At 53.9% G+C, this 64,304-nt stretch overlaps 1 long non-coding RNA gene across 5 annotated transcripts; it reads left to right on the top strand.

Annotated features, from left to right (window-relative positions):
* Positions 1-4,090: 4,090 nt before the first annotated feature.
* LOC108491395 lies at positions 4,091-36,879 on the top strand. 5 transcript variants are annotated; one of them, XR_003851378.1, is made up of 6 exons: positions 8,684-8,963; positions 23,406-23,487; positions 25,635-25,685; positions 28,486-33,364; positions 33,864-33,924; positions 36,582-36,879. It is a non-coding gene; the product is annotated as an uncharacterized LOC108491395 (long non-coding RNA). The 5 variants fall into 5 exon arrangements; XR_003851376.1 differs by having other exon boundaries at positions 33,864-36,879; XR_003851377.1 differs by lacking the exon at positions 8,684-8,963 and adding an exon at positions 4,091-4,310 and having other exon boundaries at positions 28,486-36,879.
* Positions 36,880-64,304: the final 27,425 nt, after the last annotated feature.

Below are 64,304 nucleotides of genomic sequence, written 5' to 3'. Positions count from 1 at the left end.
CAGCCTCGTTGGTATTCCGGGCGCGTCTGCAGCCCTGACCTGCGCGCGGAGCAGGGGTGCCCGGTTGCGCGGGTACGGCCGCCGCCCCCGAGGGGTCTCCCCAGGCCGCAGGGCCCGCAGGCGCCTCGCTTCCCTCGTCCCCTCCTCCCCGGGTCCCCTGAACCCCCTCCCCCGCCCCGATCCGGCGGCGAAGGGGTGGGCAGGGAAACGCGCTCTCTGGGACAGGTGCCAACTCCGAGACAAAAGACATAAAATAGGCGGCAACGGGGGAAGCGCGGCCGGCGCGCTCGGGCGGGGACCGCGGCGCCACGGGGGCCCGCATCCTCGATGCGAACCTGGGAAAGTTTGGGAAGTCGGTGCGGCCACTCCGCAGCAACGGGGGACGCACGGCCCAGGCCGCCCTCCGCGCCGCGCCCGCTCTCCTCTCCGCGCCGCTGCTGAATAATTCATGGCGCGCCCGCCGGCCATTAGCATGCACCGGGCGCGCGGCGCGTCTGTGCCAAGCCACCGCGGCATTCCGCGCCCGGGCAGCGCCAGACGAGCGGCCGCGGGCCGGCCAGGCCCACGTCGTCCCTGCGTGCACGGTCGGCCGCTCGGTGGCCCCCATTGTGCCCCTGCCCGCTAGGTCTGCCCGCGCGTCCCGAGCCCGCCCGACGGCTTGGCTCTGCGAGTCCCGGTCCGCGGCGCCCGCCTGGCCGCCCCGGGATGCACGTGAACTTGGAGAAAGTCGCGGGGCGCGCGGGCCGAGCTCTCCGAGGCAGGGCGTGGGCTCCCCCGACCCGGCGCGCTTTAGCTTCCGTCCGGGACAAAGGTCTCTGGTGGCGCCACTCGTGAACGCGGTGACCGGGTTTTGCGGGCCACTCTTTAGCGCCCTGGGACGTCGGATGCGGGGCAGCAGGAGCCCCCCCCCGCCAACACACACACCGAGGGACTGAGTCGGCGGTGTGCGTGGAGCTCGGCGGCCGCTGTTCCACCCTGCGAAGAGTTGCGGGAGCGGCTGCGCGCTGCCATCGGCTGTGCCAGCGCGCGAGGAGGCCAGCGCGAGTCACCCAGGACTCCAGCCAGCAGCCGAGGGCCTCTGCGGCCGTGGGCACGTCAGCGCAGCGCTAGCCGCGGCCAGGACGTGGTCTGGCAAGGGCAGGGCTGTGGACCTGTGCGCCGCGGGCACCAGCGGGTTGGAGAGGTAAGGGCTTTTCTCACTTTAGCTACTTGGTATTTAAATATTAATGGACGGATTTCTAAGAGGGGCCCTTCTGCAGGGTAGGCCTTTCGCAGTCCCGGTGGTGGTGGTGGTGGTGGTGGTGGTGCACAACCGAGGTAGGATGACCAGCTTGCAAGAACTCCACGCCCGGTCCTCTCTCCACAACTTGGGATTTGGGAAATACAATTTGTAATTTCAGGTGTGGGGGCTGCTAGCCAGAGAGAAATTTTGTGAAACATATAAACTTTAAACAATAGAACATTTCTTTAAAAATAGAACATGTTTGGGGAATATTATTTTGAACTCAAAGTCCTTTCTTGAAAATTTAAATTTGAACTCTCCTGAGTTCCTATCTTAAGCTCCCTGATGAATTGTGACTCAGGAGATGTCAGTCAAGTAAACCCTTTCCTTCCCAAGTTGATATGGGTCAGAATATTTCATCATAGCAATAGAGAAACAAATTATTCATTTACTTCCTAAATCCTTACTACTTTTTTTTTTTTTTTTTTTAAATGCTGGTTGGACATTTTCAGAGAGCTGATTTAGGGCAAACCCTGGTTCCAGCGTCAGTGGCTGCCAATGCGCTGTGGAAAGCCTTAAGGTAGAGGCTGCTGTGTATGGTCCTGTAAAACGAAACAAAAAAACACCCAGTTCATAACTTTTTGTACTAAATACACCTTACGGGTGGCTCACACAGCCCAGCCGGCAGTCCTGGAAGGTTTGCGGAGTGCCGGCAAGAAAGGGATGAAAGAATTGTCTTTGATGTAATTGTAGGGTTTTTAGATAACATTGAAATTAATTTCTTCAAAGTTGGGTTTTAAAAGCGAGGTGGTCCCTACAGCCAGCGATGGTCTTGTTTTATTTGAGCTCATCGGTTCTGGCTATCTGGGAATTAAAACTATGTAAATTCGTGTACCTAGTCTAGGTAAAATCGAAACCACCACCGTGGATTAAGCCTGCTTTCCTATGAACAGTTGCTGCAGGTGTGAGTGCCTGGCTTCTCCCCGCAGACCTTTCTGTGGTATGGATAGCCTTACTGGGCGCATTCACCACAAACCAGGCGGTGTTGAGGGTATCTGTTTTCATAACACCCCAGAACTATGAACTGCCACTTGAGGCCCTGTTTCCCGGAATGTGGATGAGGCCAGAGGAGTCCAGGCCTGCTTTTCACCTGCCTCTGTGGACCGCCTGCTCTTCCATCCAGTTTAAGAACTCCAAAGACGGCTCAGCACAGCCTGACCAGCAACGCTGATCATCTCTCTCTATTTTTTTTTTCTGGCCTGCTTTGTTGTGCTCACCATCCCCATTTTGAGCTTTTATTTATTGCTTAATCAGAGTCAGTTAGCAAATCCAAAACCCACCTGAGGGTGACCTCAAATGGAGGGGTGCAGCTGTGGGTCGTGTGCTGCTCGGGTCAGGAGCTGCTGCTTGGAATGGCATTGCCTGTGTCGGGGTCCTTAGAAGAAGCTGGAGTTCCATCGTGGCCTCCCCCTGCAACATGCTGGCAGTGTTTTTCTTGGTCAACAGAAGGCCAGTGGCATAGTGTTGAGTGGGGTGGAGACTGGTGTTTGGTTGAGGCTGATGGGTACGCCAGGGATTAGAGCAGACTCTAAAACAAGGGGCACTGTTCCTTCTCCCCCAGCCATCGGGTGGAATGCAGGGCAAGCAGGAAAGGCCAGAATATCAGGAGGTCTTTCCAGGGCCTTGAACCAAGGGCACTATTTGGCCAAATTTCAGGGCCCCCCATCTATTGCCAGAGTGTACCCTGGTACCCAGGAAGTAGCAAGATTCGCGTCTTTGGTCACAGTGAGGCCGTCTAGGGTATCTTCACACAAATAGCTCATCTTGACAACATGTATTTTTGGGGACAAACAGGAGGCTCTGGAAAGGAAACAGGTGTTTGTCTCTCTCCCCACTGGATTTAATATAAGGAATTGTTTAACAGTCCCCGGTGGCATTGACTGCTCTGTGGGCTGCTTAGGAGCATGTGTCTCTGTTTTTCTGGTATTAAGCTAGGGCCAAAAGCCCAGGGTAGCCTCACCAGGGCCTCACCACGTGTGTGTCTCTTGTTCTCCCAGGCAAGTAGTGATCAAGGGTGGTGGCAGGTGTGAGCATGAGTGGAATTGAGTCCACTGGAGCCCTCTACCGTGGTGACCTGGATCATGTGGCTTTATTGAGTATGGGCTTGGCCCCAGACAGTGTGCAACTTTGTAGCAGGGTAGCTTTTCCTGTGTGACTTGCACCTGGTTGGCGACCTCTGAGTAAACCAGTCTGTCTGCCTCAGTCTGGTCCCCAGCAGGGTGCATAGCCTGCCCCAAGCCAGTGTAGACAAGGTCTTACTGGAAGGCAAAAGGAGAGGGCTGGGGAGGACTTTGTCCATCCAGATGGGCACCCTGCTTGGGTGGGTGCTCCCTCTTATCCAGGGATCCTCTTATGTGCTCTGAAGGAGTAATTTCACTTAGGAAGGGATGGACCTTGCAGGTCAGGCAGAAGCATCTCAGAATGGCAGTGCCTCATCTGTATTGCTGTGATTGGGTTTTGAGGGTATATTTGCATATGTGGAGGGAAGAATACTCTTATGGAGAGCTTAGGAGGCTCACATCTGGGCATGGAGTGGAGCACTCCAGGTTCTGATCTGTTCCTGGCTCTGGCTCACCATGTGACCCAGGCAAGTCCTGTTACCTTCCCAAGCCTGTACCCTGAGCTTTCCAAAGCAGGAATAGTGATACCAACCTCAGAGACTGCAGGCAGCAGTATTTCCATAAGGTCCTGTTTCTGACTTATTGTCTGGAGGCATTCAGTGGTCTGTGCAATGGTCATTAATGTAAATGACAATCGCTATAATTATATATTTTACTTATCATTTAATATTTTCTACATTGTGTTGTATATGATGCTTATGTTATATTCTAAGTAACAGAGTTGGTTTCTCTAGAAAACACATCAAGAAGTTTACTTCCCTGCCCTACAGGTGGTACAAACATGCACCTGGATGGTATTCACAGGGTTGGCTGACAGGAACTTGCAAAGCCAGCACTTTCCATGTCCTGGGAACTTACTGTGAACATGACCACCGGATGCATCATATACCTTGCGTTAGGTACAGGAGGTGAGACCTGGGTTCTCTTGGGGACTCAGAATATGCTGGGGGGAGGTGCCCCCCTCCCAGGGCAGGATGGGATCCTTCTGGAAAATGACACTTTCAGGTGTCATGGAAGACTTTCGCCAGTCTGATGTGTGAACTGTTCCTTGGCCAGGTACAAGTGTGTTTACCGAATGGCTTGCTTTGGAGAGATTGTCCCCTGGCTGTTTGTTCAGAAAGATGTAGCAAGGTTGCCTTTTCTCTAAGCACCTTGTGTTGGAACAAGAAGAAACTCTTAAGTGACACCAGCCATACTTTCTGATGTTATGTGGCTGATGAGGGAGAAAAAAGCGACAATTGTCTCCAAGTAAAGACAATGGATCTTTTATATGGACTATTTATTTTTGGGGCTGACTAGCGTTCTGTTGCCTGAGACAGTTGGCCAAGCCTCAGCATTAGAGCACTGTGGGCTCCGGCCTCATAGTCAGAAGAGATTTACAGGAGGAAAATGAAAGTCCTGTGAGCCGTGATTCTTGGGGAATTTTAGCAGGCCTGTCGGTTTTCCTGTGTGGAGTGCAGTTTAAACTTTACTAGTTAATTTTTCTCCTGCGATTTCTTTTCAAAGGTCGCAGGGGTGCATCGGCAGCCCCTGGGAAGGTTTGGGATTGAGAGCCTGATGAGGCTTTCCTTAGGCGGGTCTGGCCATCCGTGCTGGGATGCAGACTGGAAGTGAGGGAAAGGATCCCGAGGAGGCAGGGTCAGTCCCCAGAGGGTGTGGGGGTTGAGGGAGGCTTCATCAGACATTGTGGGCCAATGTTTGTGGTTTTCCAGTGTCATCTCCTCCTCCCTAAATCTTGTTCTCAGATGAATTTGAGAATGGCCTGTAGGTTGTGGGAGGCCAGCTGGACTTGGAGAGTCCACGTGGGCCCTCCTGCACACTCCCAACTAATGAAGGTATTTTGTAACTCATGGTAAACTACCCAGGGAGCAGAGGCATAATGAATGTCTTCTGAATTAATCAAATACACTGGATTTAGCCCTGAGGCTGAGACATCAGCCACCCAGCCCTGCCCACACTCCACAGACTAACTGGGCTGGAGAGCTGTGCCTGGCGGCAGGCCACCACAAAAGCCAAACCAGTGGCTGAGGCTCACCTTAGGGACTCAGAGTGGCATTTCTGGGGCTGTGGCTTGTACGGAGAGCACTAGGAAAGGCCAGCACGAGCAAATGCTAGGAATTCCATAAAGGACTCTCAGCCAGACAGAGGACACCTGCCACCTCAGGCAGCCCTCAGTCAAGATGCTACTGCCAGGCCACTGAAGGAAGACAGACAGGGGCCAAGTCCCGATTAGGAGACTCCTCATTACTCAAAAGAATTTTTTTGATCAGGCATGGTGGTGTACACCTTTACTCCCAGCACTCAGGAGGCGGAGGCAGGTGGATCTCTGTGAGATCGAGGCCAGCCTGGTCTATGTAGTGAGTTCCAGGCCAGCTGGGGCTACAGGGAGATGCTGTCTCAGAAAGAAAAAAAAAATTTTTTTTTTGGAGGGGCAAGTGATATTACCTTCTGATTAAGGTTCTATTAGAAAATATTATTAGTTTTAAAACTGCTTTTGTGTCTTTTATTTATTTTTAGTGCTGGGAACTCTTAGCACCCCATTATATTCCTATCATTAACTTGTGCCCCCTAAATGCTATGCAGAGCGATCTCTTTTAGGGGTGTCCAGACAGCCTCTGAGGAGGCTGTGAGTATAAGAGTGGCAGAGTTGAAATCATAGAAAAGAATGAAATCTTGTGACCTGGGACAGAAAGGACCTACAACACAAGTTTACACTCACTTTCTGGGGGAATAAAGCATGCAGCACCATCAGGTTTTAGACAGGCATCTTCTAGAGTCTGCAGTCTGTGCCTCACTTCTCTCAATCATGTAGATGCCTGTGAGCAGGTGTCTGGGATTTGCTGTCCAAACAATGGCGGGAAGGGCCTGTGAGCAGTGATGGTCTGGGTAACGTTGAGGGATAGGCCGGTTGTTGTGGTTGTAAAATGTGTACGTGAGTTGTACAAAGTAAAAAGGCTAACAATCTGTTTTTTGAAGGTTGGGTAAGTTTTCTCTCTCGGTAGGAGGGGAGTGCTCTCCCTGGTGCTTTGACTTTCAGACACCAGTCCACGTTTTTCTGTGAATCGCCCTTCCTCACTCCTGGCAGGTAGAGCCCTCAGCAGAAAGATCTACCTGCTGATTTGGAGCTCTTAAATTTAGAATCCCCTTTCATGTATTTAGGAGATATATTTACATTCAAAGCAAGCTTTTATAATTACAGTTTAAATGATAATAAACCGTCCCCTTGCCGTAGCTTCCCTTCCTTTGCCTTTAGGCCTTAAGAAAAGCTGTAGCCAGTCCCCTCTGGACTGCACAGCACCCAGACCTGACAGGGCTGCTTCTGGCCTGAGGGACCCAAGAGCGTATCAGAGTCCACAGATGTCAACAGTTGAGTCTTCCCACCCAGAGAAGTGCTTGTTAGCGGGTATTCTAGACAAGCATGGCACCGATCTCACAGCGCTTGGCTCCATCCGAGAAGAGCCCATTGCCCTCCATGACACCCCGGTGACCCCGGACCATGGTGGACTGCTGCAGCCGTAGTGGGGGAGGGGCTGCTGTCTCTCTGACAGCCAGCTGGGCACAGCAGTGGCCACTTCTGATTGTGGTGACACGGGTCGGGGGTACTGCCTCCTACAGCCATGTGACCCAGGTTCTACATCTTCCTTGTCCCAGCAGGCCCCAAATGGCCGCCGGGTGGGTCTTCAGAGGGTTCTCAGTGTTGCGGACTGGCAGAGTGGGCCCTGCTTCTCCTCCCGAGGCCTGGCTCTTGGCAGCCATGCCAAACCGTTGCTGGCATGAATTCCCAGCGTTCTTGGTGGAGCGCATGGCATCGGAATTCTACCTGCTTTGTCTCTGGCGTCAGCTGGTGAGCAGTCACGTGGCCATATGCGTGCGGCTAGAGCTGGAGACCGGCTCCTCCCGGACGCTTCCTCCTCCTTTTCCTCCTCCATGCTCACTCTGACCATCTCTATCCTTGGCTTTTGGCATGACTCTCTGAGCAGGCAGAACACAGCAGGGAAATAAACAAGCGGTTCCCAGGGAAGACCAGGCAGGGCACGTCTACAAGATCTGCCTGACTATCCTTTACCTGAGTTATTATGGACGTGTCTCACATGACAAGGAGCGAGGTCCAGAGCCTCAGCCTGGGCAGTGGTCACTCCACACCATCCCCTCTGTGGTACCCAGTCATTTGAGGAGGGGTGAGATAGCCCACTTGTGAGCCCCTTCTCATTGCAATAGTAATACAGCTTAAATGTCACATGAAAGCCCACGGTGAAAAGTCCAGGGCGCTGAGGAGATAGCCAGGCAGATCCAGCCTGGGCGCCTGTAAGCGGGCAGCGTCAGCTCAATTTCAGCAAAACTGTCTGCATCAGGCTCTTAGTCCAACCCCAGCAGGTTCAGAGGGCTGAAGCACAGGAAGGTGGTCCTGAGTTAGTGGCAAGAAGATTTTAGTGACACTAAAGGCTCTGTCAGGGCAGAGGTGATGCAGCTGGGCTCTGCCCTAGCACCCTTTCTCTTTGTTCTTGACTGTCTGGTTGCCCTGGGACCCTCCTCACTCTCCTGGGCGTCGAGGGTCTACCAAGCACCATCTGGGTACTGAGCACTATGCATAGTGCTTCGTTCTGTACCCAGTCAGCCCTCAGATGTAGAACCATAACCTTCCTTCTTTATATAGATGGGGAAACTGAGGCTGGAAGCAGGTGCTTGGCTTGTCCACAGACGTGTGGCCAGTTGGACACAGGCTGAATTCACACCCATAGTCCAGAGCCCTGGCAACTCAGGCTCCACGGTTAGGATGGGTCACTCCTAAGAGTCCTGAAGGAAAGGGGGGGGGCAGCTGTAGTGGGAGCCCTGGCTCCCCTGAAGGGAAACAGACGGGTGCCTCCTACTGCTCTGCAGAGCCCAGTGTGGGAACAATGCGGCCTCTATCCAGAGCAATTCGGGCTGCCTGGACTCCAGACCCCTCAGAGCAGCCTGGATAGCCAGGCAGCCCCAACATGGCGGCCAGACCACACTGCCCATCCACAGGGCTGGCTGGAGCTGGGCTGATGCTCCAGGCCTCCTCAGGCTAGCTGCTGAGTGGCCAGGCGCTGTGGCATCCTCCCTCTCCCCTGTTTGTCCAGCCCCCGCCTTTTTTGGTGGTGGGTTTGGGGGCCCGGCCCACCCGCCTCTGCCACGTCTGCCATCCTCCCGGCACCCACGAGCATCTTTCGAAAATTCCCGGTGGGCGGGGCCGAGCCTTAGCGGCCGCCTCTGCCCCCCCCTCCCTGGGAGCCAGTGCCAGATGAGAGCAGGAGACAAAAGTAGCATTTTCCTCGTCCTCCTGGGCTGGTAGCAGGACCTTTCCCCTGCGCCACTTGCTCCTGGCAGTCCTGCCCCCGGGTGCCAGAGTGGCCAAGGCCCAGGCCAGGACCTGGGCACTGATGGACACCAGAGCCCGGGAGGCCCAAGGGCTTGTTGGGCAGAGGCTGGCACCGGGGAGCAGCCTACTGGCCAGCGGGAGCCCTCTTCTCTGGCCAGGGCAGGCACATCATTTTCACTTCCTGGCTTTCGCGAAGGCGTCTCTGTCCTCCGGCACCTGGGTAAGTGACCTGCTCCCCCTCTTCAGGAGACGAACGAGGGCCCTGCCATCTTGTGCTTCGTGCCTCTTATGTCTCCTGCCTTCTAATTGGCTTATCCCAAACCCCAAATTCTATTTCAGACTCCCCCCGCCCCCAATCTTGAGTGAAGCAGGCACTGCCAAAACCTGCGGGGAAGAGGCAGTGCCATTTATTTTTAAGATCCAAAGCTATGGCTTTCGAAATCATAATGAAAACGGGTGTTCGGTATTTCCCAGTGGCTGCTTGCTCGGTGAGCAGCTGATCGAAGGCTGGAGGAGGCATCGGCCTCATTGTGTTGTTTTGTTATGGGGGGGGGTCTTATCACTACTTCATTATCATTATCACTAATTTTTATTTTTGGAAGCAACCAGAGAGTAGCTTCCAAAAGCTACTGGGAAAACCCCAGAACCATCCCCAGTCCTCCAGCAAAGGGCACAGGCAGGGCTGGGGACTCTACGTTCCTAAACAGAGGCCCTTTTATTCTGTCCGCATCTCTAATGCCACCATTTCCACAGTTTAGGGATTTAGTTCTTTCTGCCTTTCGTTTCATTTTATTTTTTATTTTTTTAAAAAGGAAAAAAAGCTTTTCTTGGCTGACAGCTCAGTGTGGGGAAAATCTTTGAGGTTGTTTTGAGCTTTGCTTTTTAAGCACTTGTTTTTAAGTTGTTTTTTTTTTGGGGGGGGTGCATTCTACCTCACAGTGCTGTGCCTGACTTGTAACCACCTTGCCTGGCAGGCTAGGTGATAGGTGGCTGTGCCTCCCAACCACCAAGCAGACCCTCAGAAAGCACCAAATAGCCCTCAGGCCTGCCTAGCCCCTGCCTCATCCTGGTTTCTCACCTACAGAGTTGTGCAATTCCACACAGAGCCCCAGAATGTAGCTGCTGGGGCTAGGAGTCCCTGAAGATCTTCGGGTCTCCCAATGGGCCGCTGCTGCCCATGAGCTGAGTAGGCGGCTGTCTGAGTTTGGTCCCTGGCCCTTCCAAATAGCTGACCCTCTTCTTTTATTAAAAGGTGAGCTTTGCAGAGCCCAGCTGCCCGCTCACCTCCACCCTCTGGCAGGCTGACAAAAGCACCCTCCAATGCAGCCTGGTTTCCCACGTTTCAGGGTGGCTAGGGTCTTGATTTATGGGAACTGGAAAATTCGACACAGAAAGTTCCAAATTGCAGGAAGAGGAAAATTCCCAAGTACAGACATCTTTGTTTCCCTAGTCCAGAGGCGGATGGCCTCTGTGTACAGGCCTCGGCTGGAGCAGCCGACCCCAGCAGACACCACCAAATATGAAAACGGAGCCCAGATCACACAAGGAGGAGCAATGCTTTTGTTCTTAGGTTAGGTAGCCGTTGATACCAGAGGGTTTAGGGCTGCAGAGACAGACATATAGCTGAAATAATTAAAACATTTTCACGATTGTGACAGCCACATTCTGCTGCTGCAAGCTGGAAGGTTCATTCCACCCAAATATTTAGCAAGCATCAGATAGTGGCAAAATAAAATTAATCGGGGGGGAGGCTTGTCCTGTATTTCAAAGTCAGAAGAGTGACAGAGAATGCAAGGATGAAACGGGGCTTGGCAGTTTGGAAGAATTCACATTTTTAATAGCTGCGCACCCCTCACCTGTTTTGTTCTGTTAAACAATATAGGTGAATAGACCTTCAGATTTCAACTCTGGAAAATAGGTGGTTAGACTTTTCTTAGTCACTTTCTTTTTGGACAGGATAGGGGCAAATAACAGAAGGGTAATTTACATAAATATATTCATTGTAAAATTTGTATCTTCCACTGGGTAAATGCATGCATTGCTCTCAGTGTATGTGGGTCACACTTCCCTGGCCACTCATTATGTGCCTGGGATTGCTGTGCATGATAACGTGTCACTGTAGCTTTTGAATTTGGCTAACACCTGAACCCTGTTGCCCTCACTCAGTAAACTGTCATAGTCTGTGTTTTTAAGTTTTATTTTCTTAAAGATTGGGGAAAATCTCAGCGTTCTCCGTGGCACCCAGTGCTTTTATTTTATTTTTTTAAAGAAAGTACCACGCAAGGCACTTTCCACATCATTGCTTCTATATAAATTCCACTATAGACAGAAATTATACATTCTCGCGGCACAGATGGGCTGGTCTGTCATTACCATTGCCTGGTACTTGTTGGAACACACGGCATATTTCAATTGTGGAGTCAACAATTTCGAAGAATTGAGGTCAAAATAAACAAGTTGCATTTGTATTAAAGCAGTTACTCGATGATCTTCTGGAAGAGCCAACAGAGTAACACCACTTCATTAAAATTTCATCTAATTTTTGATCTTGATCTTAAACATTTTTTGTACATTTATTTATTTATTTGTGTATGTGGCATTCACATGCCATACCACACAATGTGGAGATCAGAGAACAATTTGATGGCGTCGCTTCCCCTCCTCTACCGTGTGGGTCCCAGGTGTTGCACTCAGGCTTGGCTGCAGGTGCCTTTACTTGCTGGACCATCTCGCCAACCCTGGTCTTCATCTTTTAAGGCTCCAAATGCCCTATGTTAAAGGCCTTTCCGTGCTTTAATTAATTACCAATTTATATCATGTTTTGCTGCATGAACACAGTAGCACTACCCGTAAATTCCAACTTGTGGGGTGTGGGATTTTAAATATCTTACTCTCTGTAAGGAAGTTTGGCCTCTGGTCTGTGTTGGCATATGTAAAATTATTTTGAGACCTATGAAAATCAAATGATAAATATTTCAGATGGTCAAAAAGCACATTTAAATTCAAATTAAAAAAAATTCGGGGGTGGGGGCTGGAGAGATGACTCAGTGATTCAGAGCACTTCCTGCTTTTGCAGAGGGCCAGGGTTCCCAGAACCTTGCATGACAGCTCGCAACTGTCTGTAACTTCAGTTTCAGGGCATCCAATACCCACTTCTGACCTCCTCTGGTGCCAGGGATGCACACGGTTCACATACATACATGCATGCAGGCAAAACACTCATACACATAAAACAAAAATAAACCTTTAAAAAGAAAAGAAAAAAATTCAGTGGGTAAATTGCATAGAGTAGTTGTAAATTTTTTAAAATAAAGGATCTCACCAAAATAAGAAAGTACAGAATTCATCCGGCTGCACCAACAGACCGGAGGGCAGAGCAGTTTTATAGTCACGACAGTTTGCAAACGATGTTAACTGTGTATTTGGGGACTGTGTATGTGTTATGATGTAATCAGCTCTGAAGCTGCACTTTTCCCACTTTCCCGTGTTTTAAGCACTCCTCTCCTTCTGAGATCTAGATCTAGCCTCTGTGTTCCTCATCTGCAGAGAGCAGTCAAGGCTCCCGTATTGGGAGAGGGGAAGGGTGCTGGGTGCCTGCGCTGGCTCCGGGGAGCTTCAGACCACTCACCCATTTGTCAATAGAAGTAGTTTGCTGTGACTTGTTCATTTTAAGGGTTGTACCTGTTGGTTGGAGATGCTAAAAGAGCAGCGGAGGGGCAGCAAAAGTTGATGGAATTTGCCACAGCTGTCTGGGAGCAGTGAGTCGGAGTCTATCGGTCTGTTGACAGCTGCTTGTCGTCAGGGGAATGTGACACTGGTCTGAGTACTCTAAAGGCTGAAGCAGAGTGAGAGGGTATGTATGCTTCAGAGGTCTCAGCCATGTGGTGGGCATGGCGTCAGCCCTGTCCCTTGGGCCAGGAGCTCGGTGGCGCCTTTCAAGTTTGGAAGAGCAGAAGCTTGAGGCTTGTGACCCAGGTTCAGGCTGGGCTGCCCTATTTCCTGACTATATGAGTCATGTTACCTTTCCGAGCCTCAGTTTCCTTAACTGTAGAGTGGGAAACTACTGAACACTAGAAAGCTTGGCTCAGTCCTGCCTCTACTGTTGCTTTCGTGCCATTCTTCTGCATCTGGGATTCCCAAAGCCGGGGCTGACTTCTCCCGCCGTCCAGCTGGGAAGGCAGGGAATCAGAGATTCAGCCAGCTGAGGAGTCAGGTCAGGAATCGGGCCCCATTGAGTCCCTATGGGTCTACTGTGGCATTCATTGGTGTGTGTGCCATACATGTACAGGTGGTGCTTGGGTATGCAAGAGGGTCTTTTCAGAATCATGTGTGAGTGACACGTACACACATGCATGGGCATCCTGTATTTTCCCAGTAGGCCTGGCCCATGTGACTACTGCCTGATGAGCAATTACCACCGAGTTGGACAATTATCTGTTAGCCATGGCTCCCTTCCACTTCTCTAAGTGGGCTATGAAACCCTCCCTACACCCCTGCAATGGCTGCGGTGGACAGCCCATCGCTGTTCCAAGGTGGGGGATGCAGTCCGCCTTGAGCGGGGCTCCTCAGATGGTGCTCATCAGGCCCCAGAAAGGCCCCAGGCCAGGCCTGGGCTGCCTCCTCCTCATGCGAATGGACAGTTCTGGGCGCCGGCCATTTGCAGACCTGGAGGAGTGAGACTCTGGGCCCAGCAGAGGAAATGGCGGCCCAGAGCAGGATCTGGGAAGGCGGGCCGAGGGCGGGGAGCTGCCCGGAAGCTCTGCTGCTGCCGGTCAGCTGCTAGGGGCCTTCTTCCAAAGGAGCCACTAACAGGGCTGGGCTTCCTGGGCAGGTCTGTGTGCCCACATGCTTGCTGGGCCCAAGGCAGGGCTTACCTGTCAGGAACACTGTAAAGCCTAGGGGTTGGGTGAGATGCACAGCATAGCTTCCGGTAGGCCTTGGTTCTCTGTCTTTAAAGTGGGGGTTTTAGTGTCCACCTCAGATCCTGGAGGAAGCTCATGTGAGTTCTTTGCTGGGAAGCCCCAGGGTTGTTAGTTTTACGAGCCGCGTTGCATCTTAATAGGAAGAGGAAGGAAACAAACTCTTCAGCTGAGGTACCTGCTCACCCCAGCCAGTTTCTCCATCTGTAAAGGGAGGACGTCAACCACACAGGTTTCTTGGGAAAATAAACACCTATAATGTGTCAGGGCTTTTGGCTATTTGGGAGGTTGTTGATGGGTAGCAGTTATGGTTGGACCCTGGAAAAAGAATCCCAGGTATTGGGCCTTGTGATTTTGAGTTTCTGAATTTTAAGGCTGGGTATGGGGTACAGGTCTAGAACCCCAGAATGGCAGTGGCAGGAGCAGGGGTACCCAGGAGTTAGTCTGGCAGCTCTAGTGTGCAAGGGAACCTCTGGCCCAGTTTCTTGGGCACCCAGCCCTGCCCAGGATTCCTGGGGTGGGTGGGCCGGTGCTTCCGGCCCAGGCGTGGGTGGAAGGATCCTGCCTGCTCTCGCTCTGCCAGGGCTCCCAGTGACATTGCTGCTCTAGGCTCTATGGAACAAGTCTCACCGGAGCCTGACTTTTGAGATCCCAGTTAGTGGCCTGCTTCATCCGCCAGGGGCAAGCACCTGTGTGGCCTTGTAGTGGTAGATGCCCTTCGGAGTCCACCATGGCTGCCAGTGGAGGCCTCAATGGCATGGAGATGAGCATCCAGGCCTTTGTTATAAATGCAGACTGAGTCATCCAGTGCCAGCACCTTGAGGGACTCAGCATCTGAGGGTTGGGCTGTGGTGTGTGTGTGGGGGGTCTCAGACCTGCATCCAGGGCATTCCAGGATCAAGGAGGAGCTCTGCCCCTGAGACAGGGTCGCTGTCAAATAGGTGATTCTCTGGGCCATGCAGCCAGGAAGCCAATGCCAGGCAGCTGCAGATGAGCACTCCCAGGGTTCAGCAGGCCACCAGGATCCCTGACAGGTGCCATGGTGCGAAAGGCGTGGTCTGCAATCAGTGTTGAGTCACAAGGGGAAGAGACAAGGCTGTCTAGGCAGACCCTATTGGGGTCCTTGGGGGGCTGAAAACCCCTGTATTGGCACAGGAGGGTGCTTGGCCACATTTGGCTCTCCCCAGAGAATGCTAGTGCAGGTTTGAGAGATGCTAAGAACTAACTTTGCAGAGTACCTACTAAGTGCCAGGCCCCAGCCGGGACTTACAACATCCAGTTTTAACTTTCATCTTCCTGATTCCATTTCACCCCAACATCCGACCAGAGTCAGTATGTATGCCAAGAGACTGAGGAGCTGCCTCAGAGCCACATAGCCTGAGTACCAGAGCCTGCACCCTAACCCAGATTTTCCCTGTGGCTGTGCTGAACAGCCTGGCACTGGACCCCTGTTTATTTTCAGCCTGTTTCAGAGGCTGACCTTGACTGGCTCTCCTCAGACACTGAGCACTAGGAAGGACCTTTCCTTTGGCCTGGAGAGCTGCTGCAACTTAGAAGTATCCTGAGGCCCTGCGCCACAAAGGTTTGGGGGTGCTGAGGACCTCTCTCTCTGGTGGGTCTACCATCACCCCTATGTCTAGTGTCTGCTGGTCTACACTCCACTGACTCATGGGCTTCGTACCTCCATGCCCTAGCATGCTCTGGACTGCACTTGGTGGCAGTGGGCAGTGAGGAGACAGCATGGTTGATTTTTGTTCCCCATGGCCGTGAGGTAGGGAACTACTTGGGATCTGGGCCTGGGTATCATGTCCTGGGTCATGATGGCTCATGGGAGACCAGTTCTTTGTAGTGAACAGGGACTGTGTCAGCACATGGAGCAAGAAAGACCCCAGCTAGCTGTCGGTCAGTGTAGCCCACACTGGGGGCTCATATCCCCAAGCCCACAGAGTCTCTTGCATATTAGAGCAGTATCGAGTTCCTTTCATTCTTCAAGGCCCCATCACCAGGTTCTAGGCCCTGCAGGACACCAGGCCAGGAGTGGCCTCGGGAGGAGAACCGTTAGTGCCATTCAGAATGTGGATGGAGAAGACCTTGCAGAGTTCCAGGTGTCTGCCCCCAACTCCACAGGTCTCTACAGACCTGAGGCACACTGCACACGAACATGGCTGGCATAGCAGTCTGCCTAGGAGGATGAACAGCTTTGTCACTAGCTCACATGGGCACCCTCAGGAGGGCAAGACTGCCACTGAGGAGATGCCACAGAGCCAGGCCCTGCTAAGGAAGTCTCTAAACATGCGCTTGGAGCACCTATGGAATCCAAGAGACCTCCTGAAGGTGATGGACCCACAGTTCTGGACTCCTTCCCAGAGCTGACCACTAGGACTATAAGCTGCAGGGCCCCGTGTCTGGCCCCGCGCCTGCCACGTCCCAGGGCCCCCCGCCAGGCACACTCCCCCCAGCCCTGTATAGGCAACATCTGCTGCAGCAGCCACGCCAGAGCTCCACCTCCCATCCTGTCCCCATGGAAACCGGGAGGGGGGGCAGGGGAGTTAGCCACTGACTGGTTTCCATTAGAGCAGCCTGCTTTCCTGGAGCCCTGCCCCTGAGCTTCAAGGCCTCCCCAGAGGCTTCTTCCTGCATTTGCTGAGCACCACTCAGTCTATGCCAGGGAGCCCAGGGGTCCTGGTCCTGCCCACAACTGGCCAGCTTCCATCAGGGGAGAATCAGGTGGGTTCAGGGCCCTGTCCAGCACTGGGTATGCTCTGGGCCCTGGCAAGCTGTGGTGTCAGTCCCCCATCCTTCCTCACGAAAACCACCACTGCAGAGATCTTGTGGTCTGGAGAAACTTGTGTACTTGAGTTAATCCTGCTGAGACTGTGCGACTGTAGAACTCCCACTTAGCCATAGAAGCTCAGGGACCTCAGATAAAGTCCATTCCTGTCTTTGGGCCTCAGTTTACCCATCTGCAACATGAGAGGGTTGACAGGTTTCTGGAGTTCCTTGTAGTGCAAAGAACGAAGGGAAGGAGGGAGAGAAAGAAGAGAAGACAGGAAGGGGGAGGAGACAGAGCCTCAATAGTACCAGCTCCTCTGCGTTCTCAGGCTGGGGTTTTGTTTGCTTTCAGAGGGGTTTTTAAGGAGTCACGGAATGTGATCGAAGTAGAGGTTGGAGAGGCCTCGAGCCATTCAGAGCCCTCAGCATCTGTTTAGCACTCAGTGACCTAGCTGTGACTGTAGCAAGAGGAGGAGGCTTCAGTCCTGCCCGCTTGGAGCCCAGAGGGCTCTGGAAGCTACCGGAGAGGTTTCTGGAGATCAGAAGTGTAAGCAGAAAATAAGATCCGGCTTCCAAAAACCCAGCAAGCTCATCCCCAAGGAGGTGGGAGGCCTGGGAAAGTGCCTTAACAAAGTTCCCAGAAGGTTGGCCATGGCTGTGGCCCCAACCTGGCTTTCATGTCAGCGGCGTGGTGGCATGTCACCCTCCTCCATAAAAGTGGGAAGCTGATGAGAGAGGGCATGTGTGTGTTCTGTCACTGGCCCTTGGGGACTTCTGTGCCATTTGCATGTAAGAAGCTTGGCTCCTCCCACAGGGTCTGAGCCCCTGACTGCTTGTGAGGGAATGTCAAGGGTGCTGGTCCCTACCAAGGTCTGCCATTGTCGGCCCCACACCAGGAGCAGAGTCACAGGCACCAGCTTCTCAGCCATCTAGGCGGGTGGCCTTCCCTTCCCTGGTCCTCATCTATAAAATAAGGACAGTAGCCCTGACTCCATGTGTGATCTAGGTGGGGGGGGCAGGACTGGGTAAATGGTGGCAGAGCCCATCTAGGTGGCATCAGCCAGGTGTGCTCATGTTGAATGATGCTGGTCATGTGTCCCAGAGAGCTGCAGAGAACTCTGGGACAGGAGGACCCTCTTATCAGGACCCACAGTCACTGCTGTGGGGTGGCATCTGCCCCTTGCATGTGCTTAAGTGCCACTCAGTTTTTTTAGCCAAGGCACTGATTCCATTCCTCACCCAGGTGTCACTTCAGCCTCTCCCTAGGTCACTGGCCCATCCCCTTGGCAGAAGCAGCTGATGGATCACGAGGACATTAAAATTGTAGCTCAGAAAGTGGATGTGGTGGCATTTTCAGTTTCCTGCCCTGAGCAGGACGAAAATGTAGACGTGAAGGATACCTTCCAGGCACCTCTGCCCAGCACGCTGACATGCAACCTGGCCAAGGGAGCTGGCGCAAGCAGTACGCCGGGCCCAGCCCAGGCTGATTTAGACATACAGGAGACTAGGAAAGCATAGGAAATGAAGGAAATTTCCCCAGGGAAGGGGAAGACAAGATAGAGGAGCTTAAGTGCCCAGATAATTACAAAACGTGGCCTGATGATTTACCGCCAGGCGGGCTGGCTCCTCTGCTTCCCCCATCCATCCTTCTTAGGCCCCCTATTCCCTGGAGACCCACTGAGGGGAAGGCAGAGAGGCAGTGGGCACTGCCCCACGCCCAACCTTCACATTGTCTACTGGAGTTGAGCTCCAAGTAGGCTCTGGACAGGAGGCACCAGAAAGGGGACAAAGCTTCACTCTGTCCTCAGCTCCCACATCTGGTATCTGGGTGACCTCACAGAACTCCGGGCCCTTCCCAGCCCCATTCTGAGGGCTGGGAGGTCATGACCCTCACTACCCACACACCAGCCTATACTTCTGCCCATGGTTGCAGGGACCTCAGTGGGCAGGACCGTAAGAGCAACTGACATGACAGTACGGGGTCAGCAGTTGCCAAAAAAACAGGTCACTGCCGTGTCACTACCCCACCTACCCACCTACCTGAAAGAGGACTCTTGTCAGTTCTCAGATGAAGGCCAATCTCTCTCAGTCGGCTTCTTTCTTTGTTTGTTTGCTTCTTTTTCTTTTGTTTTGTTTGTCTTTTAGAGATAGGGTCTCCCTGTAGCCTGGAATTCACTATATAGACTAGGCTGGCCTGGAACTCACAGAGACCTGCCTGCCTCTGCCTCCTGAGCACTGGGATTAAAGGTGATGGGATTAAAACATGCCTGGCAATGTTTTGTTTTGTTTTGAGAAAGGTACTTACTATGTATCCCTGATTTGTCTGGAACTCTACATATGGATGGACCAGGCTGGCACTGAACTCACAGAGATCTGCCTGCCTCTGCCTCCTGAGTGCTGGGATGAAGGGCATGTGCCACCATGTCTGGCTGGTGGGACCCTTGATAAGACCTGCACTTTTCCATGACCCCTCCTCATTCAACTAGGGCCCTGTGTCACCCCCTAGAATCCTCCCAGCTCTCCATCCACCCCCTGCCTATGGACTTATAACCCCAATGGTCCTTTTACGCATGTTTGCCCTGGGTGTGCCATGGGCAGAATAGCTATAACCACTCCTGGCCCTCCCTGCAGCCTGGCTCAGGTGGGCTCTTAGGGGACGCTCCTGAGTGAAGTGCCTGGCTGGGTCCTCTCCCTGGGAGTTTTTCCAACTCTACAAAATATAGTCCCCTTTAGGGTTGACCCAGGCTCGTGAAGCCATAGTTCATCCTAGCACCACCCAAGCATCCCTGCAGAGAGGACAGCCCCATTGTGGCCATTTTGTCCTTCCTGATCATCGGTCAAGGGTGAATGTATGTCTTCATCCAGTGAAGCTGCTGTGGCTTGGTGACAGCTATGTACCAAGTATGCTTTGGGGCTCATTGCTGACCAGTGGGCAAGCACTGTGTAGTCTGGGGCCCATTCATCACCTGCACCAGGCCTCAACTTCTCCATCTGCTTCACTTTAGCTCTGACATTGGTGGGTCAGTGAAGGTTCTAGAGTCCAGGTTTGAAGCAGATGCCTTAAGTCTGAAAGCATTCCTGGGTTTCAATTTCTGATTCTGGAGTCTTCTTAGAGGTGAGGGAGATTGATGCATGAGACTATGTATAGATGAAAATCTATTCATCCACTTCTCCAGGCCCGATGCTTGGGCTCAGCAGCTGTGATGCTGTCACCTGGTGGGCACTCACACAGTACTAGGCACAGCCCACCAGGTTCCTGGGGCATGGAAACTGCTACAGGGGCAGATGGAGTACACGTACACACACACACACACACACACGCACACACAGACACAGACACACGCATACGCATGCACACAGACGCGCACGGACAGACAGACAGACACATACACACATGCACACAGACACGCACACACAGACACACGCATGCACACAGATGCGCACGGACAGACAGACAGACACATACACACACACACACATACACACATGCATGCACACAGACACACACGCATGCACACAGACACACACGCATGCACACAGACGCGCACGGACAGACAGACACATACACACACACACACATACACACATGCATGCACACAGACACACACGCATGCACACAGACACACACGCATGCACACAGACGCGCACGGACAGACAGACACATACACACACACACACACACGAGAAACTGGGCTGTGTGCCTGGCCAGGCAGAGGACGGTTGACCTCTGCTTTCTCTTTTCCTCAGTTTCCCAGAATCTTGGTTCATGATCACTCTTCCTCTTGCAATAGAAAGAAAATACTGAAATTACAGAACTAACCATCTCTCGGAGAGAGACTGACCTTGCCCAAAGTCGTTCCTCCATGTACTTCCCTAAAATAGACATTCACAAAATGTGTGAGAAGGGGAGGTGGTTAGCACCATCTGCCAGGGTGCACTTGGCTTTTGACAGGAGCAGACACGATTTGCAGGCACCATGGGGCTCCACAAGGCCAGCATCCCCCCTGTCTAGGTGGCTGATGACCACAGCAGTGGTGTGACTTTAGGGCAGAAACTGTTAGGTCTCTGATGCATGACCAAAACGTTCTGAGTCTCATGTCTAGAAACAACATCTGTAAAGAAACCAGGACTGTTTTTCCCTTGCATTGGAACTGAGGCCCATTACGTTGCTGTCACAGACTCTGGCAGTGTTTTCAACACTTACCAAGCCCTCCAGGTGGATATGCAGATGGTCTCGGGTCTGATTTCCAGAATCAACTGGACATTAGTGGGAAGTTGGTGGTTGCCAGTGGCAGACCCCACTGACTGTGCCTGCTGGGTCACAGGAAGTTCACATCCGGTGCCTTCCTTGTTCACCTCTGAAGCCAGTGTATACAGTAGGTGTATATGGACCCTCTTAAGATGTAAAGGTGGGGCTCAGAGAAGCCAAGTACCTGAGGGCCACCCAGCCTGGGAGATTCTGCTCAGCCATTTAGCTTTAGCTTTCAAGCCTGCCTGACCCAGGAATGTTCATTCTGTCAACCAAGACGGATGCCACGGTCCCACTGGCCACCCTGCAGATACACCTGTGGGTCTGGGTAAGAATTAGGCTGCGGTGAGTCTGGGATGGGCCTCTAGGGTCTTCTGCCTGGGGTGGTGCTGGGTCTGACTGATTGGGTGCCAGCCTTGATGGGCCATGAGCATGGAAAACGACCTAAGATAGCTCTATCACACAAGTGACTGCACCATGAGCAGCTTTGGGGGCTCAGCCACCCAAGAGGGAAGAGTGCACACCCAAGATTTATTTAGAGGGCAGCACTGTCCCCTGCTCAGGTCCCTGGAGATCACTCAGTCTTGGCTATCACTGTCATGGGCAAGGTGGGTGAAGGAATACAGAGGCATTTGAAAGTCAAGGGGAAGTCATGTATGCATGTCTGAAATTAGAGGGATTTGGCACAGCCCTCTACAGCTGGGATCCCCCTCGAGCAACCATGAAAGGTTTTCAGCTATGTGTGGCCAGGGATGTGTCTGTGTCTCTTAGGTGGAACGGGACCCAGGAGCCACCCTGCTCATGTTGCAGGCAGGAGCTCCCCACTGCCAGCACAGGGAGTACACCTTCATGTGTCCAAAGTGGGCCTGGGATGACCTGTGTGACCTTGGCTACTGCCCCAGGGGGAAGAGGCTGGTCAGCCTCTCTTGTTTCCGATGGTTGAACCTACTTGTCCTGTGTCACCTGTCACACCTGTAGCCTGGAATTCGCAACTTTGGGTACCAACCTTGATTAGAGACATAAAGTTGAGCTGTTTACAAAAGAGGGGACCTCTGCTATTGGTCCTATTGGCGCCCCAGCATGCTGCTTGTTGGAGTGCCTCTCGTTGAGACCAAGCAGGTGCAGGCTTTATTGGTCTCCATGCCACTGAGAGTCCTTTCCTGGGAAGACCTCAGAGCCCCAGAGATGGGTCCAGCCCACGTCTAGTAGGTGAGGGTGGGGCATGGGCCTGTCTAGAAAGGCTGTATTTGTAGGCAGCATGCAGGTGTCCCAAGCTCATTAAATTGGAGATCTGTGCACTGTGGGCCTGGAAGTAAGGGGAGTGGTCCTTATGGCTTGGGCCCCAAGAATAGGCAGGAGGGGTCTAGCTGTCAGGCAAGGATCAGTGTGGCCACAGGACCACCCCTTCTCAAGGCTCAGGCCTCTCTCCTTTGAAATGGGATGGTGATATGGTCACAGGTTGCATGTAGCCCCTCTTCCCTCCTGCTCCCTAGCTTCTCTGAGACTTTCATAGCCCTATGTGGATAAAGACGTGGTCACTGAGGACCAACCAGGGCATGGGGCTCTTACAGGTTACAAATTCCATCTGTAGAGACAAGCTGATCCAGGCATCACCTCCCAGGTAGGGGAGAAGCACGAATACCTAAGTGGGTTTCAGGGCTGAGAACATACATGGGGAACCTTCAGCGGGTCCTTCTAGTCTCTAGATCTCATGAGTTCTAGAAACTCACTGTGGAGATTCTGCTGTGAGGAGGGTGAGGTGAACAGCCCTGGGCCACCATTCTTCACCACATTCAGCCTGTCCATGAGTAGAGTAGCCCCTAGTCCTATGGTTACAGAGTCAATGTGGGGAAGACATTTCAGGACACCCCCCTGAAAGGATACCCCGAGCCTTCTTGCAACCTAGGACTCATGGGAACCTGGATGCTGGTGCTCAGCATGGGGAGGAGAAGGGACAGCCTGGGAGTCACTGTGGCCAGGGCTGGCTTCTTGTCTTGGTCCTGGCTTGCCCCTGTCTATCTTGGGAATCTGTACCTCGCAAACCCCACCCAGATAACAGATGTTATTCCCAGAGCAAGGCAGGTGGTGGGACATTTTTGTTGGGTGGACCCAAGAACATAAGGCAGGTGAGGGGCATTCTTACCTCATAGCTCCTAGGACTATGGTGTGTGTGAGGGGCAGTGGGAGCATCATGAACTGAGCTGGAGGGACCCCCCAACCCCCACCCTCCGGTGCTCTCTGATGCAGGCCAGACAGGAGTAATGTGTGGCGGTGGGAATACATTCTTGTCCCAGGGAACTGTGAGTGTCACTGTGGGGCCTGAAGCAAGGGGAAGGGCTTAGCCAGGAGCAGGCAACCAGGTCCCATCAGCCCTTCCTCCACAGTTACAGAGGGCTCTAGGGTAGGGGTTAGGGCTGCGTTATGGCTGGGCTGCCTGGGAGCCATGACAAGGAGTTACTTTGGATTGTGGGTCCTGGCAGGCTGGAGCTGGGTGAAGCAGGGCATAGTTCTTTATGCTGTCTTCTACCTCCTGTGACTGTTTGAAATTCTAGGCCCCTGGTACCAAGGCCATAGTGACCAGTGTGTAGGTCTGCTTATCTACAGATGACTGTAGGGGTGACAGAGGCAGGGAGGGCTACACTGCCCCTGCCCCATGTCTGTGTCCAAGCCACCAGACCTGCCAAGCTGAAGCCTTCCCTCTTGGCCTCCTTGTGTCTTGCAGAACATGGCCATTCCAGAGCGCTGTCCAGGAAAGTGGGAGCCTGTCATGGACATCAGAAGACCTTCCAGGACCTCATTCCCAGGTAGCTGTGTCTTCCCCACTCGGGCAGAGAGGAGCTCACTCCATCAGAAGCAGGCGTGGGGATGATGGTGGTCTGACACAGAAGGGGCCATAGTTGGTTTTTGAGAGAAGCCAGCACTAGTCCTGCCCTCACAAGCCCTACCTGGTGCCAGGCCTGCCCTGCCCCCAGTCTCCTAGGGGCTCAGCCTGACCTCAGACCAGTGGGAGAATTCCCTGCCTCAGGACAGAACAGAATTGGTGCCAAGAATTCCAGGCTCCTGTTCTAGCCCTTTCCCCTCACCCCTGCTATGTGGCCTATGGTGGCCTGACTTGCCCTCTTGAAGCAGATGGAATCTGGCAGGGCTGGCAAGGACAGCATGCCCCTGGTGGAGGGTAGAATTGGTCCTGAGACTGCCTCTTGCAGCCCGGTCATGCAGTAGGCACACACAGCCCCCAGCCCCTTTGCTACCTCCTGTCCATTAGGACAGGCTCCTTCAGTGCTTAAAACTCAGTGCTCTGGTCCACAAGATGGGCAGGGATACCTCCTGGTGGAGATATCAAGGGCTGCATAGTGACCCCTAGAGCTAACCCGTCGCTTGGGTGAAGGGCCCAGGTTGAAGATCTAGACACAGTCTTTGCAGCAGGCAGTATAATCTACTTGATGCTGTGTACTGTGGGCCATGACCCGCCCCCCCAGCCTCCCCTCCTTCAGCTGGTTTCAGCAGGCTTGGGATCAGCCATCATTTTGCTCGGAGTCATTGCGTTAGAGTCATGTGCTGGCACTGATCAGGAGGGTAGGTTGAGGCAGAGGTAGTGTGCCTCTGGCTAGTAGGTAAGGCTGTGCTGGCTTTTCTCTAGATACGGCTGAGAAAGGTCCTATATCCAGGAGCCCAGGTCTATGGGACAGCATAGCTACTTGGAGGCTTGAGTAACTCCCTACAGCGGCTCTGGGTCTGCTACGTGTCACTTAGACGGGACAGGGCTCCCACCCTACCCTTGTCAAGGTCTATGGGACAGCATAGCTACTTGGAGGCTTGAGTAACTCCCTACAGCGTGTCACTTAGACGGGACAGGGCTCCCACCCTACCCTTGTCGGTCTGTGTATGCAGCCTCCTGGGGTGGCAGCATGGCCAGACCTCTGACAATGTGCTTCCCTCCAGGGACAGCTCCTGTATATGACCTCATCCTTGCAGCCCCTGTGGCCTTGACTTGGCCCATGCAGCTGCTGCTAGCCCTCAGAACTTACGGAATGGGACCAAGCTGCAACCTCAGAGTTGGAGCACCTAGAGCCCCAGCCCACCCCCTCACAGCCTGTGTGCCCTGTGGTTCTGGGGGAAGGGTCTTGGCTGGCCTCTACTGGGGATTCTGATTTCTTACCTGTGAAAAGGCATCCAGGCCTCTACATCTCAGGTCCAGAGGGGTGGCAAAGACACTCAGGCAGGCTAAATTGTAGGGCCACCTGGATACTCTTACCCAAAGGTAAAGCCAGCATGTCTGTCCTCACCGATCACAGGACAGGAAAGGAACTCTGGTTCATTCGTCCTTCCACAGACAGAGCGGCTTAGAACCACAGCCGTTGTTGGTGACCTGTAAGTTCAGCTCTAGGCTTGCAGAAAGACAAAGCAAAGAAAGACATCTCCTACCTTAAATGCCGTTCGAGGAGGCCATTGTCGACAGTGATGCTGAGAGTGGGGTAACTTGTGCTAAGACCCAGAGCTCACACAGACCCTGGCCAGTCCAGGGAAGAAAGAGGGAGGGATGGAGAGTTCCTCACTGTCATGCCAAATTCCCCTCGCTGTCTTAAGTGCCAGCACGCTTGCCATTTAATCCCCTCTCTTCCAAACACCTACGTTGAAAGGCACAGTAAGCTGCCTGCAGGCCTCTCTGAACCTGGCTTTGCTCGTATGCCCTCCCTCCGTGTCTGTGTCCTGGCAGCCGCATCCTGCTGCTGACTAGGGCCTCATGGGGGGGTGGGCGCAGGATTCCATGAGGTTTGAGTCTTAGCATTTGGCCAAGAGATCATGTAGATGAAGTGGCCTCCTTGGCCTTGAGCCACCCCAAGCTCCAGGTGCCTACCGAGCTGTGCGCAGGCCTCTTGGGGATCTCGAGGCCAGACAAGAGTGCTCATGTATGTTCTCAAAGACCTAACCACTGTCTCTTTCCTTCAAGGCCTAAGCTCTCTTGATGACTTCACTCAGTAGAGGACCATGTCGACCCCAGGTCAGTGCAACATTTTGGTTGTTGATGGAACTCAGGCCCACCAGGCTCAACCGCCAGCCTCTTTCCGGAGCTCTAGGATGTCTAGGCATGTGCAGGTGTACCCAGGAAATTTACAGCTCTCTACGGTGTTACTCAGGGCTCAGTGGGTTAATGTCCCAGCTGCCACTGTCATGGCTGCCTTGTGTTTTTGACTGGAGATCTGTGTACTTGGAGTCTATTGTGCGCAGAGGCGGTTGCCAGCTGGGGAGCTGTGCCAGCACAGCCCCTCTCCCAAGGAGCCACCCCCCCAAAGGTAGATTTGGGAACATTTAGATGACTTTAGCTCCAGGGAATCAGTGTGGCTGTGGTTAGGAGCAGGCCTATCACCTGGACTTCAGGCACTCTACACCATCTTTTGTGAGCCAGAGCAGTCATATTTGGACTTGGGATCCCTCTGTCATCTGGGCTTTGGTGTGTACAGGCCAGCAGGCTGGGCTTGCCACATATGCTGCCCAGGTCTTTGTGTCTGCACATGGGACCAGGGCTGTCAGCCAGTACCTCTGAGTAGGCTGAACACAGCTGGCTGGGAAGTGACTGGACCGGGGACTTAGCAGATGGGACAGGACAGAGTAGGTGAGCACAGGCAGAGACAAAGAAGATGAGCAGGACACCCAGACACACCCCGAGGGTGCAGCTGGCTCAGAAATCCTGGGGACCTGGAAGCTCTTGACCAAAGTACTCTAGTCCAGAGCCTGGCCTTGCCTGGGTACACAACCTACACCAGGCCTGCCTGTGACACCCTATCTCAGCCATATGCACCCCGGTACACATGATCCCAACAGTGCCCCATAGACACAGAGGGACCTCCAGGGTCCAGAGGTGCAGCCTTTACACAGGCTCAGGCTCAGAATCAGAATGTGCCCTGGGTCTCTGAGTGTGGAATGCTATCATGGCAGGACTCTAGGAGCAAGGGCAGGAGGCCCAGAGGGGGTCCTGGGCCAAGAAAAAGGAGGGCAGGCATGGAGATTCCCCTCCCCCAACAAGATGGGGCTCATCATCCCAGTCTGCTCTTCCAGAGCCCCTCAAGGGATCTAGAAAGAGGCAGCCCCACCTCCCCAGCAACCTGGGGACTGCAGGGCCATGAGGTCCTTTGGGGGACACCAGCTTGGATTGGGGGAGCTGTGGCCAGTCTGGGGCTCTAGAACTTGTTTAGCGAGGTTGAAGTCTGCCAGACCGAATCTGGGCCTGGGAGGTCTCAGCACAGGCAAGCCTCTGGCCTCCTCCCGTACCCACTCTTGTATAGCTGGCCCCCATGCTCATAACATCAGCCCCAGCACCTACCCACACTAGGTAGCCGAGGACAGGAGCCCAGAGTAACCAAGCAGTGGTCACGTGGCCTTGCTCAGTAAACTAGAGATGGCTGATTTTCTGCAGGGACCTGTCCCCTAGGTTCCTTGGCCAGAGAGGCACAGGTACACTGGAAAACCGAGCCTTGGGACAGTGGGCCTGACAGCCATGACAGAACCATGCTAGAAGTCATACCCGATTCTCCTGTCCCAAAGTCTGGCACTCCTAACATGGAGAGGGGCTCTCTAGACCAGCTGTCCCAGTGGCCTCCAGACATGAAAAGGACACAGATTCTTCTAAGATCAAATAGCCAGATATTTTTGTTGTTTTTGAGATGAGGTCTCTAGCCCAGGCTGACCCAAGCAGATGTTGAAGGTGATCTTGGATGCTTCATCTGTGTGCCTCCACCTCTCAGGTGCTGGGATTACAGGTGCCTGGTTTCCATAGTACTGGGGATTAAACACAGGATTCTGTGTGCTAGGTAGGTACTCTGTCATCTGAGCTGCAGCCTCCGCCTCCGAATAGTCTTTGATTATCCCTAAAAATACCCTGCATTTGCTCTTTGTCCCCAGTACAATCAATAACATGCAGAGTCCCAAGCTTGGTCCCATACCAGCTCTGACTTGGAGTAGTACTCTGGCCTCCGACTCTGGCCAGCCGGCGGGGTGGGGGGGGGTAGTAGGATGCTTTTGGAGAAATGCTTCTGGGAAGCCAAAAGCCCTGGGGAAGGCTGTCCTTGGTGTGGGTCCTCTCAGAGAGAAGCAGCTCTGGCCCCTCTACGCAGCTTTGTGACCTTCCTATACATCAATGTAACTGAGTCTCTATGCCCTCATCCCTAAAACACGGAAGGGCGGAAACTCCCATGCTGCTATGCGACTGTGGGGAAAATCACAGCCTCTCTGTGATCCACTTCTGTAGCTAAGGAGCAAGTTTTCACAAGGGCAGAGTGAGCCCCAGATGTGAGGGGTTATCAATACCTGGCACATTGCAGGTACAAAGTGTTCATACACACTGGGCTTCGTGGCACAGGCCTGTGATCCTAGCTACTCAGGAGGATTGCAGGTTGCAAATTTGAGGCCAGAATGAGTTTGAGATCAGCCTGTAAAACTTAGCAAGACCCTTAAAATCAAAGGACTAGGGATGTAGCTTCGTGGTAGAGCTTTGGATCTGATCCCCAGTCCCACCCCTCCCAATGGTTTCACATGCATGGGTCCCCAGCGGGACATGTACACAAGTACTGACGTGAGTTTGTAATCTTGGGTGGACGGGAATTTGAATCCAGGACCACGTGTCCCCGCCGCCCCCACTGAGAAGAGACCCTTGGTGAGCAGCAGAGACCCCCGTACTGTTTATTCTCCTTTAGAGGTGTTAGGACGGCTGTGGTTGCACCAAGTGACCTTGTCATGTGACCATGGAAACCCTGCCCTATAAAGATGATGTGGACTCCACCCAGTTTCACATTTTTTCCCCACAGGCCCTGCTCTGACTTGTATCGACTGGTCGCTGTCAGAGGCCTGAGCCCTCTGCTGTATGAGTTGTACTCCCTTACGAGCCAGCTAGTCTGCGAGGGCCCTTCTGCCAGCCACAGCCCCCAGGTCTCAGTTTACCTGTCTGTGAAGTGTGACTGCTCTCCATACAAGTTTTTGCCCTGTACAGGTCAGGAGGCAGCAGACAGCACAAGGTGGGATCTGTGGCCCCAAGAGCTGGTCTCCTTGCCTCTGGGTCACAGTTTGATTCTGAGTAAAATTTGGTCAAGACAGAGCACAGGGGTGGAGAGGGGATGTAAAGGAATCCCACAACCCCCTGGAGCTGGAGTCATCCCTCTGTGGGGTCTGTGGCTGGTCATTAAATATCCACTGACAATTGCCCTCTACCTGTAGAGGTTTGAAACCAACCATGAGGAGCAGAGGGCAGTGGGACCTTTAACCAGAGACCAGAGTAGGGGATGGGAGTAGGTGATGTTGCTTGTTTGGGAAGCAGCTAGGGCAGGGTGAGCAGGCATCTAGGGCCATCCTAGCCAGAGCCACAGAAGGTGGGGAGGGGACACAGCTGCATATACCTGGAGTAGGTCCCTCTTGTGGCAACTGCTCTGTCTCCTAACATGACTCCTGCCCTCGGCCAGTTGGCATCAGATAGGAAGGAGTTGCCTGGCCCACCAGTCCCTGGAGCACAGGCTAGCATTTGGACCCCCTGGCTTGAGGCCACCCTGACCTGGGCAGGCGAGGACACGTCCCACAGGGAGGCTAGGGCAGAGAATTGTAACCCAGAGGACATCAGGCGTGGGAAGCCCCGTGGCCTCTGGGACCCTCACTGTGCTCCTTGACAGCTGCACCAACCCCCTTGAAGGGGAGTGTCACAGCATCTGGAAGCCCTGAGTGCCAGGACATTTAGATCCTGGGCAGGAAGAAGGCTCTAGAAATTACTTGCTTGGTCCTCTGTGTCTGGTCAGACCATCTCAGGCCACAGTACAGGGCAGAGCCCTGTTTCTAGTTAGGATGCTTCTCCTTCCCCTGCCAAGCCTCTAGTGGTCCCCACCCTCTGACTTCCGCTGCCTTTGTCTTTCAAGGGCTCCACAAAATGGCCGACACAGCCTTCCGCCATCTTGTAGCTCAGGCAAGTAGGAGGGAGGAAAGGAGACCCCTGCTTACTGCTTGCCCTGAGTGGCCTGGACAGAGCCCAGCACCAGCCCCCACCCTGTTCGGCCTTGGCTATGGTTACCCTGGGCTTGGCACAGCCAGCTGCTTGGCAAGGCAGCCTGGGAGTCCTGGCCCCTCACCCAGCCCTTGAGTGTCCCTCACCATCCCCTAAGGCTTCACCACTAAGCAGGCGGAGAAAAAGACTGCACACCAGAATCTAAAAGGGCAGCCACCAAAGCTGTGCTCCCACAGGGAGTCCTTGGCAGGCCAGCATGGATGGTTCTAGAAATGGTGTATCTTGTGTGGAGCTGGGTTCCTGAGACACCATTAGCAAAGGTGGATTTGGAATCAGCCCCACTAGAGAGGAAAACAGTACCTTCTGGCCTCCACATGCCTCTCAAACTCTTGACCTGCCCAATGATCTTTGGGCTCCCTGGCTAGGGGTGAGACAGGATGCCAGGCTCTTAGTAGCCTGTCAGGCCCATGGCCTGGGCAGCCTATGACCATCTTCAGGTAGCAGGCCAGGTGCTTGCTGGAGAAGGCTCTGTTCCAAGAGCTAGGCCACCCACCAGGCCACTGAGGTTCACAAAGCTGGGGGTGAGCTGTTCTTCCCACCCCAACACAGCCCCCTTCCCATGTAGTACCTGGTCCAGCAACTCAGCTCAGTGGGGATCCCCTGTGGGCTTCCTTGGAACTTTCTGTGCTTGTTAACAAGCTCATGCTGTTCCTCTGCCTTTCCAGAGCCCACCAGATCAGAAGCAGCTCATTCCAGAGTAGGCGTGATGATGGAAGCCAGGCCCACAAAACCCCCAGCAGCCCTGGGTCATGGCCACGCAGACAGTACACACTGGCTTCCTAAGGTAGGACAAGCAGGGTGGCCTCTGGGAGCCAGGAGTAGCCAGGCATCCCTGCCACCCCCATGACAAGATCCTTGAAAGAAGCTAGGAGCCAGTTCCGTGTGAAGTGGGGAAAGGGGCCCTCGGAAGGCTGGTGCCACCTCTGGGCAGCGTGGGGGTTGCTGAGTGACCCTGCCGGGCCCCGTGCTCTCTGTGAGGGCAGCAAGGGGCTGTGTGTAGACAGCAAGGCCAGGCTTTCTCACTAGAAAGTTTGATCTTCTTTCCCGTGTTTCCCAGGCAGAACATTCTATCACCCTGATGTGAGGCTTGCCCAGGCCATGTCCTCCATCCAGAGAGACCCAAGAGAATGTACTCAGACTGCCGACCAGAACAGTGCCAGGTCAAGCCCAGAACTTCCTATGTGCCAGGTCAAGCCCAGAACTTCCTGGGAGCTGTGGAGAAAAGTTCTCCAAGGAAAGGCCAGGGCTGGGAGGGAGCTGATGAACGCATACTGCAGAGCAGGCAGGGTCTACACTGGGTCATCTCCATGGTGTTACGTCTGTAGCCACCTCCTACCCACCTGCCTATGACCAAGACTGGGGCTTGAGTTGAGAATATCTAGGGATGAGCACACACCTTGCAGGGTAAAGCTGTTAACCTGACGTATAAAGGTCCAGCCCCAGCCTGAGTGTTGCTGAGAGGAGGGCCCTGAACACTGGCCGTTCCCTGCTGCGCACCAGCCCATTCGTGTCTCACCCTGGCTAAGAGTAAGCAGCTTCTCCATGCCTCCTGCTACTGAAAGTACCAGCTGGCAGTCTCACCAGGTCTCCAGAGGAGGCCTAGGGGCCGTCCCTCATACCCTGTTGCCGTGTGGAAAGAGTTGGGCTTAGATCCTGGCCTCCCCAGCCAGCTCCAGGCTCTGAATACTCAGATATCTTTCTCTTACGGGATTTGCTGTGGGCCACAGTGCTCATCACCTGTCTGTTTTCGGGGTGGCAATGCCCCCACTGCATTTTAGTCCTTAGGTCTGGCCCAAGGTCCAACATAGGGGCTCCATCTTGGGCCCTACCAGCATGAGATTTGAAGAGCCAGAGGCAGCCGGGTCCAAGGCATTTAGGTACCAACTCCAGTTTTAACCCTGCGCTTCTGGGGGGCCCCTAGGATCCTCTCTATAGACTTGCCAAAGCAGCCTAGTGTGAGGTTAGGGGAGAGTCAGCAAGCCTGGGTCATCTTCATTCAAATGTGATGTCTTGTCCAGGAACCTTTTTGTATTAATAATTTCTCCAGATTTCACACAAAAGTGTTACTTGTCTCAGTGACCGAGATTCTTGGTGACTCTCGGTCTTTAACATGCTTGTCCTTGCCAGACCCAAGATGGCACTTTGTGAGTGTGGCCTGTCTCTGGGCACACAGACCCAGGCCCGGTCAGTGAACATGCATCTTGTTAACTTTATGGACCGTGTTTGCAGGGAGACCCGCCTTCTGCCCAGCCTGATGCCACCCCTCTCATCGTTCCCAGACTCGCTGTTGGCACGGCCTGCTGAGCAGAGACACCGGCTGCTTTATGGGAGAAACCTAATCAGGGAGGCTAAGGGAGGGGGACTGTCAAAGGGCGGGGGTCTGGCTCTTGGTGGCCCCAAGCCAAGTCTGAGGTGACTTCAGGGTGACACTGTCTGTCTGCCTCACTCTCTCCAGACATCCGCCCAGCCTGAAAGGGCCACCTGCCTGCTAAGGCCTTCTATGCACCTGTCCTGGCCAGTCTGGCTCCTCCCCCCAGGCACCCTGCCCATGGACAGACACTGAAGGGCCAGGGCCGGGCCGGGAGGTGGCAGCTGGCAGATGGCAGGGCGCCTGCTGACTGCTCAGTCCCTGGCAGCCTGTTCAGGACACCATTCACGTTACATTGCCTGCTCCTGCTGACAACCCTTCTCCAGCCTGGCCCCATAGGGTCCACTTGATCTGTCGCAGGACCTCTTCCTCGTCACTCCTTGAGAAAGTTATCTCTGGTACTCCCCCAGCCCCACACCGAGGCCTGAGGGCAGTGTTCAGACCCAGGCTGTTGGGCAGGTGGTCCCGGCACATCTCAACACCCCCAGTTCTAGAACTGTGCCTTTTTCCTAACTCACTCAAAAGGGAACCAGAAATGATACTATCCCCACCCCCCAAATGGGCTGTTGGCTAAAGTCCCATGGAGCCTGCGTGAGCCCCCTGGGTGGGGCAGAACTGAGCTTAGGAACCTGAGGAGGTCATGGTATCCGTGCCTGGCTGCCAGAGCATGGAGAGGTGGTGAAAGGAATGTGTCCGAGGAAGGCACCTGTAGGTCAGTCTCACCAGGCTCAGAGCCCTGGGCAGAGCCAGGCCCCCTGGGGTGCAGGGGCCTCTTGAAAAGGAGCAGGAAAAACAGGCCAGCAGCTCTTGGCAGAGGGACAGGCCAGGGCAAAGGCCAGGAGGTGGGAAGGTCCTGGGCGATGGCTAAGTGCAGAATAGGCCTGCCCAGGGCATTTTGGTGCTCTGGGGCACTTCATCAGGGGGTTTGGCTGACAGGGGCATAGTGGGACAGATCAGAGAAAGAGTGGCATTGTGATGGACAGCTTAGCTGGCTGTCAGGGAGGGGCCTTCCCACCCTGTGTCCTCATTACCCTCAGTAGCCACATGGATTCAACTTCCCAGCCTTAGAATGGGTGGCAGCCGTAAGGCTCACATGTCAGGCAGAGGAGGGCAGATCCTAAGGGGGGCTTGTTTCTGTGTACCCCAGGTGCAGCTCCAGAGCCCTTCAGCTGGCTGGGCTGCGCCCTCACCACCACCCATGTCTCTGCTTGGCTTTCTGTCCTTTTGCTGCTGGCTCTGCCAGGATGCTTTGGCCAGAATGGACCTCGTGGAGGTAGGGTGATGACTTGATTCATAGAAGTGAGCCCATGCTTCCTCTAAGCCCCTCCCCTGGTATGTTCTTTGAGGGCTCAGGCCCTGCTTGCCTTGTGTCCTGGGGAAGCTGCATCCCACTGCTGCCTCTGCGAGGGGATTAAACGCTCCCTCCAGGGTCCAGTTGTCTACCACAGGCCAACATTCATGGGGCCAGTATGAGACTGTCCCCTCCCTGTGGTTCCTTCCACCCTCTGGGCCACTGGCCACCCATATAGTCAGGCCACTGGCCACCCATATAGACACACCCAGCCACCCTGGATGAAGTCTGAGTCATAGTCTCTGACACAGCATGTCTATCACAGGGCTAGTCATAGAGGCCACTCTGTCCAGGGCTTTGCATGGAGAATGTCACTATGCAGCAGACAGACTGGATAGAAATGTCACTGTGCTGTGGGATGGCAGGATGGGGCCAAGCTGTATCCCTTGTGAAACTGATGCTTGTTGCTTTTGTTTCTAAGCCCAAGCAGGTCAGGAAGAGGTCCCAAGCAGGAGCTCCTGTCTGCAGCTAGCCTCCCTGTGGTGAGTGGGGCCTCCACTGTCCTTGCTCTGGAAAGTAGAGAGCCGTGGGAGACTTCAGAGAGAGGAAGGCTAGGGTCAGACCTGCCCTCAGCTCAGTTGCTTTTACCTGGAGGTCGTGTACTCCCCCAGGCTGTGCCTCCCCCTAGCAGACTGCTCCAGCTGACCCACCTCATCTATCCATGATGCACAATGATGTGATGACCTTGGACCCCATTGAGCTCCCTGGTCCTTCCACATCAGACTGTATGTGGTTTAATGGAGCCACAGCTCCGTTCATCACAGGCTCTTAAGAAGAAGAGTGCTCAGCCCTGTGTCCTCCCTACCCTGAAGACACTGTCCAAGGCAGGCTCACACCCCTCAGGCTCACCCACACTTGAGAGTCCTCTGAGGACCTCAGTATGAGATAGCTCCCTTTTCTCTGCCCTTCCATCACTCGGCCCTCCAGTGATCCTAACTCTTAGGCTACCTGCCATTGATGGAGGACAAGCCTGGGGGTACAACACAGGAGAGTCTCATCTGGTCTGAGAATAAAGACCACATGAAGGAAACTGAGGTGGGGGGGAGGGGACTGAGGTCAAGACCCACCAGGATGTCTGACTCCCACAGCTGGGGCCCTGCATCACCAGTGCTGCTGTTAAATACAAGCTCAGGTTGGGCACCGACAGGCTATAGGACAGGGGCTGTTGGGCCACCGCAGTGGCACATGCCAGCCTTCCACTGATTACTAACTAGAGTGGCCTGGAGCTGCTGATAGCATGGGCTTCTCTGGTCATGTCACCACATCCAGATGCAGTCTGGGACTAGGGCTGACAAGGTTACCCACAGCCAGTTAGCCTACAGGGTGGCTGGGCAGTGCTGAGGTACCCTTCCGCTTTTCCACCTGGACCACTATGCATAGCTGGGAGGACCGGGGGACCCTCAGCCACTCTCTCCAGCCCTCTTCCTGCTTTGCTTGCTCTGTTTGGTCCGTCCTTCGGGGATATGCCACTTATGTGCCAGAAAAGGGGTCCAGGCTTGAGGCAGGGGGCAGGGCCCCAGAGGCTCATATTAGATTTCCTTCTGGGGCGTTATGGAACACCGGTTCCCACCAGAATAGACTAGACAGTGCCTATACAGAGTGGGCCAGGCCGTAGTAGTGCTTCAGGACCCTACTCCCAGGTCACTCTGTCCTGCAGTCTAGCTATAGGGTACAGTGTGGGATTAGGCCTGATGATCTTCCTTTTGACCCAGGGACCTTGGCAGAGACAGATGGGGGCACCGAGTTGAGTGTCAGGCCTCATACAGGGAGCAATAGCTGCCTAACTTTTGGGGACTGACACAGGGTCTCCTTCCACAGTGGTGGGCAAGTCTGTCTGAGACCTAAAAGAGGCAACCCCTTCCCTTCTGCTGAGAGCAGAGCCACCTGGGGCCAGAGACTCGGCCTGCTGAGCCTGTTTCCTCACAGTGACTGGCCTTACAGGTAGAGGACTAGATGGCCAGCCTGCCTGGTGCCTGCTTGGAAGAGGTGGTTGCCCAAATTTTTTTTTTTTTTTTTGTCTTTTGAGACAGGATCTTTGTAGTCTAGGCTGGCCTGGAACTTGCTATGTAGACCAGGCTGGCCTAGATCTCACGGAGATCCACCTGCCTCTGCTGGAACTAAAGGCGTGTACCACCACACCCAGCTCTTGTAAGACAAAAACACTCCAACACACTGCCACCCCTCAGCTGGGAAGGGCTGCAGGCCTTGGTTTAGGCCTGTATGATGAGCTAATAGTAGGCTTGTCCAGGGTTCTCCAGCAAGTGGGTGGCTATGGGTAACCTCTCCAAGCCAACTGCTGCTCCAGGATGGGCAGTACTCAGTGTGGTGTCACCTGCCTGTTACATAGCAAGCAGAGAGACCCCCACCAGGCCCTCCATCCTTAGAACAGTCTCTGCAAGCAGGAGACCCACTCCAGGCCCTCCATCTTTAGCATGACCTCAGCATGTAGGGAGACCCAGGCCAGGCCCTCTGTTCTTAACTGGGCCTTCTCCCTGCCAGGGTCAGTCCAAGGCTCTGGGATCCCTGAGTTCAAGGCCAAGCAAAGGGCCCCTACTGGCCTCAGCAAACGCTGGCTGCCAGGGACAGATTGGCCCTGAATATCCAGCCAGGGTCTGCACTTCCGCCAGACTGGCCGCTGTGGGGAGCTAAGTTGCCTCCCACAAGGAAAAACTGATTTGAGCCCTCCCACAGCAAGGTCAGCTCAGGCCGCTCCTGGGGGTAGGGACAGGACTGGCGCCTACAAGGAGGGGCCCTTCCTGCCCAAGGGAAGTAGGGTGCATGCCCAAGGCCACTGCCCACTCAGAGTTCCAGTCCTCCAGTGCTGCTTGTGATAAAGGCTGGATCACACCCAGGGGGACATTGGAAATTCCCTTGACCTGGCTGGCCTTTGGCAGATGGCACCTTTCCCCCATCGTGCCTAAGGTAAGAAGAATCCTGTGAAGACGCGGTGGCCCAGCCGTCTAGCCCCTGGCGCCTTTCTTCATCCCTGCTACCCTTATGCTCTGTGCTTGGTAGTCTGGCTGCAGTGTCCTGGCCCACTCTTGGGGAACCCTCGACCTCCCACCTGCTGACGTCCTCAGCACCTGGCTGGCCTCATCAGACCCCTCACCATGTCCCCAGCTTTTTTTTCTCCCTCTAGGAGGCACCTCAGGAAGCCACGACAACCATCTCGACGCCAAGACTGACTGACGGCCTTTGGGGTGAGGTAGTAGGTTGTATGGTTTCGGGCTCTGCCCCGCTCTGCGGTAACTATACAATCTACTGTCTTTCCTGAAGTGGCCGCGATATCTGCAGTGGATGGAGTGCCAGCCCCAGCTGGGGAGACCGTGGGAGGTGCAGAGGTGGGGGAGTGGCTCCTGTACAAGTCTGATGAGGACCTTGGGCAGGTCTCTTGACCTCTCTGGCCTCTGTTTACTCATCCGTGCAGTGGGAACAAGTAGAGATGGGCTCAGTGTGCTATGTCCAAGGCATCCCTTTCTCTGGGCTGCACCAAGGGGCTCCCCAGCCTCCCTCTCCTGACCCCATATCCGGTCAGGACTCAATAGTTCTCACTGAGCAGGGATCTGGACTGGACCTTCAGCTCTGTTCAGAGTTCCTGAGACAGATACAGCCTTGCCACTGCCCCAGGGTGCCCAGCTTAGGGTAAAGCCTCTGATTAGCGGTGACACCTTCACCTACAGGAGGGGAAGAAAGGCACCTTTGTCCAAGCGGGAAGCAAGAAGGGGGCTCTTAGCACATCTGGGTACCCCGTGGGCACACACAACTTGTGGCTGGACAGTGGACGCCAGTGGGAAAGTGGTTCCAGACCTTGGAGGCTTCCGAGGCAGCCGATGGACACAGGCCTTTCCTGTCGAACCACTCTGCTTTTCCCCTGCCCTGTGCCGGCTGGGCCCTCTGGCTCTAGTGGCCTGCGGCCAGGGTAGGTGGGGAGTGGCTGGGCCTCCTGCGGAGCTAGGGTACCGCGGGGTGAGGTAGTAGGTTGTGTGGTTTCAGGGCAGTGATGTTGCCCCTCAGAAGATAACTATACAACCTACTGCCTTCCCCGAGGGGCCCAGGGACACATCCCCATGGAGGCCCCCACTCAGCAGGCTACATGGAGAGCCTGTGCCAGACAGGATGGGGGCTGTGCTGTGGGGCCTGAAAATCAATAAAGGCTGTTCTGATGTGAATTTACAACGGGTGCTCGGTCATTCTGGAAGAGTGGGGGCTGGTGATAGCATGAACAAGCTGACTATACTGTAGGCATGTCTACATGGATGAAGATGGGGGCTGTGCTGTGGGGCCTGAAAATCAATAAAGGCTGTTCTGATGTGGATCTACGACGGGTGCTCGGTCATTCTGGAAGAGTGGGGGCTGGTGATAGCATGAACGAGCCGACTATACTGTAGGCATGTCTACATGGGCGAGATGTTGCCAGCTAGGAGCCGTTCAGGGTTCTGGCCCCTGCTCAGCCTTCACCTCTCGTGTGCCCCTCTGAGCAAGTGGGCTGAGTGGAGTCACAAGCCCTGGAGAATGTACCCCAGGGGAGCAGCAGACCCTGTGATCCTGGATCAGCAGTTAGAGCATAGTGTAGGCAGGCTCCCAACCTGCTTCAGGCTCTGGTCTTGACCAGATCCAAGGAGTACCTGTCCTTAAATGCCCTACTCCTTCAGAACCATTCTAGGGTGGCCCTGAATGTAGCTTTCAAATCTTCTTGGGTTAAATGGTTACCTACCTTTCTTCCAGGGCCCCAGGCCCTACTGGTCACAGCATGGACGTACAGAAGAATCCTGTCCTTACATGACCAGATGCTGGGAGCTCCCCTTTCAGGTGCTGGCATGGCTGGGTCCATGCCCTGGCCCTGATGCCTCATGCCACCACCTTGATCCGAGCATCTGTCCTGAGCCCTGGCCTGCTTCAGCTCTGGGTACCCACAGCCCTGCATGGCCACACTTGGGCAGACCAGCACCTCCAACACCCATCCATGCCCATCCTGGGCTACCAGACCCTTCAAATTTCAGCCTGCTGCTTTGAGCATCTGATAGTGTGCTGTGCCCAGGGCTGAAGGGTGCCCAGAGAAGGAGTCCAGGCAGCAGGGAGGGCTTTCCAAAGTAGAGGCCATCTGAGCTGGGTCTTGATGGCTGTGTAGGAGTTGGCAGCTAGAGGCACAAAGGAGGGGACTTCTCAGTAGTGCTTTGTTGTGCCCTCCCTGTTGATCTGTGGGACCAGGGTGGATGATCAACTGGCACCCTTCACCTCCCTTTATCCTGTGGTCAGTTGGTGATCAAGTCTGTCTGCTCCTGTCACTAATATCAATTCTCAGGACCCATAGGGGAACTTCTTTCTGCCCTTTCCCGGGCTGAGATCTGCCATCTGTGTTCACTTCTCCCTGTGCTTCTGCTCAGCCTCGTACCCCCACCCCCATCCTCCGGGCCCCACCTCTGGCTACCATGGCTAGCTGTGTTTGAGAAAATTGTGATACCCAGGAGTCACCTCCTCTGGGTCCTCACAGGACATGGCCTCTGCCTTCCTCGTGGAACTCAAGGCCTGGTGGAGACGCAGACAGAGACGTACGAGAGCCCAGAGGAGCCCTGCAGTCAGGACTTTCGTCACTAGAGATGACTCCCTGAACCCACCCAAAGGTGGGCCTGTGGGAGTGTGGGAGCTACCCAGCACCTGGCAGAGTGCAAGAGTTCTGGAGGTGCTGGCCCAGGCAGGGCCCCCTACTCACCAAACCTATTTCGACGTCTTACCGAGGGGGCAGGAGTCCCACTTGAGAGGGTGGCATTAGGAGTCAAGGGCACCCCAGATTGCAATGCAGCAGGAAGGTCTTGGTGACTGGACAGACACCGGTACCACATGCCATCCAATCAATAAAGTGGCTCCTGGCCTGGCCTTGGTGCCTGGATGTGATGGGGTGGGACTGGGCAGGAACCAGATGGGTTCTGCAGACTGGAGGTTCCAGGATGTACTCCTCCAGGAAGGCTGGGGCTGTGATCAAGATGTACATAAGCACTTTGAGGATGTCATAGTTGAAGTCTGGGGAGGTGTGCAGGCTGGACCCCCGGGATAGCCCCAACATGTGGAAGTCAGGTCATGTTCTACCCTCTTAAGCCCAGGCAGCACACAGAAGCACAGCTTAGCCCTACAGATGGAAGGACTGCATGTCCCTGCCCATCTTGGGGTGACTCATCAGAGACTTCTGGTGTCCATGGTGGACCTTAAGGTCTAAGAAGACAACCTTGGCCTTGGCCCCTGTGAGAGATAGCCAAGCAGTCCAGACCCTGCAGCCTGGAGCTGAGCTGCCATGCCTAACATTGGGAGCACCAAGGGACAGCGCCACCCCAAGGGCAGGGCTGAAGTGTAACATGCTGTAGTGGAGGAACCAGCAGCAGCTAAGGGGTCTCTGGGGTCACACACAGAGAACCACAACTTGGGGCTCAGAGACGAGGCCCATAGGGCCTTTGGGGACCCTGAATGGTTTCATTTCCTTTTGAAACATAAGGCAAAAATAAACATGAAAATGTTGAATATATATAATAAATATTGTATAACAAATCGAATACAATTACTAACGCATTCTATAACAATGTGTTTTACACAGCGAAGATACAAAATCCTGTGTTGTATATGACATGGCACAAATTTGACTGCGGTTATACACATCTCTCTTCACACTGTTCTGGTCAGATGTATTGGTGGATTTTTTTTTTTTTTAATGGGTTCTACAGACCGGAGGTTCCAGGATGTATCCCTCCAGGCAGGCTGGGACTGTTTCAGGAAGGCTAATAACCTGGGCTCAGGTTCTGGGACTGCCCTAGAAAGGAGCCTGTTTCAGTTTGGGTCATCCCAGTTCTGTTCACTACATGCTGTCACAGATGGCCCAGCACCCTGGGCCACCATTGGGCAATGTGTTTCCCAGCAGCGACACCATGTGGCAACACGAGATTATGGCAGGTGTCTGTAGCATCTACAAGCCCCGCCCACCCTCAGCTCCGTGCAGGCTGTGAAGCAGGAAGGCTTTTCTGGGCTGTGCCAGCTTGGGCTCAAAGACAACTCAGGGAGGTCTGCATGGGGCCTGAGCTGCAGTCCATTCCACCCCCAAGCCGCCTCCACCCTGATGGAGCCCTGCTCCTGTTCCCACTCTGCACTGTCTGCAACATGGCCCCACTCTGCCCTGGAAGTCCTTCTGAGTCATAGGGAAGAGCACGGAGCCCAGTGCACAGCTTGGCAGCACCCTGCTAAGGCCTAGCCTGCCCCCTGTAAGCCAACAGCACCATCTCCCCAACACCCCTCTATCAGGTCTGTAGAGTAAGCCAGAAGGGGGCCACCTGCAGGAAGGTAGCCATCCTGAGCCTGAGACAATGCGGGAGGAAATGACTGCGTTTTTTGGAAACCTGGGGATGGAGAGGCCTGGACAAGGGAGACGGCCAAGAGGAGGCCACAGCCCGGGAAGTAGCTCCATCACTGAGCCCAGAAGGCAGGCGGGGCCCACAGAGAACAGACTGCAGGTGAGCCACTGCCTGGGTCTTTAACTCCCTGTGCTCATGACTCTCTGTTAGATTCACCTGTCCTATAGCATTCAGTGGACTTGGGTCTCTCGTGTTACTTCCTGAGATGGTCATCTGAGGGGTGGGACAGACCGTGGACCTGGGGACCCTGGAGATGATCCTGGGCCAGCTGGGTGAATGCAGCTGGTCAGTGCTCCTGAGCTCAGCCTTTCTCTAATGGGATGAGGTGGCACCAGCTAGACTGTACAGGTCAGACCTGAGATGACTGGAGATCTGAGACAGATCAAGGAGCAGAAAGCCTTCAGATCAGGCTTGCTCAAGGTCATAAACCTCAGCTATTCTTGAGCCCAAGGGCAGGTGGAGCTGTCATTCACCCAGAACTGTGTCCCTGCTTGCTGCACCTGGATGCCTGAGCTTAACACTCACACCCTGACCAACCCCAGCCTCCTCTCCCCCTCCAAACTCCCCAAGCTCCTGTGGCCTTTTGCTGAGTCAGGACCCAGCCTAGAACCCCCTACTTGCTGTGAGTCTAAATTCATAGCCAAGTTGCTCTATTCTATGGGGATGGGAGTAGAGGCATGGACTGTTGCTGTACACATCAGAGTGTGGGCTCGCGCTGGTGATGCGCCTGTACTGGTGACCATCTTTAGGACAATCCCTAGAGGCTGCCTTCCTGAGCCTATTTCATGGATATGGAGATCAAGGCTCAGAGAAATAGAGCAACTTTCTCAAGGCTGCACAGAAAAGCGAGGTAGAATGGGCAGGGGGTGGGCAGGTCTGCCCAGGGCGTCAATGGCTGTATTACCTTCCCAGACACTGGGGGCTATGGAGGGGCCAGGCAGGGGAGGGGCTGAGGAGGTGCTCGGTAAGAGAAAGTTGGTGCTCACCAGTCTGGCCTCCCAGAGTTGCTTCACTCTGTCCTGGGTTTGAACTGGGCTGACGCCCTGCCCTTGAGGTCCTAGCCATCATCTGTTTGGTCCTGGGCACCAGGCAATCTCTGTCCTGGGTCTCAGTGGCAGCGTGTCATAAGGCATCAGCGTGGGGGAGAAACACTTGTCCTCCTGTAGTGTCTGGAAATAAAACTGAAGGGTGGCCTGCCATCCTCTCCCTCTATCTTCCCTCTCTTGCCTCCCCCCTCTGCCCTCTCCTCCCCTTCTCTCCTCCACTTCTCTCCCTTCTCCCCATCTCTTTCCTCCTCTCTTACCCTGTTCCCTGACTGCACCTCACTCATCAAGTCCATCCCCCAGCCTCCTCCCCCTTCCTTCTGTCTTCTGCTCACTTCCTGGGTGAACCTGGCAGGAGTCCAGGGCCACAGGAATTGCTGATCCCCCGTGGAGATGCTAGCTTCTCCTGGGTGGGCCCTGGGAACTCAAAACAGCTTGCCTGGGATTGGGCAAGGCTGAGCAGGGATATGGGGTGTGAGGATGCTGAAGTTTGGGGCGGGAGCTGGCAATATGGGAAGGGCCCTCACAGGAGGAAGGAACGAGGTTATGTGGTTGTGAGGGCAGGAAGGGCCCCAGAGGCCCCAGGAGGAGGACAGCAAACAGTACTGGAGGGAGGGCAGGGAGGAGGGAGACCAGGGTGGTGTGGGGAGAAGACCCCAAGGGAGACACTCAGCAAATGGGGAGGTGCCTTTGAGGGGTCAGTCAGAGTTGGCAGAGCCCATCTCTTGTGGCCTGGATGTACTCTGAGCATATAGGGTACAGGGCATGGTGAGAGTGACCAGATCCTGAATGAACGAGGCCAAAGCCAGGACTGAAGGGGTCCTTAAAGGCCCTGCTAGTGTACACTGCTCTGGCAGGTGATGGGGGGACCCTAGAGTCCTCTGTGAGAGCTGAGGTAGGCTGTGGTCACCCTAACAGAGTTCCTGCTCCCCAGGTCCATGTGCCCCGGCCAGGAGACGCAAGCCAACAACTCTACCCTAGGACCTGTAGACATTTCACCCCCGTGCCCTGACACCTACAGCCGTGTGTAGCAGAAGCAGCGTCTCAGAATCGCACCGAGACCAGGCCTCTCACCCTCCCTGTCGCCCGTTGCCCCCATGCTGAAGAGCAGAGACTTGGTTCTCCATGGTACTGAGTGGTCCCTGGGAAGTGGGTTCACAAGTACTGGCCAGGGCCAGTGAGAGGCAGACGAGTTCTGTTCAGTAGGAGGGATTTGGTGGTCCCCAGAAATGGCCCAGACTCTAGGCCAACAGCCCCTGAGCTCACTCCCCTGATGGCGCTGGCAAAGCCCTCTAGCCCAAGAAGCCAGGTGCCCCGATGGTAGAACATAGGGTCGCTGCTCTTGTCACACAATGGAGGTTCATGGGGTATCAGAAAGGGGTTGTGGATGTCAAGGGTCCAAGGAAGCAGGGCTCTGTTCTGAGCAGCCCTTTGGGAAGTGGAACAGTTCTGATGGGCTATGAGGAACATGCTGGCCAGGACTGTGGTTGATGAAGCAGCTGTGGTCCCCACCGCTAGCTGCTAAGGAGTGGACATTCCAAGACATGGACAGTGTTTACGCTCTTGTCTGTCTTCAGACAGGACATGGAGGTATGTCTTGTCCTGACCCACCGAGGTATCACAGTGGCCTTGTCTGAGGCTGCCAGGGTTCTCGGTAGACACACGCACCAGCCTAATGGCCAGCCGCTCCCAGCTGCAGCAACTCCCCCTCTTTCTCAGCCTTCTCATCTCCACTCCCTTATATGTGGTACTGTCCCCAACTGCCCCCAACTGCTAGGCTGTGAGCTCCGGGAACTGCAGTCTCTTGCACCAGCCCACTGCCTGGCACACAGTAGGTGTTTAATAAATGAACAAGTAAATTAAAGTGTACGTGTTGTGGGTACAGTGAGCAAACAGGAGAGGCTGCTGCAGGTTGGTGGGAACCTGGGGACGCAGGCTGAGGAGGTGGCTGCTGCCTGTTGTTGAGGGGCTTGTGAGATGTTTCAAGACTCAGATGCTTCCTAGACAGACATTCACTGCTGCTGCCCACAGTATCCTCTCCTGGAGTCATGCTGCAGTGACCCACTGAAGGCCCTGACAAGGTCTGCGAGGGAGGAAGCAAGCCCATGTGGTTTGGTTCACCCATAGTTCACTCATGCCAGGGGCTTCCCACAGAGCAGGCACTGTCAGGGGCTTTAGTCACTATGAGAACAGAGTGTCAAGAAGGCAGAGAGACCTGAGAAGTGGCAGCCATGGGTCCTCAGGCCCAAGCGGACCAGTCCAGACCCTGGTGGGAAGCCACGTGTGCTCAGTGGAGTCAGTCTTCACTTCTCCCGCCTTCCTTGGGTATGGGGTGGGCTATACCTGGGCCTTCCTCCAGTCATGCCCTGTTCTGTGGGAATCCAGCCTCAGGCAGGTTCAAGGAGCGGCAGACGGAAGGGCAGCTGGGTACCTTGGACCCACGGGGCACTAGGACAGGCCCAGAGCCAGGCAGGCACAAGGGTGTCCTGAGGGGCCCTGAGGCTAGAACAAGGTGGGAACTCCTAGGACAGGAACTGAGGTGCCGTTCTGGGCAGAGCCCTTAGCAATCAGTTCTGCTCCTGGGGTGCAGAGCCCTGTTCCCGAGTGTGAGGCTTGGGCTCTGCTTCTACCCAAGAGCTAAGCAGCTGGCCTCTGCCAAGTGTGGCGGAGACAGTGGGTTTTCTAGGTTGCAGCTTTGTCAGGGCCAGCAGACAGATCACTTGGACCAGAGACAAGGTCTATAGTCCTTGCGGGGTTGGGCCATTTGTCCCTGTCTGCCCAAACCACTTTAGCCTGACCACCCAGCTAAGCAGGGAGGGATATCTGGGGCCCTGAAGGGCTTGCCACAGGCCCCGGTTTCCCCAGTTAACCAACAAAGAAGAATGGACTGGACCTGGGAACATCTTCTTCCTTCTAGGCAGCTTCTGGCTAGTCCACCAGGTGGCTCCCGGCACCCAGCAAATGTGCCCACGGCCCAGGGCTGCCGTGAGGGTTCTGGCCCTGGCCTCCACACTGTACAAGGGGAGACACAGTACCCAAGTCCCCACAACCTCAGACAAGAGAGAGGAGCTGCAGGCTCTGGCCCAGAGCCACCTCGGAGCCACGAGCCTGGCCGCCCCCAAAGGCATTGGCGCCCTCAGGGTAGGTACAGTTCTTAGCTGGTGACTGAGGAGGGAAGGGTATAGAGTGAGAACTTTGGTCTCCCCCCCTGTAGGGTCACAGGAATTGGACCCCATGTCTACCTGAGCTGTGGCCCTGGGCCTCTCTGAGCCTTTCTGAGCCTCAGTTTCCTCATCTATAAACAGATAACCCTACCCTCTTCCCTGGTGAGTAAGGCTGACTGCAGCCTAGCAAGGAAAACTGCCCACCCCTTCTAACCAGCACCATCCCCTCCCCCAACGCTTGCATGTGCTAGCCCCTACAGATAGGGTGCCTCACCAGGGCTGTCTTACAAAGTAGAGGGTGCTGCTGGGCCAAGCTGTAGAAGGTCATGTGATCTGAAGTCATATCCAGCAGGAAGCAAAATGACAAGAGAAGGGGCCAAGAAAGGGGGCCCTGTTGACCAAGGCACCCCAGTAATCCGTAGAAGGTGGCCCTACCAACGGTAGAGAGGCTGGCTCCCATTCTTGTGTTCCAAATGAGGACACTGAAGCCCAGAGAGGCCAGGGCCCATTTCAGAGTCACATGGAAGTGTCCCCCAAGGACAGGGGCCTCATCTGTTCTCCTTTGCCCCTGAGCTCTTTCACGGGATTCCTGGCAGTCAACATGACTGGCTGTTGCGACCAGCACAATTGATACCGAGTGACCCTGGGTGTATCACCACTAGCGCCTCATGGAGACCCATCCCCAGGGAGTCATTGGGCCCCAAGGAAGGCCCCAGAGTTCTGGGCCCACCAGGATATTCTGGTGACCGGGAGGAGAGGCAATGTGGGGATAGCCGTGTGACACAGACACAGTTACTGACCTGTAACACACTGAGGGGCTGGTGACCAGCAGGTGAGATCTCTCCATAGACATAAACAAGGGCAGCTCCTGGCCTGGCTGCAGGAACCTGGTGGGCACTGGGACTAGGCAGGGGGCTCAGCTGCTCCTGTGGACCCTGGCAGCTGGGTCAGTCTCAGCCAGGGTGTCTTGTCTGGAGGGTGATGGGCAGTACCACTTCACTGCTCTGAAAAGGACAGAATCTGCTGCCAGAGACCAGCTGGGGCTGAAGAGCCCACAGAGTTCCTCTTCCCCTTCCTAGTTGATCATTTGGTACCTCTCCTAGCTACAGAGGACTCACTCATGGGTGACTGGGCGATTGATCCTCTCCTTTCAGCCTTCCCTAGCCACAGGAAGCCATCTGCCCTTCAAGGGGACAGGCATCCAGCCTCAGCTCATACCAGGCCCTTCTCTAGCCAGCTTCATCTGGCCCCGGCCTTGGTGATCACTAACTGCCTGGTTGTCAGGGTGTTCTCTGAACATAGTGTTGATTCCCACATCCTGGTGTTTTCTCTCCCTCAACTTAAGGGTGAGGGCACTGGGATGCCGGGGAACTGGCAAGACTTTCCCATGGTTCACAGCCTGGAAGATGCCTATCAGAGGCACCTGTGGCTGCATGTTACACAAACACTGGATTTGCTGCCACCAGCCCTGGGTGACTTTCCACCTCCAGGGAATCTTCCTGGCCACCATCTGTCCTCTGCTCCTGCTCTTATGCCCAGATGTCTATAAGTCCTGGCACCTAGGATGCTTGCGAATCACTGGGGCAGAGGGGAGCCAGTCACAGTGCCCCTCTGTGACCAGCCACATGTCCTGGCCACTACCCCAGGAAAAAGGTCATGGGTACCACCCATCAAGGGAGGCCAGAGCTTGGCACCAGGAGCTCCCCTTGCCCACCTTCTAAGTGGATCTAGTGTTGCCACAGCCACATGCCACGTGGGTCTCAGAGGAGTCCTATTTGGATGGTGAGATCCAGAAGGACACAGGTGGCAAGAACCACATAGAGACACGTGCAGTGGGGGAGGCACCTAATGGGACTTGGATGGAACTCTTCTGTATGCCTTCCCTGTCCCATTCCCTCACTTAACAGAGCTGACACTGAGTCCTTGTCAGGTAAGTGAGTGAGATGAACCTTGACCTGAGCTTTGAAAGACAAATAGTTCATGGAGAAGAAGAGGGGCACAGCCTAGGTGGTGGGCACAAAAGAAACAAAAGCTGGAGGGTGGGCAAGAGCTCTGTGTGCCTGCCACTCTGGTGTGGGTGGGCATCAAGGGCCTCTGGGGTGAACAAATAGGCTGAGGCTGCTCAGTCAGAAAGGCAGAATGGATCCTGATCCAGTCACAGCCAATGTCCACACCCTGCCCCTTCTCTAACCTCCTTAGTCGGTCATCTGTCCTGGCTCCCATGTGCAACTCTCTGTCCTCCCCAGTCTCTATTTCTCCTCCAGGAAGCCCTTCTGAGCATCATGGGATGTCCTGCCCCATTGCCAACCTCTTTCCCCTCAGCCAGCTGGGCAAAGCTCACTGAACAGAGATAGTTACCAAGGCCCAGGAAAATGCCAGAGTGATGCAGTGGCCCCTTAGCTGGGATGGGTCAGGTGGGAATCCCCTGCCCACATCCTGAGGCCAACCTTGGGGTGGAGACCAGGGGTCCTTTCACTGGACCCTTATACCGGACAGGGCTGCAGTTACATAAGGAGCCATCCTACCCAACCCCAGCCCAGCATCCCTGCTCATCTCTTGGGCTCCTGCCCCTCCTTGTCCAGGTTGGGGCCAGCAGGAGCCTTAGTCAGGAAATCTGGGTCATGTTGGCTCTGTCACTGCTTCTCTGTGAGGGCCCTGGCTGGGTCACTAACTGCCTGTCCCCTCCAGGCCTTGGTTACATCTGGCATTGCCCAGTACCCCAGAGCACCTCAGGCCTCCCTGTCCTGGCTCCATCACCCTTGGAATGCTCCTCTGGCCACCCTACTGACTCTGCTTACCAGGCTCCTCCACCAGGTCCCTCCTTCCACTTGTTTATTGCCCCCCTCCAACTCTCCGCCTATTGGTTGGAGCCTGAGCCCCTTGGCTCTTCCCCCTCCATCCTCACTCATGCCACCTGGATTCGACCCCCTCTCTCTGGCCTCCAACCCAATCCTTCTACACAGAGCTGGGCAGCCTCTTGAGAACAGGCCCAGATCAGACTGTCCCCAGCTGGAACCTAGGTGTGGATGAGACTGGGCCCAGGACAGGCATTGGCTGCTGGACACTCAACTTCCTACATGTGATGACCTGAGACTTGGTGTGGCCACCTGAACCACTGATGGTCCTACCTGCCTGACCATGGGCCTGGATGGCTCAGCTCCATGGGCAGCTCTCCTTGAAGCCCCACTGGCTTCCCTGGTGGCAAATTTGGGGTGAGGTGGTGGTACAAGGGAGATACACAAGTTCCCAGCAGCCAGTTCCACACTGTGTAGATCAGGGAGGCTTGGCTCAGAGGAGTCCACCTATGGAGATGTGGGGCCATAGGCTGGGAAGAGGGGTCTTCCCTGATGAGGGCGCACACCAGGCCATTACTGGAGCCCCATGCCACAGATCTGTCTGTGTCACACCTCTCAGGAACCCTGTACCCAGAGTAGGCTCTATGATCTGTCTGAACAGCCTTCTTACGCTGAGGCCAGTGGACCACTCAAGCTTGGCAGTATGCCCTCAGGTACACCCTCACACTCTGCGGCACTGGCCACAGTGAGCAGTCAACACTACACAAGAATCCAAAGCTGAATAGAGCTTGTCATCTGGGGTCCAAGCCCCCTCCTCCTGATCCCTAGAGCACCCTTTCCATCTACTTGCATCACCGGTACTGTGCCTTCCTGGCAGGGGGTCGGCCTGTCCTGGCATCCGGACCCGGCATGGCGTTGAGCCTGAGTAGTTTGGTGGACACAATGCTGACCCTGTGGTGACGGGGTAGGGGAAACCGAAGCACAGGAAGTAACATGCCCAGTATGGGCAGGTGCTGGCTGGGCTGTGCAGGTGCCCTTCTCTCCAGTGCTCCATCATCTGCAGCAAGTTGACACCGGCCCCAGGAGTCTCCACCAAGATGAGGCTGGCAGCCAGTTGCTGAGTGACCTGGAGTACCAACATGTACCCTGAGCACCCCATTGCTGCAGGGGGAATTCCCTCCGCTTTCAGGCCTGCGGTTCCTATGTTAAATGAATAGACACAGCTTGGCCAAATGCTATGTTCAGTCACAGGCTCCCAGGAACAGCTGGGCTGCTCTACTGTGACTGAGGGCCTAGGAATACAAGGGAACCAGGGCCTGCCATGAGGTCTTGGTGAGCATGCAGCTTCAAAGGCCCAAGGGGACCAGGGGAAGGGCTGGGATCTGCTGCTGCTTCTGATCCCCACATCTTCTCCTCTGTTGCCCCTCCCTGGGCCAACCCTCTATTGGACAAGGCTGACCTTTCTGTTCAGGTAAGTTCCCCTACCCTCCTGCAGACCTGGCTCCCATAGTGACCCAGGCATACTCACTACTGTACCTAACTACCCCTATGCTGCGGGGGCATCTCCCCTCTTCATGGTTGAGGAAACTGATGTCTGATGGATGAAACACTACCAAGATCACACTGGAACAGCAAGGCTCCGGGTCTGTGGGCTCTGCCAGCATCCTGCCCTCACAGCCTGCGTGCCAGTGCATGCCTCCCAGCCCACCCACCCGCACAGAGAGGATGGTTCGTCTGCCTGGTGGGAATCGGGTGCGTCCACAGTGGGTAACCTCAGTACCCGGATGGTGCGAGGCTGTGAAGGTGTGCTCTCCACCAGCTAGGGGGCAGGGATGGCTTCCTGGGAGAGGTGACATGATCTCTATCTAATCCAAATCCTCAAGGACAAAAGGCAGCAGCAGGGTGGGGGCAGGGGCAGGAGGCACATGTGTAGTGCTCACAGGCGAGTCCAGTCTTGCTTCATGCACAGGTACGAGGGACACAGGCTCTGGAGGCCAGAGGGGGGTGAGCAGACCATGAAGTATCCTGAAGGCCACAGGCGCCATGGAGGATTTTAGCAGGAGGGTGCATGATGGAGTGTGGGTGTGGAAAGCTCATTCTGGTTGCTTTCTGGGTCTGGTTTGGAGGGTGAAAGTTGGGTAGAAGCAGAGTGTGATGTACAGGGCAGAGAGAGAACAAGGTTGAGCTGCTCGGAAGAGAGGTGAGGGGATTTGATGCATGATCTCCGGTAGCCTTGACAATCTGTTAGCGGACTTAAAGCTGTTCCCTGCCTCAGTGTCCCCAGTCCCAGGGCTGTCACAGGAGGCCCTCTGTCCCCCTTCCCAGCAATCCCTCTGTCCACCCAGGTTCCAGTTTCAGCAATCTTCACACAGGCCTACTCTAAAACCCTGGCTCCTCCAACCCATGTCCCCTGTAGTCCAGTGCAAGGACAGCCAGTGCACACAGCTCTTGGAATGCAGGCAGGGTCAGGGATGAGAATGTCAGTGTAAGATCCAAGGCAGAACCCTCTGCTATAGCCAGGAATGATGGGCAGGGGAGGGTCCTCTGCTGCACCCCAGGGTGATGGTCAGGACAGGGTCATCTGCTAGGGTCAAGGGTCAAGGCAGGGTCCTCTGCTGCAGTCAGGGGTGATGACCAGGGCAGGGTCTTCTTCAAGGGTCAGGGGTAAGGGTCAAGGCAGACTCTCTTGCTAGGGTCAGACCATGAACTATGAAGGTGAGGGTCATGTCAAGGTCCTCTGCTGGGGTGCAGGGAAGCCATTCTGGTAAGTCGGGTTGTAGGCAGTCAAGGCAGGAAGCCATTTCAGATACAGAACAGCATGAGTGTAGGAGAAGGGGAAGGGGAAGTGAGGGGTGGAGGAGAAGGGGAGGTGATTCTGCAGTGGCCACAGGTAGATCTGGGTACAGGGACAGGTAGCCATGTTTAATGTGACCACGGAAAAGAGAGAAGCGCATGGCAGAAGGGAGAGTGGCACAGCAGGGGCTGGGGAGACTCAGGCAGTGTGAGTTCAAGAGGGAGGTGTATATGGGATGAAGACACCAGGACAAGGTGATCAGGAGCCAAACCTATGTTTGGCCATCTCCCGTGCCCCCCAACCTGAAGTCCTGGCCTATGCCCTGGTATACTGGGGATAGCCACAGGCATCTGACCAAGCTGAATGCTGAACTCAGGAGAAAATGCAAGGGGATGGAGGGGTTGGGGCTTCTAGTGGAAGTTCTTCAGGATGGCCTAGCCTGGGCCAAGAGCTAAGGTGTACAGTGGCCTAGACATGAGGCCATGTCACCAGGACATAGGCCCGACCGACTCTGGCTCCCAGTTTTCTGTCAGTACCCACATCTGTTGTATCAGGTCCATCCTTTAGGGATGCTTGGCAAAGCACCCAGACTCTGGACCTTGGGGTTTGCTGGACCGTAAGCTTTCATGTTCTCAGGCTGACCTTTCAGCCATCAGGACTCCTGTGGAGCCACATGCAGGGACCTAGTGTTTCCTGGTGCCCTCCAGCTCCAGCCAGATTTACCAGAAATGGTCATTGCTGTGTCTGGGTACCCTGCCTACCGGGCAGTGCCATGACGTTAGCCTTCTACTGACTGCGGCTGGGAAGAGGATCTCAGTACATAGAAGCAAAAACAGTGAGACCCATCCTGGGCTTCACAGCACTGTTCTGGCTGGGCCAGGAAAGCAGTCACCACAGTGCTGGTTCCTGCCCTCTGCCTTACAGCCCCAGCCAGCACCTCCCCTTGGTAGGCTGGAGCTACTCAGAGTCAGGCAATGACAGAATTTGAGAAAAGTACCCTGTTCCCACAGCCACTAGGTAGAAGGGCCTCCTTGTGCCGTATATGTGTGACATGTCCAAAGCCAAGGTCAAGGTCATACCATGGCTGGACAGTCAGGTCCTCAGCTTCCTGAGAGCCAGTCCAGATTGAATTAGCCACTGGGATGGGAGTCTAGTTGAATCTGGAGTCACAGAGAGGTGACCTAGGGCTCCACATATTTCTAATAAGCCTGGAGACACTTTCAGCTCTCCAAGGTAGGCAGGACTCGGGGACAGTCGGCCAGCATGTTGTAGGAACCTCATGTTCTGCTTTCTCCAGGGAAGCCGGCCTAGCAAGGCAGCTGAGAAACTGGCCAAAGTGTCTGACTACTGGGTCCCAGGAAGGCATGACTCTTGCTCACTGATTGGTTCAGGCCACTTGCCCCATAGACAGTATGGCTACCATAGTCCAAGTCACATGTGCTCAAAGGGCCAGCCCACTGTACCAAAGAAGGTCCTTGGGGCCTTGGGGCCTCTGTGAGCAGCAGCTTGGCTCCTGACTTCCTGGCTCCCTCTTGGATGGAGCTCTGCTGGCCTCTTCATACCAGACCTCAGTCCTCACCCTCCCTCCGGGGCAAAGGTCCCAAAGGCCACTCTAGAGCGCATTGCCGCTGCATTTTAGGTATCGGTGATGGGATGGGTAGGGCAGGCAAGAGGTTGGTGACTATGGGGGGGGTGAGGAGGTGAGGGTAGAGAGAAGTGTTAGGAGATGGTTAGGAGGGATATTGAGGTCTCTCCAACCTTCTGGCTCAACAGTTGGCTGGAATGGAGAGCTCAGAGGGGTGTCAGCTTTGGAGCAGGTTGGGGTTCCTGTGGGGCACTCCAGTGGGCAGCTTGAGGGAGGCCATCTGGAAGCTTCTCAGGAATGCTGGTTCCTAGGGGTGGAGAGACCAAGGAAAAACCCAAGGAAAGCCAGTGTGGCACCTGGAGCAAGAGGGCTGAAGAGTCTGCTGTGGGTAAGAGAGGAGGGAGAGGTTGTCCAAGCACACACAGGGGCCCAGTGTGAGTGGTGCAAACTAAACACCCCAGGGATGCCAGCTGCTCATACGGCCTGTGGCACTCCCAGAAGCCACTGCTCTGAATTCCCAGGCAGCTCCCTCCACAGGCTCAAACTGGGGAAGGAAGAAATACATTCTTTGTGCCCCTTTCCCATAAGCTATTACAATTCTTAGGGTTCTGTCCTGATGAGATTCAGGGTCACAGTTCCTTTAGTGAAGCAAATGATGGAGAAATACTCAACCCTTCGAATTGCCGCGAAACCTTAAATAGAAGGTCCAGGGGAGGCCGCACCCGCACCCGCTGCCGGCTGCATGAACTGGAAGATGGAGTCACCACAAGGACGGTGCAGCTGCCTTTTGGAATGACCTTCAATCCAAAGACACTCTTCGCCGTGGTGTGGGAGAAATAGTGGAGGAGAAGGTCAAAGTTGCTAGCAACATTGTCCAAGAAATCTTCTTGGCCCTACTGACGTTGGCTTTGTGAAGCTCAAGGTCTCAAGGCCTCCTGGCTGTGAACGGACTGTGGGTCACAGGACAGCAGCTCTTCCTAGCTGTGTTTCTCCTGTGATTGTGATTACTCGAGAGAGTAAATGAAAGCGTACCTGTGATTTTACACATTCAAATGCAAGTGCATACTCATACACAGATGTGTATTCAAATCTGTGTGTCCACGAAGACATGTTCACATGCCCATACATACATGCACACACATGCTTTTTTTCCTCTCTTTGCATCTGGAAGGGCACTCCACCCCATTAGCGTGCTTGATTTTGTAGGGTTCTGTCCTGATGAGATTCAGGCCACCCATATGCAGCAGGAAGACCACAGGAGTTTGTGTCCGTGTCCATGTGTCCCATCACAAACACCCCCTGAGAAGCATGGCGTCTGCTGGAAGCTCCCCAGAGTTACTGTTTCCTTTTGTGATTGCTACATGTCATTACTATGTTTCCATGTGCTATTGTGAGAAGAAACTTTGAGACTATCAATATTCACTTAGTTAAATTTTCACCTATTAACTCTAGCATCCATGGGTGATTTTTGCCTGATTCAATTGTCATAATTTTTTTATTCTAGTATTGTTGTTATTATTGTTATTAATAATCTCAGATGAGGGGCTGGAGAGATGGCTCCGAAGTTAAGAGCACCGGCTGCTCTTGCAGAGGACCCAGTTTGATTCCCAGCACCCACATGGCCACTAACAACTGTCCATAACTCCAGCTCCAGTGGGTCTGACGCCCTCTTCTGACCATTGCATGGCACAGGTGCACCTTCCTACATGCAAGCAATACACTCATACACATAAAATGAAAAATAAATAAAATATTAAAAAATAATCTCAGGCAGGCATGGATCTCTGTGAGTTCAAGGCCAGCCTGGTCTACATAGTGGGTTCCAGGACAGCTGGGGCTACAGGGAGACGATGTCTCAAAAAAAAAAAAAAATCTCAGATGTGATTCCAGTTCCCAAAGAGTTTCCAGTCCAATGAGGGACAAAAACACATCTGATACAGTGACATCAGTGGGAGGCACAGGAACAGACGGGTACAGAAAAGACCCAGAGAAGAGAGCAGAGAAGCATTGCCGGAGGAGCTGGCACCTGGGGTAAAGGAAAGGCAGAAGTGGGGGCGGAAAGGCAGAGACACCCCACAGGAGGAAAACCAGGCAGGAAGCAGTGTAATGGAAGTCAAGCGGCTGGAAAGATGTGAGATGTGGCTGGGGCCATCCCAGGTGTTGGGTGACAGGTCTCTCTCCAGGCCTGCAGACTGCCACAGTGTATGGAAGTGACCAGCAACGAGGCTGTGCCGGTAGACAGAACTCGATGACCTGTAGAATAAGGCAGGTGGGATACGAACAGGTGAAGGTAAAGTCTCTGTGCTTGATGGCTTAGCCTTGCTGATCTTTATTACCTCTGCCCTCATGGTGACCCTCTAAAGGTCTGAAAAACCAAAGCCCAAAGAGGTGAGGGCATGAGCTGAAGCCACCCTGAGGCGCAAGAAGGACTTAGAGCTCAAACTCAGAACAAGCAGGTTAGAAGAGAGCCTCCCTCAGCAGCTGAGGCTTCCTCTGGGAGCCAGTGCCTCCCCAAGACCCAGAAGGACTCCCTGGGGCCCTGCACAAGGGGTACACCTGGCCCAGAGGGTTCTGTGGGGCCTTGGGTCCTGCCAAGTCTGTCCCAGCCAATTTCTTGGGCTTCCTCTCAAAGAGGACAAGGGTGACTAGGAGAAGAGGTCTGGCTCTGGCCTTCATTTCTCTGAGCCCGAGGGTTGAGCATCCCCTGTTCTGGACACAAGGAGTCAGATTTGGGGTCTGCTGTTTTGTGGATTTGCCAGACCTTTCTCCCTCCTCCCAGTAGGATCTGTCGCTGTTGGTGGTTTGAAACCAAAGTCATGGGGTAGGACAGTGGCAAGGCACAGCGAGGAGCTGGGACAGCCAGTAGAGGAAGTGTCCCTACCACAGGACAGGCTTCGGTGGTGACTTTCAGCTGGCATGCCCTGACCCTGCCGGTTCCCCGGGGCTGTGACCTCATAGGCTGATTCCAGGCCTGGGCTGGTCCTGAACACGGTTCCAAAATGCAGACCACGAGACACTGGACGTAATTCACCACAAGGCTCTGTGTGTAGGGAGGATCATGTGGTTACCTCCTTTCACCCAGCCAGGACACAGCTCCCTCCTGCTGCCTGGCACTTCCTTCTGTGGTACATCATGGTCACACTTCCAGACATTCCACAGAATCCTGAGCTGGCAGGGAGGGGCATTCCTCACCAGCCAGCCCAGCCTCTCATCTTACAGTTGGAGATCGGACTGCAAGGGAGGCCAAGGTCACAGAGCCTGGGCAGGAGCACGGGGAACAGTGGAAGAAATAAGAGCATGTGAGCAAGGGCTCAAGGTGCCCAGACCAGGCCTGCGTTTCCCGTCTGACCCTCTGCCTCTGTTTTCACAGCTGGAATCAGGCAGAGGAGCAGGGCTGTGTGGGGTGCACAGTGTCCCGAGGCATCATCAGTTGCCTCTCTGGGCTGTGGAGCTAGGGGAGTTCTGGGCCGCCTGACCCTCAGTTCTGGGAGAGGAGCTGTACTCGTTTACTTTCACTTGTGACAAAACACTCTGATCAATACTAACTTGGGGAGGAAAGGGTTTATTTGGCTTATATCTCCCAAGTCATAGCTCATCACCGAGAGAGCCCAAGGTAGGAACTCAGGGCAGGAACCTGGAGGCAGGATGGAGGAACGCTACTTACCGGCTTGGTTCCCTGGCCTGTGCTCAACCTGCTTTCTTATACAACACAGGACCACTTGCCCAGAGGTGGCACCACCCACCGTGGGCTGGGCCCTCCCACATCACTCAACGATGAAGAAAAATGCCCCACAGACATGGCCACAGGCCAGTCCTATGGAGGCAATTCCCCAACTGAGGCTCCCTCTATCCAGGTGTGTCAAGTTGACACTAAAGCTATCCAGCACAAGCAGCGTCCCTCTTTACCCTGGGCCAGTGGCGCCCTTCAGCACTGTGGCCCAAATTCTTGCCTGGTGGCCACCTTCTTGTACCAAGGGAGTCATGGACCATAAGCACAGGAACAGGAAGCACCCCCAGCTGCCTAGCATCTGGCATGGGGAGTCAGGGTTGCTCATGATTGAAATAAAAACTCCAGAGGCTAGGAGCCAGCTCCGTTGGTAGTATGCCCACCATGCAAGCATGAGAACCTGAGTTTGGATACCAAAACCCGCATAAAAGCTGAGCACGGCTACATGATGCTGTTGTAACCACACCTATGCTGGAGTGGCAAGGAATGGGGAAAGAGGATCACTGAGGCTTACTAGCCAGTCAGCCTAACTGAATCAGTAAGATTCAGGTTCAGTGGGAGACCTGCCTCAAAAACTAAGGTGGAGTGTGATGATAGAGGGTCTTACAACACCAGCCAAGATAAAGGGTCTTCCAGTATCAATCTCCAGCCTCCATATGAATACATTTATATGCATCCGCATGCACATGTGCACACACACAGACCGCACACACACACACACACACACACACACCACAAAATAAAATAATGAAATAAGGCTCCAGCTGTGTGGGCAGTAACAACAGACTAGGTTGCTAGGATCAACTCCTCCTCTGGAAATTAGAAACATGCGAAATTTGTGGGTAAAAAAAATAATCTTCAAAATTATGTTGAAAGCATGGAAAAGTTTCCAGGACCGAGGGAACCCAGGCCCCATGCTGGAGAGGAGGAGGACCTGGCAAAGATGTCAGAGCCCTCTGTCCTGAGGCATCTGCAAGCTGGAGAAACCGGACTTTCATCTTGGAGGGGGAGTGGGTGAGTAGCCAGAGGTCAAGGTGGGGAGAACCTGAGGGCATTCTTCCCCAATCACCGGGGGTCCAGAACCTCACTGTCATGTAAGTGTGAAGCAGGGGTAACCTGATTCGCATCCTCAACTTCCCCTACTAGTCTAGAAGGGAGCTGCTAGCGGCATTCAAAGGAAGAACAGCGAAAGGAAAACTTTATACTCAAACAGTTTGAGGCCCCTGCAGACCTGGCACCCTGACTCTTTTCACTCGTGGTCCAGAGGACTCTGGACCATGCACTTGGTTCCAAGTCACCTGGGGTGGTAGCTGCCTAAGCCAATGCAAATCCTTGGTAGAAGGACTCTCCATCTTCTGCCTCATGGAAACCCAACAGAGACTCAAGGGCCTCAAGAAGCACTGGGAGGCCCATAAGCATCGTGAATGGGACCCAGCAGACAGGAGCTGGGCATAGAGGTAGTACATGCCTATGACCCCAGCACTTGGGGTGCTGTGGCAGGAGGAGCACCTTGGTTAGTTCGGGCTACAAAGTAAGACCCTGTCTTAACCGAAAAGCTGTATGTAGGCAGAGCCAGCACCTGTGCAGTGGGTCTCTGTTGTGATCTCCAGACTCCATCAGGGACCACATTTTAAACCAGGATAGAGAGATGAGCACATTCAGGGTCTCAGGGCACAGTGCAGCTCACTGTCCTGTCCTGGGAGGCCCAGATGGGCAGCTGAGGCAAGAAGATGGTGCGCTGATGTTTTTTCACAGGATGCTATGTAACTGGGCCTTCGACCTCAACGTATGGTGGACATGGTAAACATATTTGCTCTTAATAAAAAGTGTAAACAGGGGTCCAAGAGATGACTCAGCGGATAAAAGCGCTTGCTCCCAAACTTGATGACCTGATCCCAATCCCTGGAACCCACGTGGCAGAAGAGAACTGGCTCCCACAAATTGTCCTCTGATCTCCACATGCGTGCCATGACACATGCCTCCCTCCCACGAGTAAATATATTTTTAAAAATTTACGTGTTAAGTGTCTATGAGATGCCCAACCCTAACTAACACATCCACAATGGAAACTCTACACATGATGCTCACGGAACATAGTGGAACATAGGGGTAGAGAGAACACTGATGCAGCTCTCAACTCCTGCAGTGAAGCTTCCTTGTGCTACAGAGGGCAATTAACACAGAAGGCCACAATTGGCCAGAATGTAGAGAATAAGAGACTGCAGAGTGTGTGTCCCTGGGTGGGATGCTGTGTTAAACCTCACACCCGGCTCAGGGACCACTGTGGAAGAGGGGGCAGAAAGAAAGCCAAGGGTGGTGGATGACCACAAGGAAACAGAGAGGTCTGGGAACTTGCTCATATGAACTCACAACAATGGTGACAGCGTGCACAAGACGCATGCAAACTCAAACCAGAAAAAAAAACCCAGCATAGAACTGGGGAAATGGGCAGGAGGCCCCAACCTCAGCCAAGAAACTATTGGCAGCTGATCACTGCTGGGTAAGGAAGAGTTGGTCTTCTTTAAGGGGGTGACGCTAGATAGGCTGACCAGGATCCAGTGAGTGAACTCACACTGAGGGACATCTGGGGATACAAACTTGACTCGATAGGCCTTAACATATGACAGAATGCATGAAATCCAGTGGGAGGGCTTTGGGGATGCAGATAGGAAAGGGGGTCTAAGTATGATTAAAATGTATTGTATGAAAGGCACAAAAATTCAATAGAAATATGAACTATATATTGAAAACAATTACATATCAACACGGATAGTGAGAGAGCCTGGTCAGAACAGTGCCTCCCTCATAAGCCTCAGGACCTGACCCTCAGGACCCACATTTAGTTGCCTTGTTTTGGTTTTTTTTTTGGTCTTTTTTGTTATTTTGTCGTTTTTATTTTTATTTTTTCAGAGCTGAGGACCGAACCCGGGGCCTTGCGCTTGCTAGGCAAGCTCTCTACCACTGAGTTAAACCCCCTTTTCAAATAACTTAAAAAGCCAGGCACAGGCTGTGTACACCTGATCCCTGTACGGGGAGGTGGACACAGGCGGATTCCTGGGGCTCACTGGTCAGCCAGCTTAGCCTACATGGCACGTTCCAGGCCAGTGAGAGACCATGGGTCAAAAACCAAAACAAGACAAAACACGAAAGATGGATGATGCCATCCATGTACATGCATGTACCCCTAGGCCTACACATACATATGTGCATACACATGCATGTACACAGAAGAGAAATCCCTGGGTTATCCCTAGGCCTACACATGCATGTACACACACTGATGCATATACATGCACACACAGAGTCACACACATACACACAAGCACATGCATGCACATACACACAAGCACACAGATGCACACACATGCAAGCACACACATGTATACACACAATGCACATGCATATACACACATACACGTACATAAATATACATGAGTGCACACAAACGTGCACACATGCATGCACGCACATGCACACACAAGTACACATGATACACACATGCACACACACATGCATGCATACACACAGACATGCATGTACATACACTCAATAAGCAACATGCATACACATGCACACATGTGTGCACACACATGCACACACATGTGTGTCCATACACACAAGCACACATACATGTACACGATGCACAACATGCACATGCATTACACATACACATGCATGCTCACATGCACACACAGTTACACACAATACATACATCCATGCACACATGGAGACATTCACACACATGCACATGCATGCATGCATATGTGTGCACAAACATGCATATACATAATCACATACGCATAAGCACACATATACACGTACACACATATTAAAAGTGTAAGTGGAAACGGACTTACTCAAGCTCCGTGACTGAAGCAAAGTCCATCTCTGCTTTTCAGGCTACTTTCCTCTCCAGTTCCACCTGCAACTTTCTGAGCCTAGCCTCTTCTTGAGGGAAATGTTGAAGATCTTGGAATTCAAATCATCACCAAAGTCCCCCTGTCAGCAACACATCATCGCTGAATTTCAGCATCTGCCACTTGCACTCACCTGTTTCTGTTCATTGCAGACAGCAAGATGCTGCTTTTCTGTGCCACACGAGGGGAACTTTTTCCCGTCTTTGGGATGGGTGAGTCCGTGCTTAGCTTGGGCCAGCTTGGCCGTAGAGGATTCACTGTGCCTTGTGGATCCTGTCTCAAGATACTGATCCCTACTCCTTCTCCTGGGCTCAGGCAGGTCAAGTGGTCAGGGAAGTCCTCCCTGTTTGAGGTGTCAAGCCGGTGGCGGCCTGGATCCAACACCTCTCTTGGCTCCCTGTTGGCTATAAGGCAAACCCCCAGCTCCTTTGTCTATACTCCAAGGCTCTCAGACCAACTTTGCAGCATACCTCTGGATGGCTGGGTTGCAGGACTGGCTCTACATCCAAGTCGGCAGCACAGTGCTGGCACCATACTTAGCAACAAGAGAGGCATCAGGTCAGTTCTATAGCCTTCTGGGGGAGACTGTAGGGTACCGGAGCCACACAGCTAGTGAAGGCAGTCTTTCCAGTCTGACACGCCTTTAATCCCAGCACTCCAGAGGCCAAGAGGTCTCAATGAGATCAAGGCAAGCCTGGTCTACATAGTGAGTTTCAGGCCAGGAGGGGCTACAGGGAAATCCTGTTTCAAAAACCCCACCCCACCCCTGAAAAAAAAATATATCAAGGCACCAGAAGACAGTGAGGGCAGGTACTGGGGATAGCAATTGGGTTAAACAGAGTGGATGGCCAGCCTAGCCTGGGGGGCAGGGAATGAGCCTGCTGAGAAACCATTCAACAACTGGGTAAGATCCCAGAGAAGGCTTGCTGTCTGTCAGCGCTGTGGTTGCTGGGCGGGAAAATAGTGGTCACGCTTGGAAAGGGCCAGCTCAGCCCTTGGCTCCTACTTAGCACAAGTTACATAGGTTTTAGGTTTTATTTTCAAACTGAAACTCAGCACTAATACTTGACAAGATGCCTTGATTCACTCCAGTGCTTCTACTCGGAGAGTGCGAGGACAAGGTTCCAGTTCCCCAGGCTGTCCCCCTGCCAGCCAACCAGGTTTAATTAAGACCAAAGCCGTCTCTCCCATAGGTGCTGGCTCCAAGTCCTTCACTGCCGCAGGCCTCTTCCGGGGAAGTGGACTGTCTCTCACTCCACAAGGAATGAAGCTTCCTTTCTGCCTCCAGCTGCTCTTCCTCTGAACATCCCCTCCCCCTGAAAGTTCCCAGAGTGAACGGGCCTCCCCAGTCTGAGCCCTGGGAGGGTTGCCCAGTGGCCTTGTGCCAGGGCACCATGTGGGCACGACTCATGCAGGCTCTGCCGCCCACACCCTTGGCCTCCTGGAAGATCAGATCAGGCCCTTGTATAGAGTCCTGTGCTGCAAGTCTTAACATAAGCCAGGGTGTTGACTTGAAAAATAATATCATAAATAAAACCAAGGGCATGGAAAGTCCAGAGCAATGTCACGAAGCCTTCATAACCTGCTTTGTGTGGGCCAGTCAGGTCAGGGGTGGATGGTGGCAGCAGGGGCCTGGGCTTTTCAAAGACCCATATGATTTTAACTCACTTGGAGACTGATAATTAATAGCTGGAGATTTCTAGAAAAGGCTCCATGTGCCCTTTTTCTTCATGTTGCTGCAGAGCAGGAAAACTTGGCTAAATATAGCCTTCCTTCCAGGGACCCAACCGGGGATATTTTCCAACTCTACATTTCATTGAAAACCAGCATCATCAAGCTAGTCCTCTCTACAGGGGCAGCACTCCTGAGCTCCTGTGTGCCCTTGGCCCCTTCTCCCAGAGCTCTGTGGAGGCCAGGGCCTGCAGGCTGCTCTGACACAAGTCCAGACTGCCTGGGTAATTGGAAGGACTCTTCTGTAAAAGGAAGGAAGAATGACGCTAGGGGGCAGGGAAGCAGCCCTGTGATGCCTGGAGGAGTGGGGGCTCCCGGTCAGCCATGGAGAATAGGGGCAGGTGGCAGAACAGGGTGAATGGAGAGGGTGTCCGATGGTGGGGACTGAGCTGCATGGTATGTGGAAGGAGATGGATGCCAAAAAGCTTCTTGGAGGAGGCAACCTTCAGGGCAGCTCTTGGGCTTGTGGTCACCATATCAAGAATGTGACCTCAGCAGTCATCAACTGCCTGTAACTCTTCATCTAGAGGTGGACCCTGTGAAATTCCCCCCATCCGCATTGGCATGACAACTGATGTTGTTATAATGCAAGTCTTGCTTAAGCAACATATTGAGAATTCATGGGTGCGGTTTCCCTGTCATGCCCAGAGTACACTCTCCAGCAGTGGGCATCCTGGTCCTCTGGCTCTTATAATCTTTCCACCCCCTTGTCCATGGTGTTTCCTGAGCCTTAGGTGTAGGGGATGCATTGTAGATGCATCATTTGGGGCATCTCATGGTTGCTTAGTCTCTGAATTTTGACCAATTGTGGAACTTTGAAATGATCTCCATCTGTTGCAAAAAGAAGCTTCTTTGTTAGGTAGTGAGAGCTACACTTACCCATGGATCTAAGGATACGTTAGGATAGTTTACTGATAGGATAGATTATCCAATCCCAAGCGGTCAGCCTTAAACACATGCACACACGAGCACCACTAAATGGACTCGGTAGATTGTATGTATGTAGATAGATAGATAGATAGATAGATAGATAGATAGATAGATAGATGATTGATAGATAGATAGATAGATAGATAGATAGATAGATAGATAGATAGATAGATAGATAGATGCATGTATGTGTGCATGACAATAATAAAATAGAGGTCACAAAACTGAGAGGGGATGGGGGTGTGGGAAGAGTCGGAGGGGGAGAAGGGTGGGTGGAAATGATGTAAATAAAGTATTAATGTATGAAATTCTCAACACAGATTAATAATAAAAAGAACGTAACCTGCTCTTCGATGAGTCATAGCAGGTTTTTCCACAGTTCACCAGGACTCTCGGGAAGACACCACAGCCCTGCTTGGTAGGAGGCTGTGGTGGGAGTCGAGTCCAATGCCAAGGTTATAGTGACTGATGGATGGAAGAAGACTCTGTATCCAGTTCCCCTGGAGTTCAAGCTCACAGCTCTGCCTATGATGGGTGGGGGGAGGGGGACTGAGAGGACTCTCGGGAAGACACCACAGCCCTGCTTGGTAGGAGGCTGTGGTGGGAGTCGAGTCCAATGCCAAGGTTATAGTGACTGATGGATGGAAGAAGACTCTGTATCCAGTTCCCCTGGAGTTCAAGCTCACAGCTCTGCCTATGATGGGTGGGGGGAGTGACCCAATTCTCAGAGTTTCAGCCCACTGGGGATATAGTCATGTGTGCCCACAAGAATATCTGTCCTTTGGGCAGAGGGGAGAGGGGCAGAGTCGCTGTGGGTGAGCTGCCTTTGACCTTCCCAGACTTACAGAGACAGATGTCTGACCCATGGTGAGCAAACGCAGTCTGTAAACTTTGACTGGAGACGGGTTAATTATCAAAAGATTACAGTGTCCATGAAACAGCAGTTTCTGGACCTCTAGAAGGTTCCAGATCCTGGAGTGAGTTCGTAGCTTTAGCCATCAGTGCTGCCTGGGCCACAACCAGTGGTTGACACAGATCTCTTCTCATCTGTTGATCTAATGGAATTACAGCCCTGATTAAACCCCTCCACAATAGGGTTCCCACAGCCCTTAGAACAAATACTAGAGCTCCCCACCCCCTTTCCACAAAGCCCTTCGTGGACAGGGTTCCTCCACCTCTGCCTTTAAACAGTCTGATGCCAACCCCAAAAATCACAGGGCCAGGACTGTCCTGAGCACCAGGTGCCTATGCTTGCCAAAGCCTGAGGTGTCAAGCCAGGTCCCTCTGTACCAGATCAGTGCAGATCACAGAGTGGGTGTGAAGTCTGAGACCATTTCTATCTTCTCAGTGACTTTTGTCCTTGATTTCTTCATCTGTGAAATGAGGGTAGATGGAGCTGCCTTCAGGGGCTATTGTGAGTCTTCTGCCTAATGTGAACACGCTTTGTTACCTGGACTGTGAGTGCCAGTCCTAGGGAGGCAGCCATGCACATACTAGGGTGGGTCCTCACTGACATCGACCCCGGGCCACTAGCGGCTCCCTATTTTCCATCAGCAAATGCCTATTTTTCCTGCCCCGGTGGACTCCACCACCTGATTGAGGGCATGCTTCCAGGAGATCAGAGGCCACTGTCCTGGCAGATGACACATGACACCTGAGAGTCGGCTTTGCAGGTCAGCAGAGGCAAGCCAGTGACCCTCAGAGGCCTTGGATAGTTAATGTAAACATTAAGGTAGACATAGTTGGGCCAGGACCCCAGATCCACAGAAGATGCGCCATAGGCAG

The sequence above is a fragment of the Nannospalax galili genome, unplaced genomic scaffold (assembly GCF_000622305.1).
Source record: "Nannospalax galili isolate Female #2095 unplaced genomic scaffold, S.galili_v1.0 scaffold180, whole genome shotgun sequence".
In the NCBI taxonomy this organism is placed as follows: Eukaryota; Metazoa; Chordata; class Mammalia; order Rodentia; family Spalacidae; genus Nannospalax; species Nannospalax galili.
The sequence above is the reverse complement of the archived record's forward strand: the minus strand, read 5'-3'. Positions and strand labels throughout refer to the sequence as shown.